The sequence below is a fragment of the Cupressus sempervirens genome, chromosome 1 (assembly GCF_028749045.1).
Source record: "Cupressus sempervirens isolate cs-2001-9-10 chromosome 1, ASM2874904v1, whole genome shotgun sequence".
Classification (NCBI taxonomy): Eukaryota; Viridiplantae; Streptophyta; class Pinopsida; order Cupressales; family Cupressaceae; genus Cupressus; species Cupressus sempervirens.
Window position 1 is genome coordinate 515,176,183 of NC_143118.1, and position 72,089 is coordinate 515,248,271.

A 72,089-nucleotide genomic window follows, 5' to 3' on the forward strand; every position below is an offset into this window, starting at 1 on the left:
AACATAGAAATCATAATGCTTCCCACTTGTATTTAGTCTTCAAACAATTAAGACATCTAGTTGGTCAACTCTGCGTGGTAAATATTGTGTAATTGTTTATATATCATGGGGGAAGCTTATTGTGTGGCCACTATAATTGTATTTCCCACAATGAGCATGGGTTAATTGAAATATGGGAGTAATATGAGCAATAAGCATCTCTTCTACTTGGGTGAGAACCCTCAATACAGTTGATTTCCTAGAGGGGTCCATGTTGTTGGCTTCTAAGAAGTGAGTATTCTGCTCTCAGAAAAACATCTCTTACAAGTTATAAATATATTCAATGTACATTCATTCATTCCAAGGTAGAATTCCTTACAAATAGTACAAGTACAGTGTGGGTCGTTTACTATTGACAATGAGGGATCTTCTCAACAAGATTTGGTGGTACATTTATAAAAGGTTGTGGAGTAGGTGCACTTGTATAACCTTGGGATGGTAGAGGAATGGCTAGTTTGGTGCTAGCTACAAATGTTGGTAGCATTGAATGCAATGAAATGCTCTAATTTCTTCTCTATGATGTGCATAATATAGGCGACTCATCTTGCATGATTGCATAGCAACATTGTTATTATGGATGGGTTGTCTATCTAGATTAGGAGCAACGTGAGCCATTTCCTGAATTGTACAATAAGAAGAGCAATGCATTTCTATTATCATTATACAACAAAAAAACAAGGAAGCATAAGAAAAAAAGCAATATTAAAAAAAAGATTATCCATCCTTCCATGCAAGTTGTACAAGTGGAGAAATCACATATGTTGAAGAGTTAGAGTAGTAGTTTGTTGGTTGTTTTTTACAAATGCAAAATCACCAAGAGTAAAGGGTTGGTTATTGTTTTGTAATGTATTTGGTATTACCAAATGTAAGATATATTAGACAATAGTAGCAGAGGTGAAAGCATAAATCAAACATAGAGCACATGTATAACAGAGCACACAAAATTATTGGAGAACAAATATATGTCATTAAAAAGCATAACAAAAATAGATATAATTGATTAATAATAACTTTATATTCAATTTACGAGAAGGGGAAAAGACAAGTTTTGAGGGAGTCTTGAAATCCTACTGATGAGTAGATAGTACGGGGATAGTAGTCAATACAAAAAAGAGAAGGTGGTAAAGATAGAGAATGGATATTAAGGAGCAATAGAATAAGTTGCAATTCATATACAATATACTTATAAGAAAGAGTTGTCTTTAAGTATGGATAGAACTCTTCAAAAACATAAGTTTTGTGCCTTCATGTGAGTTGCATTATCTATTCAATGGTAGCTAATACAGTGAAAATAATTTCATTGAAGTTTAAGGTGATCTCATTTAATAAATCCAACTTAGAAGCTTCTAGGATTGTTGATTTGAGACACAATTCTTCGTTATAAGTTTCCATTTTTCTTGTAACCATGAATAGCTGGAATTGGTTGTATTGAGCAACTCATAAAACAAACTCTACGTGGTCAAGTTCAATATAGTTGAATTATAGCATATAGAGCTCTTTTGCAGGCATACTGAGGAGTTTAGCTACAGTTTCATCAAAAGGAGTTGCCCATAATTCTCCAGTATGGTCTTTGATTTTTACTTGAATTATATATCTATAGTCACAATCTAAAAATGTGGTTAGTTCCACTTGTAGTCACTTCTTTGTTCAACCCTTCTCTTACACTGCTTTCCTACTATGACAAGGGGGCAAGTTGGATAACAAAATTTCTTCGTTATGAAAAAAACAAGGGTTGCTTTAACAATGCATTGAAGAGGTTTTATGGAATTTGGGCATTCCTCTTCAATCGTCGTAATAGTTTTTTGTGCTAAAATTAGAGGCGGATCTAGCAGGGTGGGTGTTGGTGCAAGACAGGTATGCCCATGTTGGGAAAACCAAAACTGTAGTTGGTTGGCTTCATCAATATCGAGGTTTGTAAGTAACTACAAAGTGACAAGTATGCTTATGACCCTACCATTAAATATTCTGCCACAGGACCATTTTTTACAATAAGCACAAATGACTTTTATAGATGTACATTTCTTGTAGTTGCACACCTTCTTTCATAGCTTCATGTCCCCATAAAGTTACATTAATGGCAAACATAGAAACATTAGTCATCTTGACACTCCTTCTAACAACCTCAGTTCCATCCTGCCTTTTTATTGTAGAGGCAAGATCCACACAAATGACGATTCCAATGAGATCAAGTGTAGAATTAATATTTGTATTCATAATCTCTAGAATGGGTGTAAAAGTGCATCGAAGTGTTGGAATTAAGAGGTCATCATCATATAGAGAAAGTGTTGAATCTTCCTTTAAAGTGATTTCAAAATCACTGTTTAACTTATTATAGAACTTGTTTGCAAATTTGAAGGTACCACCAAAAAATGTGTAGACACTCCCAACTTGGAATTTCTCAAAGTGAAGGTTTGCAACATCATTGAAGAAATTTATCTAGACTTCGGTCTTTTCAGTATCAATAATGTCAAAACTAAACATATGATCATTCCCATTGTTTGAGTTGAATTGGTATTTTTCCTTTTTCATAGTCACACAACATTTAATAATCCATATTGTTTGATATGGGTTCAGACTTCTAAATGGAGTGATTTTTAAAGTGTGAGAGTTTCTCTGTAGGGATGAATCAAGGCCAAACATTAATTTAGTAGGAGTCATATATGTTTATATGTCAATGTGTTCAACATTTTTTCCCATGCTCAATGGACTAACAAAATACTGGCTTATAGTTTTCTCTGGTTCTTTGAATAAGAAGCTAGGAATACCAAGATATCATGTTATGTACATAGAACCTCTAAGTTGGAGATTACTATCCACCTAAAAAGGTAGGTAAAATAATAATTTTAGTAAGATTACATAATTGCATGTAATAAAACAAGAAGGGTTTCAATAAATAGAATCGTAGTAGAAGTTGACTTACCTCAACTCACAAATGGTGGGAATGGAATAGTGGGTGACATGTATTATAGAACCCTTTTGGATCTTATCTGAAGTTATATGATCATTAAACTTCCTTGGCAAGGTTGCTTTTTGTAGGTGAAGGCCATCAGAGAGCTCTAACTTGTATCGATTTGTTGCTTGAGTTCCTTATCCATACAGTGCAATGCCAAAGACTTGGAGATGTGGTTGCATATGTAGGTTGTCATTATTGATAAGTTTGATTGCATCTTCAGTAAGAGATTGAGACATAACTTGAATTTCCTCTATAAACTAAGACAAGCTATTAGCATTATCTTGTTTAGAAATACAAACATAGTAGTCTAAAAAATGGTAAATTTAGAGGAGTATGTGTTTGTCAATGTCCTAATAGCCCATTTTATATAATTAGGGTTGGACCTAAGCAGTATATTATGGTGCCACTTTGCATAGGAACATAGTGGTCATAGTAGAACAAGAGTAGTTGTAGCTCACTTTGATATGGTTGAATGCATGTTTATGGTGAAGTGTAGGAGGGAAAGGAATCAGTAACTATAGTGGCCTGCCACTATATATGAATATAAGCCAAAGAAAATGGAAGGTAAGATCAATCTAACTTCATGCTAAAATGATGCATAGTTATAAATATTTCCTTATATTAAGCATGTTGTCATCTATGTTTTGAATGCAATGTCCAATAATATCCTTTCATATTTTCATATACACTATAAAGTCAAAGTAATATATGATCCATTCATGTTGTCTACTAAGCAAGAAACTATAATAATTTTAATTGTATTAAGAACATGTAGTTTGAAATCAAAACATGTACATGAGGAAAAAGAATAGAGGTAAGAAGGCATACCAAGAATATGCAATCCATAATTAATGTTTTGAACTACACGTTTTGTGATGGCAAGTGTGTTCCTGGACGAGGAGTAATGTTTGCCATAAATGGTTAGTGTGGCTGAAAAAGATATATTTGGTTTCAAAAATATGGTAGAAACCTTATTATTGATGTTAGCATGAAGAACTACCAAGGAATGCAATATTCTATTGTTTATTAAAGAGATAGTTTTAAATGTATCTATTAACATTAGTTTCAAACCAAAACATATACGCAAGGAAAATGTATAGAGATATGAGGGCATACAAAGAAACTACAAACTAAAATTACTTTGGTGAAGCACACATTTATCAATTAAAGTGTCAGAATAGATTCAAAAGAGTGCTCAAACTTGTAGTATAACATATTATGCGAACAACTTAAATGTCGAGCATAGGCTGAAATTGAATAGGATGGACACATTTGTTCCAAGTGTTAAGGAAGCATATGTAAGAATATGTGCATTGCATGCAAAAGATAAAATAATTGTTAGGACAACATTAGATTTTAAAAGTTAAGGTAAAAATTGATGCTTTTGAAAAAAAGGATAGCAATAAACATAAACATATAGGAAAAAGTGTGCAAAGATGCATAAAGATGTGCTATATATAATTTGGTATACAACATTGTGCTATGACAAAAAGCCATCGTAGTTAAATGTATGGGAGTTGTATTTTTGACATTATAGCTTACTTTATATAATTAAACAAATGTGGTGTCTCTTTGAGAAATCTCAAATATGCAAGGGTAAAGGGAGAAGAAAAGTGAATAAGTGTTGGAGATATATGTAAGGCACACTTGTATTCAAAATAGAGCCAAGTTTTTACAACTTAACTTCAATAAACATTTGATATAATAAAGGAGGAACATAAGGTCGATTCATTCATTACAGTAATAGGAAAAGTTTCAAAAACCCCTATTTTTTAAAGAGTTATATAAGAGGATCCACTGATAAAGACCAATAGAGGACAACACAAGTGAAGCATGTTCTATGGACAATTAAGATAGTCTTGAAATGTACAACGAATAATGGGTGCATTTCCTTGTTTGTAATACTAGTCAACATGAATGTCCCTTAGATAAGTGCAATTACTACAATAGTTGAGTTTTTGTGTATTGATTTCTTGCAAAACTTCCTTAGCTCTAATGATCTCAAAATCTTTAACATCGCATGTATGTATACTTGTCACTTTCATTTGTGCATATAGTTCAGTACAATTCAGAGAAGCACAATTTGCAAGATTTTGGATTTCAGTTTGAAGATGCCCATTCCAATTGATCAACACGTTAGACCCCGTAGATGGTTGTGGAGTATTGAACTCATATGTACTACTAAAGATGTGTATTACGTGGAAAAGTTGTGGGGAATTAGCCATGACCCTAAAAACCAAAACAAATGTTAAATCTAAAAAAGAGAACCAATAACAACATTCATAGTATTAAATGTTAGTTATTTTTATCCATAACTTATAACTAGTTGGATTTTTATATATTTTTGTGAAATATTAGTTTGAATGTATGAATGCATGCTATTTTGAAGGTCATATTTTATATTTAGAGTTATGAAAATAAGTTTAAAAAGATATATCATTACATAGTTCAAAATTAAATTTTTTACTAAAAGCAATCTTATATTATAAGGTGATGCAATAATAATAATAAATAAAACATGATACTCTAAAATAGATAAAAATAATAAAGAACAATAATGACATATTAAATCTTAAGTAAGTTTAATTTAATTTAATAACAATAAATAAAAATAGTAAACTAAAAATTAAATTACCTATAAAAATAATAAATTAAACTATACATAAAAATAAATTTAATTTTATTTTTTTTCACACTAAATAGAAACAATAAATAAAAAAATCAAACTTACCCATAAAAACATTAAATAATAAATCAAACTTACATATAAATTATTATAATTTTCCTTATATCTAAATTAAGTACCACACTTTAATAGACATGCAATTCAATTTAATATAAAAGCTTGAAATAGTAAACCATTAATTTTCACATATTTATTATTCAACTTTCATAATATAACACTTACTAAGTCCACCAAATTCAATTAACAAACAGAGATAATTTAAAGAAATAATTGACATTTTCATTTTCATGAATGACTAATATTCTAAATAAAATCCAAATTACAACATTCAAAACCTTATATCAATAAAATTAATTAGATAAACCCCAAATTTTTACTTATTGCATATATTTACACTAGATTAAATTATTATTATTTTAAATCAACTAAAATCTTATGAAATTAAATAAATAAATCTATTATATCACTTTTCTTCATAATCTATTTTTTTATATTAATTTTGTAAGATAAAGAAAAAAGAAGTGAGAATGTTAGGTAAGATAGGAATTTATTATGTAAAATCTTATCTATAAATTTCTAACCGTTTCTTAAAGAATAGCTAAATCACATCTCTTAATAAATCAAGAAATGTGAATTGGATTAAGTAACGTATAAAAGAAATAATCATTCAATGAAAAAAGTATTTACGCAGGATAAAACATTAAAGTTATATTTCCTGTAGGCTATACACGTCCCTAATGCATGGAAGAATAAGCATGGATGATAGGTGTCATATTTAAACAATCAACATATTTGAAAGTCAACCTCAATGTTCTTTATTACTCTTATTTGATCGGACCCAAAAAAAATAAAAATGAAATGAAGAACATATAAATGTTTAATAAAAATAATATGGAATAGGCACGAACTATATTTCTGCCCATGAGGTCAGCTGATTAAGTTCTATTTAAAACTATAAAAAACGGTGACCTATAATAATCTTCTATAATAATCTTCTAGTATGAAATGATGTGTCAAATATGTATGCAATAACAGAGATGAGAGGAATTGACAAAAATTAACAAATAAAAGTGCAGACTACAGAGCAACAAGAATGCCTTCACATTTCCAAATTAATGGCTGCCATACAACACCAAGAAAAAAACACAAATTTTTCCCTAGTTCATAGATGCTAATCATTGATGACTTGCTATTGGAAAACATAAAACTATTAAGCGACAATTTAGCAACAATCCATGTAAGCCTTTAAAGCTAAAAGAACCAATACAATATTCATTGGCGTAAAGAAATTATTTCCACGTTTTCATATACAGTTAGATTTCATGAAATCTTTCTATGAATCATCTTTTAAGATTTTAATGATATGATTTTGTTGAGATACATTTTTATGTTTATCCTTTTTTTTTGCTTTGAATTTAAAAAAAGTTATAGGCAGTGAAAACTCATGTGCAATGCTTTACCAAGAAACATACCACTAAGTCTCAGAGAACCCCAGATTATTCTTCAAGTAGCCCAAGTGAAAAATATGTTATTCAAAATTATTTGAGGATGGTGAAGCACATAATGTCTTACAGGTGTGTTGATAGCGTTGATGACCCATGTGTTGTGCAGTGTGGGAAAAAAACCTTCCAAAATTATGTATGTTGATCTACAGAGGCTTACCTTGACTACGTTCAAATTCAGAGTTATGTCTATAGGTCCCCGTTTGGTTGGGGAAGATGAATTTGTGGCATAACCAAGTTATCTTATAACCAAGTTTTCGCAAACCTAGTTTTGTGGTTTGGAGAGCCAATGGTTCGTTTGGTTGACACAGAAGATGAATATACCATGGACCCCACAATATTATTAAAAAAACTGTCATAAAATTCAAAACCTAGTTTTAATTTTGAATTCCACCTTTTTATTGGAAGAAATATCTTCCAATTTTTGACCAAAATTGGAAGATGAAATTGAAAACCAGGTTATAATTTTAACCAACCAAACGCCCATGTTTTTCTGCAAAACCTAGTTTTACCCCTAATAACCCAGTTTTGGCCCTCATCTTCTAGCAACCAAACGGGGTCTAGTGGAAGATTAGAGCAGGTAGAGAATTAGAGAGTAGAGGTAGAGAATTAGAGAGTATGGGCAGAGATTGCACAAAAGGGGCAATATGTGAAGGAATCAGGTGCTTCCATTGCTACATATCAATATTGAGTACAATTATCAAGAGGAAATGAGGCGCTTACCAGTCTATATATAAGTAGCACTGACTGCGCAAAACATTGCCTAAAGCTCGCCTACGGATTCCAACACCGACTCTGTTATGATGATAACATGGGTTGAATTTGATGGTCGTGTGACATCAGTTTTGTTGGGTATGTTAAACTAAAAAGAATTCAAGACTCAAAGGAACACATGAAGGATGAATCACATTGGCCAAACCCTCCAATATGTTGGTTTTCATTTTCATATAGTTTTGTATGGATGGAGGAAATGTTTCAATAAGTCATACATTATCTAGTGTGGGTCTGTCCATTACAACTAGCACTTGCACTCATTTGCACAAATATAGTTAAAGTTTTTTTTTGCTTATTTCAATTTTATAGAATCAAAGAAATCACTATTGCATGGTTTAGTTGTTTATGAAGAATTTTGTGCATATTGTAAAGTCATTTTTGAATTATAGAAGCAAGCTTCATGATATGACCAATCTATCATCTAGGATCAAATCAAAAGAATTTTTGGTAAATTCGTGATATCCCCTCATACAAAAATAAATAGCTAAAATATCCAATTTATCTCTTAATTATATTTTGTGGTCTTTGATATTCTTTTGGACACAGCTTCTTTATCTCAACAGATTATGCTCCTCATTCATTTCCTATAACAGAGATGAAGTATATGAAAGATGGCAAACAATGGGTTTCATGTTATTAGAAACAACATAATTTGAAGCTAGATATATTAGTTGAGCAAACAAACATTATACATAGTTGACATAGAATTTTTTTTTCACTATACGAAATGCTCCTAGTGAAAATGGGAAAAAACAACAAAAGAAAAAGAGGAAAATGTGAACCTAAAGCTGCAAGTGTCCACGATAAGTCTTGGTTACTTTTCATGTATATTGTTGAATTCTTTTAGGCCAACTTTTATGGTTATGTGTTATGATTTAGTGGTACTCGGTTACCTAATTTGATTGATGATATTTCATACTTTTATATATTTGATGAGCTACTTTATAGTCAGTTATTTAATGTGTTCACAGTTATTCTTTCGATGATGATGCTTTGTATGTTTCATATAGTAATTTCAGTTGTTTCATAATGACATTTAGATGGATGATTTATTTATGATTTTTATGATTGTTTACCCCATGCTTGCATGTGTATGGTGTACATGTATGTTTTACTTTATGTTTGACATTGTTGATGTGGTTGAGGGAGGGAGTCATAGTCACCTACTAGTCGGGATCTACACGATGTACCACTCTCTGTCATTGTCTGTTTACTTTAGATATATATGCATATGTACATGTTTGACTTTTATGCAAATTGCAGGTATTGAGCATTGACTTCCCTGAATTGCCAGGATGAGCGTGCCCTGTTGCAATATCTCCATGGTAAAGAGGGGAGATATGTCTCGAGTCCAAATACTAAACCTGAGCCAATTGTCCTAAAATATAGGACAAGTATCAAAGTTATTTATCTTTTCAAATTCGTTAAGTGATGTGAATTTGAGATTTTGACCTTTGAATTTGAATTCGTACTTTGTCTTTTAGACAAGTTTTCTTTTTTTCAATTTGTAGGTCTATTGTGATTTTCGGTTATAATTAAATCAAACAAAGATATATTAAATGAAAATTTCATAAAGAAAAAACAATTTTTAATTATATTTAATTAATTAAAAAATTAATTAAATAGAGGAAATAAATTTAAAGATTTAATTAAAAGACCAAATTTGGTGTAATTATATTTATTTAATTTAATAATAATTAATTTAGAAATTTTATTTTAATAATAAACTTTTAAATATTATTATTAGTTAAATTAATATATATTTTTTCTCGATATGTCTTATTATTTAATAAAAAGCAAAGTGAGAATAATTTAAATAAACTTTATTTTAATTAAAAGTTAAAATTAGGTACAAAGAATTAAATTAATTAAAAAAATAAAAGAAAGGCTTTTGCGTGTTCATAAAACTGAAACCCTAGGTTGAGAAATCCTTTAATAGTAGATTAGAGCTCATTTCTCCACAAACAAGTTTGGAGGAGCAATTTTCAGAAAGAGTTTTAGAAGACATGAATTTTTGCATTCTTCAAGCGTTTGTTAAGTTTTAGCATCATATCGAGATAAGAATTATGTAATGTTTATCACATTAATTCTTTCAATTTACGCCTGTCTTCTTTATGCCTGTTATATGGATCTTTGTTTATGGAAATCATATTTTAGATATAAATCCTTGTTCTAGAATGAATTGTTCTTCGTTATTGAATCATATGATAGAAACCAAAATTGAAACCCTTACCAAAAAACTAGAATATAAGGAAGAAATTCGTGGGTAGGGTTCTAAAAGACCAAGAATAGTTTATTGCTTTATAAAAATTCGATTGATTGAAATTAATTTCCTACTAGTTTTAAAGTGGATATAGTTTTTTTTAAAAAGACATAAAAAGAAAATGACCACAGTAATAAAATACAAGTTTGGTAATTTTTCTTTCTTTTTTTTATTGTGGGGTATGCATAATTATTTTACACAAAAAAATATAAAAAAATATAATTATATATTTTAAGGAGGCGAGGCCACTACCCCTCACCCCCCTTCCTTATTACCTTGCTGACAACCTTTGAGGGGCTGTGCATAGTAGGCTTGTTGCTACCGTAGTAGCAGGTATTGCTGATGCAATACCTTGTTGCTGTGACAAAAGGGTTGCCGCAATAGTGCCTTACCCAAGTGGGAAGACTTTTGCACAAGAGATAAAGGTAAGCCATTTTTTTATAATTATTATTTTTATTATATAATTGTTATTTATAAAATTATATATATATAATTTAAAACACAAGTTTCTTTAAAATTGCGAAAAATAGGGAATTATATTATGATCATCTAAATCTAGAAGAGACATATATCAGGAAGACTCTTACAAATTACACTTAAATTTGACATAAAATGATTTTTATGGAATTTATATCAAAACTTAAAATGGTCGATTATTTTCGTTTGTTTATATACCTGTTGAAGTATTGTGATTTTTATTGTGATGGGTTTGTGATAAACCTAGTCTGACTTGCTAGGCATGTTTACCAGAGGCTTAGGAAATGATTGACTTATGGTGTTGTCATGCAATGCTTTTTGGTCATGATCTTTTTTATTCTCAACCATTGTGATGCATTTACGTATTTTTGTAATGAGGGTTTTGATTAGTTATCTATTTGTGCTTTCTAGTTGCTTACATAGGACTAAGGTGAATATTGTGATTTTCTTGGTGTAACCTATGAGTTTTTGATCAATTATCTATTGGTGTTTTCTAGTTGCTTATATAGGACTAAGGTGAACATTGTGATTTTTATGAGATATATTTTTTATGAGCTTAGGGTAGGTTATCTATGTGTATGTTGGGAAGTGACTTGCAATGGAGGCCGGAGCCCTAAAGAGGTTGCCTAGGTAACCCATTGTAAGTTGTATTAATAAGTAATAACATTTCATTAAATGAGTTAAAATGAATTAACAATTTGAGTTAGTGTTTTACCTTGTCCATGCCTCGAGTGCTAGTACAAGCTAGGATGGGAGTAGAGCGGATGTTTGGTTGTGACCTTGCCTCGTTAGTATGCCTTGTCTATACAAAAGGATATTGATGCCACATAGAGTCACTAGAGGGCCGAAGTCTAGAGAGGCTGCTAAGGTAACCTTAGAGTTGACTCATGTGATGACACTTGCCCACATGCATATTAGGTTTCCTACTTGTCTTTGTTGCCTCTAGGATTAGATGTTACTTGTGTACTTGGTATCCTTTGCGATAGATTGACATCAGGATTCCTTGACCTAGATTCTTGTTACAACTTTTGAATTGTTATCTGTTTGAGACTTGAGATTATCTCCTCAACACAATGGGAGTGGGTCATTTAGGTTCCACAAGGTCGGGTGGTAGTGTTTCTTATACCATTGAGATTTCGACGATTGGATGCTGATGCTGGATATTCTTGTGTAGTTGTTCCATTTTTATAATCATGTGATTATGTTCCATAGTCATGCTCTAATTTATCATACTTTGATTTTTTGGGATCCTATGAGATGTTGTATTTTATCTTGATGTATATTCTTTTAGCATTTTATACCTTGTGACTTGTATAGAGGATGATTATGCATTTTGGTTATGTCATGTGGTATCTTATGTACTTGTATATTATTTCATTTGATTTCATACTTATGGTTATCCTATGATGTGGGCTTTGTTATGTATCAGATTTAACCTTAATAAAACTTATGTATGTGATTCAACATCATGGAACCCTTAAGAGATGTATTGTTAATGTATTGCTTATGTATGTATATGAGTTATTTCTTTTGTTGTGTTATCTCTTGTTGTTTTATTTTATTTTTAAAAATGTTTAGCAAACTTAGTGACATAATAGGTTAATTTCTTTTGGGTTCCTTGGCGGGGCATTATAGATTGTGGATACTAGAAATATGAAACAAATGGTTCACTATTTAACAACTAATATGCATCCCACACACGTTATTGTGAGTGTAAACCCGTCAAATCACATATTACTTACAATTCAGATCAGATATGTGTGTTACATTAGATCAAATATGCTTGTCATATAAGATATGGCTTTCATTAGACTCGTGAAAATGAATGCTTGTAGCTCTGCTTGGTTGAAGTAACACTTGAGTATAGTATCAACTTTGAAGTCATTAATATTGATCAAACTATGAACTCTCCTTTTACATTGCCACACTGGTAGACTTCAAAATTGGTAAAGCAAAATCTTCTAGGAGATCCAAGTTAAGGTTTAACATTAATGATGATAGATTGAGGTAAAACAAAAGCTTATTGAAATCATTCAACTTGCATCCAAGAATATAATAGAATTAAAGACCCTTGGAATTGAATGCCATAACATTAATGACGATAGATTGAGCTCAACCAAAATCTTCTTGAAACTAGCAACTTCATAGAAAAAGCTTATTGGCTAAATATTCGTCCTAGAAGTTTTTAAATTTTTTTAATGAATGCAATAGATTTTATGCCGAAAGTGTGACTTTCTATGATTACTTTCATTTGTAGCTACAAGAGCCCTTTTGGATAGCGAATTTGAGTGGGAACTGGAATTGAGAATCCTCAAAAATTTCTAATCCACTTAGGTTTGCAAAATAGGAATTGGAATTCGGAGAAATGTGGATTCGGTATCCCCATTTGACCCCCAAAACAAGAATTCTGTCTCCCCTCAAAATACTTGTTATTTGGAATTCCGTTTTAATTCCCATTTTAAATTCCATTTTTTGAAAATGAGGATTTCAACTAAAGTGAAATTTAATTAGATTTGACATTCAGATGCCCATTTGGGAGCACCTAGTTTTGCACATATTTTTGATATTTAATTGAGTTGTAACTGAGAGAGTGAGGCGTTTCAAGAAATGATACCCTTTGCATCTACTTCGAACACCCTTTGAACATCATTTTGTAAAAATTAGCAGGTGCCACTTAAAGAAATTAGAAAGATTATTGCAAAAATTTGTACAAATGCAATTTTTTTAAATTGGGAGAAAAATTTCGGCTATTGTTGCACCTGCTCATTTGTTTGGATTAAATAAAATATCGCACATATCTAATTTATTTCATCTTTCTTTTAAATTTTATTGAATTTCTATTTTGCAATGAACATCAACATTTTCGACATGTGTAGAGTTGGAAGCATCATGAACATGACCTTGAACAAATTGGAGGTATGAACCTTCTTTCTCACTATAACTTTTATATTCATATTTTGAATCAAACAAACTTGGAATAACAAATTTCAAATATCAAATAGTTTTGGGTTTGAACCAAACAGTTTTTGAGTTTGAACCAAACAGTCACTAATAAATTCTAGAAACTGTAATATAGATTTTAAATTGCAGAATCCCAAATTAAGAATTTTAGATTCTCCTAAACTATATTCCAGCAACCAAACCAAGAATTGCTATCTTCTGTACAACAAAGAAGAGTGGAAATTTTGGAAAATGCAACATCGGGAAACAAAGAAGGCGCACCAAAAGTTATTTGTGGCGGGAAAAGGCTGTTATTGTCTGAATTGGGATTTCAGCTGACGTTTCGTTGGAGATAACTATAGAATTCAGCAACTGCAGTGGAGATTAAATGTTGAATGCTGATTTTGGGGACACAAGTTAATAGAAAGAGATGGACTTCGGTAATTGTGATGTTGATCAATGGAGAAAAGCGCTGTCCGATTATGCCCTTCACATAGACAGTAAGCTTGAAGAATTGGATAAGCACTATACGCAGACTCTTCCTCTTATATTACAAGCTCGAAACCCTACTTCCTACATTACCAAAGAAGAGCTCAAAAGGATCATGGAATGGAAACTAAGTAGAGGCAAATGGAGGTAAGTTTTGTGTATGAAGATAAGCTTTTGTTGTTGAGTGTAGCGTGCTGAATTAAGATGGGAATGCAGGCCGAGGCTTTTGAACTTCGTTTCTGCAGCGGATGAGGAGGAAGTGAAAAAAACATCAGAAAAGGCATTCGCAGCGCTTCCTGATTTGAAAGAGGCAGTGACTGCGCTTTGTGTTGTCAAAGGAGTGGGCCCCGCCACTGCTTCTGCTGTTCTTGCTGCATATGCGCCCCAAATTGCGCCCTTCATGTCCGACGAGGTGAGCTTCCTATTTGCAATGCATCCTGTTTTCTTTCAAAAGGGCTGTCCCATTCTTTTTTGAAACATTTCAAACATTTTTGTAAAACTTGCTGAAAATTAGTAGAAATCACGAGTACGGGGCAGCTGAAATCGCGGGCTGGAACTGGTGGTGAGTACGCCGGAGTGCTGGGCTAGTCTGTGCTGAAAACATTTTCAATCCCGATTTTAGCCTTTTTGCTAGTTTCAAACCTATGATATAAAGCGCTAAATACCGAACAATATGCAGACTGTTTACTTTTGAGCATTTTCTTAGGTTTTCTTATTCTTCATTGTTTCTTTTGGTATACACAGGCCATGGTGGCAGTTCACGGGAGTTCAAATGATTATTCGTTAAAACGATATCTTGCGTTTGCAGAAAAGCTTCAAAACAAAGCCAAGGTTTGTTGTTTCTTTTCTGAAGCCTTTCTTCTTACACAGCTAAACATTTTGTTCAATTTGTCAATCCTTTTGTAATTTCGAATCGAACGTGATTTTGAATAAAAAATGATATTCCCACATTAATGTGTACCGCAACGCATCATAAAATCACATATCACAGAAGTATGAAACATGATAAACACTACAAACATCAACCTGAATAGCTTATTTTGTATGAGGTGAGAAGATGCCGTTTTTATATCAATAAAGCAAAGTATGAACGAGACTTTGATCACTCCCGGCAAAGTTAATGACACAACTATGGTAGCTGGTTTGATTCTTATTTAAATGTGTTTCCTGCTATATTTGAATGTTCTTACAAGGTTAGATTTTCAAACCAAATGATTCTATGAACTCAATGGTTTGCTGAATCCATTTAAAGGGATGATATTTCTTTATTTTCATGATTATTTGTAGCGACTATGCTCAAAATATAAATTTGAGATTGATGTGGAGGATCAATGCCAAGATTCTTTAAATCAAATTTATGAATCTGCTAATTATCTTTAGAATTAACCTGAGCAGGGGACTGTCTATAAGCACTAAAAGAATTCAAATCTCCTAAAAGATTATGTCAACGAAGGAGAATTATGGCAATATTAGAATACAGCTTTTGGTGCAGATTATCATAAACACAAATAACAAGCCCAAAGAACTTGAGGGACAGAGCAAAGACCAACAATTACCTCTTGACAAAGTGATCCTTGATGAATTTGAAGGCCTATCCATTTGGCTCATTGACCAGAATGGCCGTTAATTGCTAACTTTCATGCATAATGTCACCTACATACGAGAATATGGATCCCATCATTTCAATACTGCTGAAAAATGAGACATGCATATAGCAAAAAATTGGGAGATAGACATTTATTGAGACTCTTCTGAGTCTCAGCCAAGGGAACTGGCCATGTCCAGGAATTAAATCTGAGGAGTGTCCAGAAAAGATAACGTATTCCATTTCAAATGCAGCAACTGGGGAGTTATATGACATTGTTCGAAAGCTTGTGGGTAAGTCCACCATGGAGGGCAAGTCAATATTTAACTATCCATAATTTGCAAAATTATAATCTGTGTATTATTCTATTACTTTTTCCTAGCTGCCAGAACATGTGCACCAGGCGTTAAAACTTAAAATGTTTTTAAGCTCCTCAACCAAGAGTGAAGAATGGTCCGCAATTAGGACAATGCTGTTGAGAAGTGCAAAATATTTTTTTATCAGCTTGCTAGGATCTTAAGCTGTCATCCAATGTCTTAAAAAGTTTGGAGTATGTTATCACTCTTGTTTTCTTGAGTGATGTATATTGTTTACAAAGCTCTACTTTCCCTGTAGAGGATTCCCATGTTTTGGGAGATGCCCAAAGATTCAATGGCTTTGCTATCCTAGCTCTTTCCTTCCTCACTGTTGTCAACCTGGACATAGTGTCTATTCTCATCTACCAGTTTATTAATGAACTCATTCGTAGGTGATTTCAAAGATTTATTCTGTTAATGATGATATAGTTTTCTGCTTGTTTATTTCTGCTATCTAATACTTCAGGTTGAAGATAACCAATGCCATGTTCAGAGGAATGAATTTTACTTTTGTGGGTCACTTCCTATGGTTTTTGACCTTATTCTGTTGTTTATGAAGGGGAGCGATCATTTTCCAAATGCTGATGACAGCTTTAATTTCTCATTTTGATTTTACAAGTGTGGATTGAATTTTCCAAATGTTGACGACATCCTTAATTCCTCATTTTGATTTTACAAGCGAGGATGGAAGTTTTGAATATCTTCCATGGCCTTTGATTTCCTGCCAAAGTGGAGAATTAATCAACTGGATAATCTGTGTATTCCGTTGGGCATATTGCTGATCTCTTTGTAAGTTTGTAATATTGATATGCCAAAGCCACTGTGAAGGGAGTTTGGCAAACATTTACAAGATTGAGGAAGCAACAGAAAAGGGTTTCCTGGTTGTTTTAGATAATGTGAATCAGAAAGCCCCCATTATTAGTTAATAGGTACCACACAATTAAACTCAACATTCAAATTCTAATTAATAATAGAGAGGTCTGACATAAATTCCAATAGAGGTGGTGTTATGACCAGCCTGAAACTGAAGATCCATATAACAAGAATGCAATCTCCGTGGAAGAATAGAGAATTTATGTGCAATGATGTCTCATGAATGTCTGTGCAAGCACATGGGTGAATGCAGCCCCTGCCATCATGTCAGACCAACATTTGTATGTTACAAAACCCTCAGGTTGTATTTTGCCTATAGCTTGGCCTTATGCTGCTTGTTATTGGCTGTCTCTAGACAAAAAGCATCTTGGTCATAATCTGGCAGACTCTTGTCCCTTAAACATAATTATTATCAATCTTCTGATTTGCACTGCCCTACTAGAAAGAGAAAAGAACCTTCTTATGGTACCATGTTTGATGCAAACCACTATAATAGAAACAAAAGATGCATCAAATATTGGAAGTTTAGATGCTGTCTACTCTTATGCCAAAGTTGAACAAGAGAATCTTCTAAGTGCAGCTGCTTTGAGAAACCTGAAAATCCATTCATGATGGCAATGTTAAGAATGCTGGACGTAGTTGGCTACTTTACTATTTACTGCCCTTGTAATCTGTTTTCCAATTGGCTATTTCAACTTGGAATTGTAAATGAGGTTGCAAAGGATGCAAATGGAATGATCCATTAGAAGGGTAAGTTTCCACTGTCATTGATAGTTGAACAAAGCTTTTGGAAAGATCTTAGAAATGATTTTTGGTTGATATTAAGATTTATCATATGTGATCCATCATCATGATATTGAAGTGAATCAGATTGCAGATTTAGAAGCATCTTACATATATTATTCCAATGAACACACTGGCTGCATTGTGGACACCCACCTCAGGATCAGAGTCAAAACTAATAAAATCAACTACCAAAAGTCTACTCATAAATAATAGCCTTTGGAGATTAGCTTCTTAATAACACACTAGATGCATAGGGGAGACTCACTGATAGGATATCACTAATTAATAAAATCAATTACCACAAGGCAAAGTTACATGGATACGAATACGGATGTGGTATCGGGAAGAAATACGTCAATTTTTCAAGACCTCAGATATGGATACGGTTGGATAAGATATTAATAAAATTAAAAAAACACATACATATATTTAACACAGTTTTCTAAATTATTAGAGAAGATTTTCATTACTTCAAAAGCAATATAGATACATATATGCTATACAATTTTTTATAAGTTAATTTAACACTTTACAATATGAAAAAATAGTAGAGTTGCATTGAAAGATAACCCAAAAAAATGGGTTGCTGAAATAGAAAATCATTCTATTTGTCTTTCTCATTTGCTGTGGATTTTGTTTATAACAATTTTTTGAAAAAAAATGCATTGCTGAAGGTTTTTTAAATTAATTTTGGAAATAATTATGTTAAATCTTTAAAAAATCAAATCACATAGCACCTGGCAAGGTTGGAAAATCAAGTTATTTTGGGCACACATGGGTGCAATATTCAACGTGTTTCCAGACACTATGGGATACATTTCGAAATTGGATACGTAGATACGCGTGCCCAAGGAGGAATAGAGGAGTTTCTGGCAACTTTGTCAAAAGGCTATCCATTAAAAAAAGCTATCATAGATTGGCTGTCTAACAAATAGCTCTAAAAAATATATAATCACTGCATTGGCTCTTAGCATCTGGTTGGTTACCCCATACCTATTTTTAATTTTCCTTTTCTTTTCCTTGAGTGTTTTCATTGGTACAAAATGTTAGTGCTGTGATACTATTCGTAGAGCCAAATAGAAAAATCCATATAAGAAAGCCCATGAGCTTTACGTTTCTGGAACTTTCAAAATTTTCTCTGTCTCATGTACTCATTATAACTGCAAGAGTTCTGTTATTATGGTTATTTTGATTGCAGTTACTTCTTGAGGGTCCAGACTCCAAAATTCTCTTTTAGCTTTGTAGTTATACATATGATTCTTTTTGATAAATATCAGAGCCTATAATTTATACCGTGTTTGATAATTATTTAATATTAGTGACCAAAGTTGCTCTGTTTATTGAATTCTATTCTTTCAAAAATTGTATGCTGCTTAATAATAATCACCAAGTTTGTCCAATAAGTTCGTCTGTTGGTATCCCAGGCAGAATAATGTTTTCTGCACCCTAATGACTTCTTGACTTCCTTAGAAACAATAAATCTTTTATGCTTTCAACAGTCCATTTTGTTTTCATTGCACTGTTGCTGAGTAAAAGATAAGAATACTCTCTATTTCCTTGCTTGGAAGAAATCTTATTTGTTGAAGGATCAACAAGGTATACTGTATAAGAGCTAGTAATTCAATAAATAGAATCCTAGGAGCTAAATTATTGTGGAAATCATTTAGGAGAGAAGAGCCTTGGTGTTAGATGTATTTAGATTCATTGTAACGCCCTGCCAAGGGATCCAAAATAATTAACCTAAAGTTTTACTAAGTTTGCCAAACAATTTTTTTTTTTTTTAACATGAAAAATAACGCATTCACATCTAACACATAGTAGCGGAAGCAATAACATACATACAACTAAAAGGATATATAAGTATACATAACAGGTTACATTCTTTAAGGATCCCAAGATGTTGTGTCACATTTAAATTTAATTAATACTAAGTCTAACAACTACCACATCCACATGAAAAAATAATTAGAAAGTCCAATGTCCATAATATACATTTGTTCCGAATGTCTCTTGGCAATTAAATTTGGAATGCTCAATCATCCACTTTACATGTCACAGGGTATGAAAGGTTTAAAAGAATATACATATGTGAAAATAAAGGTACATCATCCTCATCAAATCCATGATACAAGTGCAATATAGTAAATGAAACCAATGACATACATGATACATCCATCCATCAATAAAGATATAACAACCATCGTAAAAGATAACCATCCATCATAAAACATAACTAATTAAGTTCGCGGTTCCTCCCAACCGTCAATAGCATCATTAGACCATCGTGAGCCCTAGCCATCTCTCTGCGCATAACATCCCAAGCCACCGAAGAGATCATCGGTACTATAGTAATAGGGACACCACTCCTAAAACATGCTACATCATATGTATAAAGAAATCTAACATGCTACAACATACGCATAAAAAAATCTAACATGCAAGAATAAAGGATAAGATGATCCTACAAAATAGATAACATCATCTATCATATGCTAATCATCAATATAAAGAAACATACTAGTAAATAACATCCATCATAAGATCCAAGAACCGAATGAAGATAAATACCAACAAATAATGCTCTAATCACGGTGTCTATAGACGGATCTCAAATGGTAAGAGTAAAGAAACACTAGCACCCGACCGCGTGGGACCTAAATGGCCCACTCCCACTGTGCTGAGGAGATAGTCTCAAGTCTCAAACAAGATATCAAATCACATAACACAAGATAACAAATCACATAACACAAGTACTCTCTAAGTCCACGAATCCTAGAAGTATACTAACTCAAAGGTTTTAATAAGAATGACATCTAATCCTAGAGGCACAACAATGACATGTAGGAAACCTACTATGGAAGCGGCAAAGTGTCATCGCATGAATCATGCTAGAGTTACTCTGGTGGTCTCTCAATAGACTCCGACCCTCTAGTGATCCCTATGCGGCCACTAGTATCCTCTTGTACTGACGAGGCATACTACGGAATGCAAGGTCGCAACCAAGCATTCTCTCTACTCCCATCCTAGTTTGTACTAACACTCGAGGCATGGGCGAGAACATACAATTATTTTATTAGTTTCATTTTAATCCCCATTTAGTGTAAATGTTTTCACTTATTAAATAACTTACAATGAGTTACCCTAGCAGCCACTTAGGGCCCCGACCCCCATTGTAAGCCACTTCCCGACACTACAAGTAGATAACCTACCCTAGGCTCATGAAATCACAAATCACAAAATCACCTCAGCCCTATACAAGAGACTGGAAAGCATCATAAAGATAATCAAAATAATCACATTAGTTCTCCACAAGCAACTGAAAAGCATCCAATGATAATCATAATATCCATCGGTTTTCAATGAGCAACCATAAGGTATCTCAAAGTAATACTGATCAAAGACTCCAAAATGGTCAAGTCAAACATGTCACAACATGACATCATCAAGATCAAAACAAACACTTCAGTTCCATCAAGGCGACTGAAAAGTAATCCAAGTATAACTAATCGATGGCTCAAAGATGGTTAAGTCAAGTCTCTCATATACATACACCTCAGTTTCACACAAGAAGACTAGAAAGCAATAACAATCAGTAAATACAAACATCTCATAGAGTATACCATCACATTACCATGGTTGGGTTTTAAAAAGATCGAGATCAACATCAGCATGACATTGCAAACACATAACTCCCGAGCCTCTGGTAACAACCTAAGACTAGTCAAAGCTAGGACAAACCCCAAAACCCCAAAACACAAATAGCATAGAGAAACATGATTCAAACACATGTTTCAGTTTGCTTTTGCAATCACATAGTTGAGATAAATATGAGGTTTCAGTTTTCGTTTCAAGTATATTTCAAGTGTATAAGATTCTTCGTTTAATTTTCAAGTCAACCCATTTATCTTTTCGAATAAAACAATTTTCTAAAATAGTCAAAAGATAATTATTTACTTATTTAAATCATTAAACTAATTCCCATTGACTTTTAGATAAAATCATCCACATAATTCAAAACATTACTTATCAACTTTCAAATAATTAGTTTACAATTTCCTTAAAACACTTCAAGGACAATAATCTTCATTGATTTTAAGTAAAATCAATCTCATTAATAATTCAATTATTTAATTCCACTAAACACTTATTAATATCTTTTTTTAAAAAATTTGCTCTCATTTAAAAATCCATTTACTTAAATTGACTAGTAATTAATTACACTTCTTCTACTATTAACTAATCTTAATTAAATTTAATTTAATTAGAATAGTTAATAAATCATATAAAACTAATGCATTATAATAAGATTCTATTTTAATTCGAACCCAAACTCGAATCAATTTCCAAATCTTGATTCTACTAAGGGAAGATTGCAATAATATTTTAATTCCCATAATTGGATGAAACAATATGCATGCCCGAATTCCAAATTACAAAATTGAAGATTCATTTATAAAGAATTATTCAGACACACATAACAGACACGAAGAAGACAGGAAAAGAAAGAGCGTAATAAAATATGTGAAATAATCATGAGTGCCTACCTGGACATTGATGCTAATTCCCTACGTTTCAAAAAATTGTAGAGAAGCTCCTCCTCTTAGAACCTTCTCCTTTCCAAAAATTCTTTCCTTCTCCAACATTCACAATTCCTCCAAGAACCGAACCCCCCCCAAGTGACTAGGAGTGCTTGTAGAAGCATATGAGGATGTCCATACACACTAGGAGGGCCTGTATATAAAGGCTTCTAAGATGCATCTAGAATGTGTCTAGAAAGAACTAGGAAATAAGCATGACAACTAAGCACATATCTTCCATGATAAGACAATAAACACGATGAGGTGTCTAGAATGTTGTAGACACCATGTGCTCAAATAATATGCTAACTCTTAAGTGTAGACAACACGTGCATAATTAGAGTGCAAACTCCTGTGTTGTCAACATGACAACTCACAAGAGTTCGCATACTCTTATGTGAATAAATATTAAAATAATACACATTAATTTATTTAATATTCACTTGGCTCTTTTTAAATTAATTTATTAATTTTAAATCTCATGCACTCATTTTATTAAATCCACTTGTTTTATTTTAATATATTTTAATCACATGCATGCATCATGCGATTTAGAATCTTTTAATATTTTTAATATCTTTTCCACTTTTAAATTTATTTTCGAAACTTAATTGATAAAATATTTATTAACTTAAATAATAATATTATTTAACATTTATTTAAAAATGAACTCTAAATATATTATTATTAAATTAAATAAATATTATCATGCATCAAATTTAAACTTATAACTTTAATCTTCAAATTTAATTCTTTTTTATTTAATTAATTTCTCAATTAATTAAATAAAATTAAATATTAAAATATCATAATAATTTTTCATTAAATTAAATCTTTTAATTAGACCTAATTAATAGAAAATACACCAAAGACTCACAAAGTAAAATACGAAAACCCATTTTAGCAAAACACATACAAAATCAAACCAAGGGTTAATATCACGAATTATGTCATCCAACGCATTTAGAGGGTACTCAACTTAGATACTTGTTTTAATTTTCAATTAGGACAAATGGCTTAAAGGGTTGGGATTTGGACTTGAGAATTTATCTCCCCTCTCTTACCATTGAGATAATGCGATAGGGTACGCTCATTCTGGCAATTCAGGGAAGTCGATACCCGGTTCTTGCAACCTGCATAAAATTCACGCATGTACAAGCACAATATATACTAAGCTAAACAGACAATGGCAGAAAGTGGTGCATCATGTAGATCTCGACTAGCAGGTGACTACGACTCCCTTCCTTAACCACATTAAAAACACCATACAGAAAGAAAACAAACATGCACACCATACACATGCAAGTATGGGGTAAGTATCCATAAGAAAACACATATGATAATAAATCATCTAACTAATCATCATCAATAACTGCAAACACTGTAATAATCATCATACATACATGAACTATAAAGTACCAAGTAATCTCATCATATAATAAATTGAATTTGAAACAATATCTGATAATTTTCAAAATAATGTCACTAATAATCATCAACATAAAACTGTCCCAAAAGAGTTCGACAATGATAGAAAAATGTAATGTAGGGGTAGGCACTACATTCATGGCCTATTTCAAGGGTTCCATACGTAGGATATTCTTCTCTTTGCTTATCTGTTCAGAAATTTATCAAATCTGCAGGTCCCATTCCTAAGCTTAGATGGTAGGTCAGATTGGGGAACCTATGCACTTTGACAAGGTGTATTGCCTGAAAATTTGCCTTTGAATCTCCAAAATAAGTTATGAGAACAAGCAGCAGATGCAATACAACATTTTGGGACACATGGTTCTTAACTTTTTACGCTTTGTTCCGAGGTCAAAGATATTTTTGACTATAAATTTGGAAGTTTTGATATTCTTTCTTGTTGAAAGTAATGTTGCATTTGGTCTTTCCCAAGTTTTATCAAAAAATTAATTGGTGAGTGGCATGTCAAAATAAAAGTGACCCCTTGAGGGTTGATGCTATTCCCTTAATTATTGAGGATTGTAGCTGTGATAAAGATCTTTATCTCTGATTTTATGAAATAGAAATGTGACCGTTATAACCTTTATGGTCATCTTTGGCTGAAGAAGCCATTTGTGATAATATTATATAAAAAGACATGTCATGCATCATGCAAAGAGGCATGTGTATGGAAATATGAAGAGTGTTTATTTGGAAAATGAAGAGACCTTCTGCTGTGTAAGGAAGTGTCTCGCTGTTCTTTATATATATCGCATCAAGTGAAAAACAGTGTACTGGAACATTTCTATTATTAATAAAAGTGATATTTTTTGTGGTGTGGTTGGGTTTTTCCCTTCAAGTGGAAGGGTTTTTCCAAGATAGTTTCTTGTGTCGTTTGAGTATTGTTTATTCTCTTTATTATTTGCTGTTTATCCAAATATTTTCTTATTTGGTTGATATGAATTACCATTGTGTATTTATTCATATTTGTGTGTTGAGATTAAATATAAGTATTCTATGACTATTTCTTCAAATATTTTTTTTGTTGTTATATCACTGAGAATAGTTTATGTTTTTAGCTTTGATTCCTATGATTTTATTGCCAGTTTTTCTTGGATAGGACACATCAAGAACGAGAGATTATATGCAAAAGTTATGAACATACATAGGAACAATTGCTTACAATCAGAAGACTGAATTGATGATTTAGGAAATTCAAAAAATGTATACTCAGCTTCAAAGGGAGGTTATGTGACAAAGGGAGATGTCTAAGCCTTTGCAAGCAAATGTGGGAATAAAACAATTAGAATCAGCTATGTTATTATGGTGATCAAAGTTGTTTCTATTGAGGAGGAGTCTTTGTTGAGAGAAAATCTTAGTCACTCTCATGCATGTTGATAATGCATTCTTCTTTGGGAGAAGTTTGAGGTGAAAGCCCTCGTTCCACCCTTTGCGAGTAGTAGGTATGGTGGACCACCCTTTGCGAGTAGGCATGTTAGAAATGCATTCTTTTCTGGGAGAAGTCTGATGTGAAAGCCCTTGTTCCATCTTCTGTGAGTAGGTACGATGGACCACCCTCTGCAAGTAGGCATGGTGAAAATCTATTCTTTTCTGGGAGAAGTCTGTGAGTAGTAGGTATGGTGGACCACCCTTTGAGAGTAAGTATGGTGGAAATGCATTCTTCTCTGGGAGAAGTCTAAGGTGAAAACCCTTATTCTACCCTTTGTGAGTAGGTATGGTGGACCACCCTCCGCAAGTAGGCATGGTGGAAATGCATTCTTCTCTGAGAGAAGCCTCAAGTGAAAGCCCTTGTTCCACCCTTTGCGAGTAGGTATGGTGGACCACCCTCAGCGAGTAGGCATGGTGGAAGTCATGTGTGTGATTCCATGACTTTAATCTTATGTGCTTATGAAGTAACTATGGTAAATTATGTTATGCTGAGATAACATTTATCATTGACATCATTGGTTGTAGCTATGTGTGACTGATGCACTAGAGATCTCTCTCTTGCTAAGAGGGAGTGTTGAAGATTGTAGCTGCGATAGAAATCTTTATCTCTGATTTTATGAAATAGAAATAAGACTATTACAATCGTTATGGTCATCTTCAGCCGAAGAAGTCATTTGTGATAATATTATATAAAGAAACATGTATCATGGGTCATATGAAGATGTATGCGTATGGAAATATGAAGAGTATTTATTTGGAAAATCAAGAGACTTTCAGTTGTGAAATGAAGAGTCTCTCTATTCTTTATACATATCACATCAAGCAAAAATCATTGTACTGAAACATTTTTATTATCAATAAAAGTGATATTTTTTGTGGTGTGGCTGGGGTTTTCCCTTCAAGTGGAAGGGTTTTCCCAGGATAATTTCTTCTATCTTTTGAGCATTGTTTATTCTCTTTCTTATTTTCTGTTTATCCAAATATTTTTTGGGAAAAACATTAACATTAATCACATGGAATTTGTGGAAAGAAATAGCATAGTATTACAAGAAAAAGCTCCCCTTTTTGCTGAGATCTGTCTAAACAATTGAAACAGACATCTCAGAAGTTCCCAATGGTTGACTGATTTTCAGATTTTTGGTAGTGTATCAAATGGTCTTAATTGGACCTTCACACGATAGTAGGTTCTATGTGGACAGGTCTAAGAAACCTAAGACCTTTTCATCAACTCCTCTCTAAGATGTCTTAAAATTTTGATTGTTCTGCAGAAGACAATGCAGTTGTGCTAGAGGCCACTAGCCATTTAGAGACACCAATTGTTGGCTGTTTAGAGCAATTGTTAGCGTATTAAATGGCCTTCTGTGGGACTTGAGCGGATTGTGGCTTCTGTCTGGATAGGTCTAATAAATCCAAGACCTTTTGACCTTCTCTTCTTCAAGCTGTCTTTAAGCTAAATTGTGATTGTTTCAGCAAAATACAGTCCAGGTCCCTGTAGTGGTCATGGATTGTTTAGAAGTGGATAGAGATATCAATAATCTAGATGAGTCAGTTGCTATACTAAAGTGTTTTCAGATTATATGTTGTAATTGATTGTATATCATAGATAATGACAAAGGCAATGAAAATGGGATAAGGCGGAGGTTAGGAGTGTTGTATCCATACAATTTTTTTTGTATCGTGTCAAACTACACTGAAATCCTTTTCTTCTGTCAAAACACAGGTCATGTTTCAAGCTTGATTATGGTCATCTGTATTGTTTCATTATTTTTCAATTTGTATATTTGTAGCATTACCAGATAGAGCTTTTAAATACACCTGTTATGGCAAAAAACAGAGGTCAATTGGTGAAGAAGTTATCGAAAAATTGCAGAATTTTTAAAAGTGGCAGAGGATATGGTATAGTAGATTGGTGAGCACTGGATTTGGGGTCAGTGAAAACTAAGTATGCCATAATGTTCCAGAGCATGCTCCCCTGAACATTGAAATATGTTTCTCAACTTAGATGTACATTGTAACATACACTCAGGCAGACACTTTTGAATATGCATATGGACACTTTCAATCACAAAGTTGCAATACTGTGCTCAAATGTACTCCAAACAAGGAAGCATAGTTTGAAGTAGAAGTTGGCATGAGTACAAGCTCTGTATGCCTTCACACAGTAGGGATATATATTTTATACTGTAAAAACCTGCAAGAGCGTACTATGGCACTTGGAACATAAAGACACAGACAAAGTCTGTTTTGAAATAAATTTAAAAGATTGCAACAGCTATGTGGTAGAGTGTGCTGTCCAAAGGAAGGACAAATTGTGATTTTTTGAAAATCTGTATGAAAGGTAAATGGCATGCACCAGTTATAAGGAAAGCAAGATTTTTGTCATAAAAAACATACAACCACACACTGAATTGTTGGCAAGAGAAATTAATAAACTAATAATTTTAAAGTTATCCACATAAATTAAATATTAAAAGGATGACCTTATTTCATTGAATTTAGTTAAATGTGACTTCAATAAAATTAGTATTATTAAAAGTCTTTAAATTAATAAAGTGACATTATTATAATCAATAATGTCTACTTTAATGATGCAGGAGCATCTTAAATAAAAGGGAGACATGTTGAATGTTAAAAAAAAAAAAAAAAAAAATTGCGGAGGAGAGAGAAAGTGATGAAAATAGGAAGAAAAATAATTAAAAATGGAAAACAAAAAAAAAAGGAAATAGTGATTTTTATTTTCGAGGTGCATAGGTGGCATAACAGAAAAAAATAAAATAAATAAATGGTTGTCATTCCATTTATCGAGGTGTGTGGGTAGAATTCTAGAAAGTTATGAATATTGTAGAAAGTTGTGGATATTGTAGAAGGTTATGGAAGTTGTAGAAGGTTGTGGTTATTGTGTAGGTGGAATTCTAGAAGGTTGTGGATAAGTCATGCATTGGGTGGTAAGTGCCTATTTAAGCAAGGGATATGAGAATTTCTAATCAAGTTTGAGAAGTAGAAGCTAGAAGGCGTGAAGACTTCAAGGTGTGAAAACTCTAAAGGTGTAGCTCTTTAAGTAGAAGTTATTGGTGAAGCTCTTGGTGTGAAGACTTTTATTTAGGATTTCTCTTATGTTGAAGAAGTCATATCATCTTGTGGGTGTTGTAAGGATTTTTCAAGTATAATAAAATTTTTTGTGAAGCATTTTTTTTTTCTTGGTCTCTATATTGTTGCATTCTTGGTTGTGAGTTGTTAGAGTGGTGTGGCCTTCTATCATTTAAATTATAAATTAAGTTACATTTTGGAGATTGTTATTTTTATTTTAAGTTTTTTATTTGTGAGCTTGAAGCTTTGCTTGAAAGTCTAGTAAACCCCTAGAACGGAAACCCTAGATGGTTTGGTGATTTGGACGAGAACTCAAATCAGCGCCCTTGGTGGATTTACTTCACAGGTGCATTACATTGTTCAGTTTTGTGAACAGCTATCACTCTACAAACGATCATATCTCATAGGGCCTTTGATAATATTGGAGTGGAATCATGTGGGTATGTTGCTTGTAAGTTTTATTCATGTTCCAGCATTGTAACAACAATATATTTGATGTAACAACCATGCATGTTTAATGTCAGAATCATTTTCAATATATTTGTCTTTGAAATCTCTTATTAGTTATTTCCTTGCAAATCTATATTGTTTCCTTTGCATGTTTAGCTTGCATATTTGCAGGATATTTTGCAATAAAATGAAGCAAAACATGTCAAGAATCAAAAATCCAAATCAGATTTGAGACAATATCCTAGTTTGGGATGTTTCAGAAATATCCATCCAAATATAAGAGCAAAATAGACCAATGCTAGACAAGTTCCAACTTTTCCCGATTCACATATAGATTGCTATTCCATGATGAAATGGAGTACATTACCAAGAATTCTGAGATATGGTGCCCCTTGTTCTGCTAACCATGATTTTGCGCGGGACTTTGAAATGAATTGCTCAATATGACACTGGGATGAAAGGAGAGTTTGAATTTAATCTGGTGTTATGTGCACACCTGAAGCTTTAATGTAACAGATCTGGGAATTTAAGATCACTGCCTCCTCTCTAGGCAAGCACCTGAAACTCTGATTACTTATTAGCAGTAATGACACTTTCCACTCCCGATGTCTTCATGGACTCTTCATGGCAACTGTTGTGACTCCTGGAGAGGTAGCAGTAAACTCTCACTGGAGTTTATCAACAGTGTGAGTCTGGACAAGTTCTGGATGAATGTGATACTTTACGAACTATAGTCTCAGGACCACTATACAATATGGACTCATTACAAATCCTTCAACTAAAGACTTAATAATCTCTCCAGTAGATACACGACTGCCATTCCCTTTCTTGGACAGTACGTGCTTTACTCTCTTTCCTTCACAGACAGCAAAGCTTGTATTATTCTTGGAAGGCTTGTTTTAATACTTCTGCGCTTGTACTGAATACTCCCGTATCTACTGCGCACCAAAGAATCTCACTAATAAAGTTCAAATATATTACAACCTTTGTAATTGGATTGGCTTCTTCCACAAGGAGCAGGGGAATAGGCAAATAGCTCTGCCACTACAATATTTGTCTTCGTTTTGGTCCGAAGAACTGCACTACATAGTTCAAACTTTAATATACAGCATGAGTCCACTGTTTCCAGTTGCGTTTATGTGTTTGGGTTATCTGGGTTTTTCATATGATGGATAACCAACTGATTTTAGTATGGTGATTTTGTCATCTCTGAATACTGGTTCGGGCAATTATACTGATTGTATTGCAAACATACAACTGTTTACATAAACAAATACCTCAGTTTATATTTGAATTCCAATTACAAATCTCTCCCAATTATTTGACCCATTTTTCCGTAAATCTGCCAATTTAGAGGCTCAGATCTGCATTAAGACTTAGCATTAAGCAAGCTGCAAATGAATTATCAGGATTCTTTCAGCATTTGAATATAATAATATTAATTTGCAACCACAAGCAATGAGAGATACTTCATTGCAAGTGTAATTCACTACCAATATTTTCTTCAGATTCTTATTTCAATCTCAATATAGAACAGTTTTGAATATAATGATCATTGCAAATTTTTCTTCAATTTAAGACTTCACAATTTGGGAAACCACTAGCAGACTAGGGAGGATCTCGCATCTCCGAAACTAGAGCGAAGAGGACTGACAAGCAATGAGATCGATGATCAGTGATGATTACAAATGCTCCCAGGAGGCCAAATAAATATTAGGTTCAAACCTCCACGAACAAGCAAGTTGTCCCCAATACAAATTCAAATGAGTAGCTAAAAAAATGGAGTTACACATAGGTCCTTGCCAAGTAGAAGCATATAGGACCACGCCAGAATATAAAGTAATTCTCTTAAAATAAAGGGTCATGACAGTTCTCAGAACTTCTTATCCTTAGAGATTATTCAATGGCAAATTAAGAGGATTTTGAGGGTATATTGCTTATCTTTGGGTCTGATTTCTGCTGGCCGTACTATTGAAGGAGGGAAGTACTTGTTGGAGGAAGAGGGTGCTAGGGTTTAGAGCTGGTTTGATAACTTCTTGGATAGTCTTTGGAGTGTTCTTAGTTATATGTATTCACTACACAGCTGTAGTAGGATTTCTCAAAGATTGGTGTCCATTTCTACAGTGTCTGTTTGCATATTTTATTATTTTGTGAACAAGTCAGGCCATTTCATTGCTGCATTTTTTGGGTATGGGAAATACATATGTAATGATATTTTATGAACTGGGTTATTCTTTGGAGAAATATTGTATATTCAGATCAGAAATAAAATCTATAGGTTTCAGCTTTATATTTCTAAGTATTGTTGATTTTCTGAGTTGTTAATTTGCTACAGTTTACTTTATTATATGCACTTTATTTGTCAATCCAAAACTATTGCAAAATACTTCTCAAACAAAAACAACCAAGACAAGCAGAGTAGAATATTAATATAATTTTAGACCAATATAATTATAGTGTGCATGAGAGCTGCTAGATTAACTATGTCCAATGTAGAAGGATAGCAAAGGAGGAAATGCATTCCTTAAGTACCTTACCAATGTGTGCGAATAGTAGCTAATGCACTCCAGATTCCTGTGTCTCTAGGTCGAGTTTACAATGAGGTGGATTCAGTTGTCTAAAGTAGGCAAGATGGTGTGCTTGGTGAGCAAATCAAAATAGATTGAAAATCCTGCTCATGTCCTCATAATATCTTTTCACTCTAGTCTTGTATTCTTGTGATGCTGATACACAAACATAATGTTGCTGATCAAGTTGGTCAATACCTTTCAGTCTTCTCCACTCCGGGGGGAAGCTTTTTTGGTTAAATCTTGGTTCTCCGGATATAGCAAGTTATACAATAATTCCTTATTATATTTTTTAACATTCCTTCTCACCCCATTGAAAAAGAGGTGACTGGAAAACTGGTGTGGAAGGAGGATGATTTTGTGAGATTGTTGTCTGTCCTTGGCTTGATGTTTCAAATGAGAGAGGGGAGGCAAAAAGAAAGGCTGATGATGAGAAAATCATGTTGAGAGGAGAGTTTACCTTTTTCTTCATTTGCTGCTGATAGTAGTCTGCCACCTTTATGTGCCTTCCTTTTATTTTTCTTGTGGAATATGATTGATGTGGAGTGAGTAAAGTTATGAACTTAGTTACTGTGTTTTTATGTCCAAAGAAAGTATAGAGAAAGGCAATATAAAATTATTTGTTTTCCTGTTACGGAAAATAAAAGAGGGGTGATATTGCATCAGGAAGTAGCTGTTTTAGATAACTCCAAATGTTGACTGCGAGTGGAAGAGAGAAAATGGCTGTACTTGTTTCCTTTTCTTCCCTTGGATCTCAAAATGGATCTTCTGGAATAGTACCTTTCCTATACCAGCTATTTTTTCTGTAAGATAGGGGTGGTTATATAAAAAGCATATGCTAAGACAAAATAAGTGATCTGTGGAAAGGACAGGCGCCCTGTTAGTTTTTCTATTTAATTTGGTGAGGTATGAGGCATATTTCATCAAGTGTATTTACTTGCCAATTTTTTCCATTTTGATTCTAAATGCTTGAGAATAGATTTGAAAATTGTTTTGAGAAGAGAATGGCTATTTTTATGCCATCTGAGAAGGGGATGAGCATGCTAATTGTCTATTTCTGAGTCATGCTGGAGGGATCATATGCTTGTAGAGTTTATTATATTTTTATGCATATTGGTGGTGGTTGTAGCAGATTCGACTTGTCAGAAGTCTCGACAGAATGGCTGTCAGCCTGGATAAAATGGAGCATGTATGACGTACTGTTCATGTTCACTTATCTTTTTATCCCCTACCTGACATCATTATATAGGTATCTCATGGAATTTTGCTCCTTGCCAATCCTTTTCTGTGTTTAGTGTCCATAACCCTAAGGTATCATTAGCAAAAATAAGACAAGCCTAATAACCATATATCTGATAATGCATATTACATATTAGTCAACATGCTTATTTATCGCCTTTCTGCCACTACTTTTATGCTACCTGACATTGTTGATACTAAATCTATGGTTTGTTTCGGAAACAGTCTTAATCAATGGAAGTTTCTGTTGCAGACAGTTTTCTTCCAGTGCCTTTTTGGCAGAGATGATCACTCTGGTTGCTTGCTTATCTGCCAAGAAGAATTGATTTTCTGATTTGAATTATTGATGAGTTTTGTATAGGACTTAAATTCTTTGATTTGTTATGTTTATCCTATGGTTTGGCCTTAACTTACAGGGACCTATTTGCATTCAATGCAGGAATTAAACAATAAAGCAGGTTTTGTTGTCAAAGGTGATGATGGATTTTTTACACCTTCAGATATTGAGAGGGCCCTCTGGAGTGCAGCCATGGGTGCCAAAAAAAGGGTAGATGCATCGGATAGCAACAAAAGAAAAAGTACAAAAGAAAGTGATGGGAAAACTAAAAGAAAAAAAATCCAAAGATAGTATCTTTGATTTCCTTGAGTACAATTAAGATCATCGACTTCCTCAGGTACAAACAAGTAAAGGAATGTTGATGTTCCTATGCCAGATTTTTTGATGAATTGAATTGTGGAAAGTTGGACTCTTTTTTTCACATTTTCTGTATTTCTGGCAATCTTGCAACAATTTCCAAAATGATATTTATGTAAAAACACAGAAAAATATGTGGAAGTACCAGTGCAAGGGCTATATAGCCTATGAGACCACCTATGCGTGGACAAGGAAGATTGCTGTCACATATTATGTAAGTTTGTTTTTGGGTATAACTATATTCAGGCAAATCAAAAGATGTTCTCACAAGTTTCAAGTTCATTACATATATGATATTGATATTAATGAGATTCATTTGTTCTATACTATTCTAATTCAAGTTGTTCCCGGATGATAATCTTCTGATGTTGCAGCATTGGATGTCAGCTGAATGTATTTGATAACACGTTACACAACCCATGTGGATGTTGTTTATGTGCTTATATACTGTCTTTACATAGCCCGAACATATCTTCTTTTATTCACACCATTCAACGCTGATTATGTATAATATCCTTGACACCGATATTACTTCAAGACTTACTGGTAATAATAAATCCACTCCCCTTCATGCTAACATGTATTACCAAATTAAACCTTGACCTTAATATTACTGTTTATTAATCTCCTATCTTGTAATTTGACTGCCAAAAATTAATTCATAACAAATATTGCATTACAACAACTGCAACTATACAAAAAAGCAAAAATAAATATGCAGCATAATGAACATGATAATTTTGGACAAATTGTCTGTGGTAAAACACCTAAGGGAAGACCAGTACTGCAGATGAGGAATTTTATTAACTTAAACAAATTTAGAGATACATAGTCTGCTCGCCTCTCACTGCCAGAGCATTAGCAAAATCCCCCTTCAAAAATTCATCTCCCAATTTCTCTTGCTGAAACTCTACAACTATTACTGTCTCCAACACTATCACCACGCCATTGCTATCAATACTATGGTTATTTGCTAAGACTGCAAATGCTTCTCAAACGTTTGCTATGTAGATGTCCAATGACCCTCTTCTATAGCACCCTTAATGGAAAACCAATGATCAAATCTTGATTTCAATGAACAGTTGAGATAAATAACACCTTAACAAACCCTAACCAAATTGGTTACCAGGTGTCTCTAAGGAAACCAATTAATTAAATAATGTCCTATTCCACAATTTGGCAAGAAAAACAATTATTGACTAAGTTGTAGCAAATGGACAAACAAAAATTGAGCTACTAAAACTAACCCTCCATCTTAGCAAGGAAGTTGTTTTGCATGATACCCAACTTATCTTTGAAGAATATGAATTTTCCCTTCCCCAATGCCTTAGGCAAAATGTTTACTACCTATTGTTTTGTAGGTATACAATATAGTTGAACAATCCCCTATTGGACACAATCCTTGATGAAGTGATCCATGATGTCTATCTATCATGAAACATAGGGTTTTTAGATAATTTAACTCAACTCTAACTGTACCAATTTATTATAGTAGTCTAAACTCTAACCAAACAAGGCTACTGACAACTTCCGAAGATATATCTCTTTATATGTTGCCATGCTGGCTATATGTATTTTGATTATGCTAAACTCAAAGCCACAAACTTTTGTTTTCTACTAAACCAACAATTGGCAACCCTTGATCCCAAATTGAAGCAACAACTTGAAGTGCTTATGGGTGGTTCCAAGAAGTTGAGTCCCACTTTGGGCAAATAGTTGAGGTGTTTTCCCTATTTTTGAAAATTTATGTCAATTTATGTCAAAATGTGAGGCACTTACAGATTGAATCTGAGAAAACTTCAAAACCAAAAATTGTAGTGATGGGAGTCTACTTTGTAAATATGTAATTAATTTCAATACTCACATGGTACAAATTAATTTTTGGTATGCATTTTTTTAAACTGCTTTTTCAAAATGCATGTTTTAGGACCAAATCACACTCGTGTATGAACACCATATTTTGACTCAAATAAATGAATTTTTGTGAATACTTAGGTAAGATACCTAAAACACCAAATATTGATGAGATTATTTTTTTCTTATTTTTATTAAATATTTATTTTAATTATTTTTTTATTAACTATGAAGTTCACTTTTTAAACCTTTGGTGTACAATCACTATGATTTGATGGAAATTTCATATTTCTATTTTTTTTCTAAATCTTTAAAAAAAGTGTAAGTGGATTGGTGACATATACCTTATTTTCTAAAAAATTTGAAAAATTAAAAATGTAATGCCCCTTTTTTAGCATTCATAGCATGATGTTGTCGTTAGCCTATTTCCCCACGGTCCCGTAGGCTAAACAAGACATTAAAGGGACTTAGAGGCCATTTGGCCTAGATAGTTTCAGTTGCAGGTCTTCCTGAGGGGTTTTGAGACAACTTTGGGCATACTTACTATTTATAGTAAGTCATCTTGGACATGGTTGGACATCCAGGGGCAACGGTATGTCGATGGTAATTGTTTAAAATCGACAAGAAGACTTGTTTATCACTGATAAGATTTGTTATGCATTGATAAAGCTATTTTATAAAGTTAAATTTAAATATTTAACTTTATTAATGCATAGACTATAGTTTGTGGGAAATATTTAAATTAAAGAGTCCCCTTTATTTTATAACACATTGGAGACATAAGTTACATAAAGGGAGTTATGTTTTATCCCACATTGAGAAAACGAAGGATGGAGCTCTTGTGAGAACACTATAAAAGAAATAGAAGAGCTTCTTTTAAACATGTTTGGAAATATCAAAGAAATTGGGAAATTTTCTGGAGGTTATGTCTCAATAGTTTGAAGGACGAAATCTCTTCAAGCTGGAAATCTTGACGTCATTGAAAGATATGGTTTTGAGATTTAACATAGTAGCAATCTGGAAAAACAAATACGAAAAAGCAAGCTGAAAAAGCGGAACCGAAAAAGCAGGCTGAAAAAACGGGTACGAAAAAGCAGAACCGAAAAAGCAGGCCGAAAAAGCAGTTCAAAAAAAGCAAAGCAGAAGGGGCAACATTGAAGGAAATTATTACAGCCATCTACAACCAGGTTCTTTTGTTAGTATTGCTTTTTAGGGTGTTATAAGTTTTGAGGTGTAAGTGTGCATTATACCAGCATTATCATTTTGTAATCCATGCAAATGCCAAAGTCTTGGCCATATTTCATGAGCATTGTATTTTTTCATTGCAATTAAGAAGCTAATAGTTTCTGGTGTCATTTATGCAATTTAATATCATTATTTATCAGCTAATTAGTTTGCATACCAATTGTTTGTAAAAATGTCAGATGGCTGTAGGTGTTCATTTCTCATGCTTAGATCATATATATGCACTGAATATTGTCAAAATTAGTAGCACACTCATGTTAGGTCATTGTGTAGTCCATTATAGTCTTCTAGCACAAGATTCTCATTGATGCAAATTGAAGAAAAAGTCATTTGAAGCTAGCTGAAATATTATATAAGTCATACGTCCCTTGCATGTGAATTGTTTGATGAAATTCCTTGAGCTTTCATCAGCATTTTTTGAGGGTAGATTTGAGGAGGGTTATTACAGTGGTATCAGAGCTTGCTTGCAAAGTGTTTGACAAAATGTCAAACAACTGAAGTATAAATATTTTTGGTGTTTGAAGAAGTTGTTTATCGTACTGGTAAAGAAATCAACGCATACAGACCATAGAATAGAATAGCAAAATTATATTCGCAATAGTAGATGAATGATGATTTACAATGATCCCAGACGGGATATAAATACTATCGCCAAACCTTCCCGAAGGAGTCCGTCGGCCACAAATATTCTATCCGTTACAAACTATTCACCGACGACGTCGGCTACAGAATACAGAAACACCGCCGGACCGTCAGCTACAGAATACAGAAACATCGCTGGACCGTCAGCTACAGAATACAGAAACACCGCCGAACCGTCGGCTACAGAATAAAAAATACCGCCAGACCGTTGGCTACAGAATACAAAATACCGTTGGAACCATCCAATCGGCTAACACCATCCTCCCCAAAAAGAAAAGTCGTCTCCGGACGACAATTACAAAATATCTGAGACAAATTAACAAACAAAATATATCATCAGAGTGACTATAACAAGAAAAATCTGCTTCTGTCACATCGCTTCACTTCATCCCGTGCCTATAGCCTCTGCTAACACAATACTGTCTCCTGAAGCTGACCTTGATAGCCACCTGTGTTGCTTTCTCTGCTTCCAACATTGGGTCCACTAAGCTAAGTGTCGCTGTACTGCCTCCAACTGGATGATTAGCTCCTCCCGAGCTCTCTACGCATCCACCAAGACAGTCTCCCGGCCAACACCTACTCTCAGTGCCTCGGTACACAAACGGTCCATGCCTGCAGCAACTTCAACTCTTCTCAACTGGTCAGACTCCCACGACTGATATCTGCAACGACTGGGGGTCTAGGGGGGAACGCCCCCGGCGGGGTCGAGGGGCAGCGCCCCGAGTGCGCTCCCTGTCGTAGTACAGGGTGGGGTCAAGGGGCAGCGCCCCTCGCCGCCAAGACCAAATTAGCACTTTGCAACCCACACAGAAATACATGAAACACACCATTTTTGTCATTATCTGCCGATTCTGCACTCTTTCTGGCAATCACAGATGCGTCCCCTTCCCTTTGGCATCATCTGTCACTCATTCTGAACAACTTGATTCTGTCGTCGTTTTTTTTTTTTTTTTTTTTTTTTTTTTACTGCTTCTTTTAGAATCCACCACAAATCCCTCTGCACACAGAAATTCTTCTCCTTCTGGCAGAACAAGCACTCTTTTTTATGTCTCTGTTTTCCCGCGAAAGTCTGGCTGGAGGAGGGAATGGAGTCTGGCGGGAATGTTTTTTTACCCACGGCTTTGTTTTTGGCGGAGGAGAAACTCTGACTGGCGGAGTTGAATCTTTTAATTTAACCCGCGTCCTTTCCGTGACCTTACTTTTCTTACCCGCGGCCTATCTTTCCTTACTCGCGACCTTTCTTCTCCTACCCGCGGCCTGGTGGAGGAACAATTATTTTATACCCGCGGACAGGTTGTTGCCCGCGGGGCTTATCGTGCAGGAAAGTTCTCGCTGTCATTGAATCCTCCCTCGTCGTCAGTACAACACTCTCTGGCGGTGACGTCTTCCAAAGGTACCCCAGGTACCCCTGTTAGCCGACTGGATGGTTTCGACAGTATTTTGTATTCTGTAGTCGACGGTCTGGCAGTGTTTTTGTATTCTGTAGCTGATGGTCCGGCGGTATTTGTATTCTGTAGCCGACGGTCTGGCGGTGTTTTTGTATTCTGTATCCAACGGTCCGACAGTGTTTCTGTATTCTGTAGCCGACGATCCGGCGGTGTTTCTGTATTCTGTAGCCGACAGTCCGGTGGTGTTTTTGTATTCTGTAGCCGACGGTTCGACGATATTTTGTATTCTGTAGCCGACGGTCCGACGGTGTTTCTGTATTCTGTAGCCGACGGTCCGGCGGTGTTTTTGTATTCTGTAGCTGATGTCGTCGGTGAATAGTTTGTAGCAGATAGAATATTTGTGACCGACGGACTCCTTCGGGAAGGTTCGGCGGTAGTATTTATATCCTGTCTGGGATCATTGTAAATCATCATTCATCTACTATACGAATATAATTCTGCTGTTTGTGTTCATTGTCTGTATGCGTTCATTTTCTTTACCTGTACGGTAAACATTTGGCGCCGTTGCCTTATGAATCCGGAAGGTGGGAGGAATGAAGATTAATACCAAATCAGCTTAACAAGGATCGAAATAAGGCCAAGGGAAAATATGGAATCCGTACTGCGCAAGAGAATTTAATTTTGACACAGCAAGCCGAACACCAACGAAGATTTCAGAAGATTGCCGACGGAAATTGAAGCGTAGAGGAATTGTTGGAGAAGACTCGACAGCGGGTGGAATTGGTGGAAGAAGCACAGGAGGAGTTCTTGAATTTGTGTTCGTCGAGGGGTTAAAATTCAGACGGAAGAGCATCAACTCACACGGCTCGCAGTGCCGAGGGAGCACGAGCGTGGAGTGACCTCTTCGTCCGAGATAGACTTCCGCGGGAAACAACTTCAGAAGATCCTTCTTCTTCACTAAGGTTCGCAGCTGTCGAGACCTCTGGTGTGGGAGAGCAGTCCATCGGTGTGGAAGTGCAGACCGCCGATGTGGAAGTGCAAACCTCCGGTGTGGGAGACCAGTCCGCCGGTGTGGGAGTACGGACCGTCGGTGTGGGAGTGCAGACCGCCGGTGTGGGAGTGCAGACCATCGGTGTGGGAGTGAAGAGCGCCAGTGTTGCAGGACTGAGCAACACCTATTTACAGAAACCAATTGTGATGGCGAGACCAAAAGAGAAACTGTCGAAGTTCAATGGCGATGGTACGACCGATCCCATTCGACATTGCAAAACATGTGAAACGATCTGGAGGGCAAATGACATAATTGATGAAGACGACTGGATGAGACAATTTTCGGCAACCCTACGGGGTGTGGCGATTGATTGGTTTTCAGATACGGATCCACAGAAGCTAAATAGCTGGGATAACATTAAAAAGGAGTTCTTGGCGGAATTTAAACTCTTGCGGGATGATAATGAAATCGTAGCAGAGATTTTCAATACGAAACAGGAGAAGCACGAAACTGTTCGCGTCTACGCCAGGAGATTAAAAGACTTAATAAACAAAATGGAAAGCAAGCCGGTGGACGGATTGCAGAAAAGATGGTTCGTGGACGGCCTATGATCGAAATTGCGGAGGAAAATGAAAATTGTCCCACCGTCATCATATGTGGATGCGTATAACAGAGCACTGGACCTTGAAAGTGAACAAAAGACAAAGAAGAAGAAAAATAGCTCCTCTGATTCTGATGACGACGAGTCTGTTGGAGATGATAGCAGCGACGACGAAGGTAGTAGCAAAAAGGTTCGTGCCTTACAGAAGGATATGGTTCAAATGATGAAGGAGTTTAAAAATATGCAAAAAGAGCCAAAAGGTAGTGAACTGTGGTGCACGGAATGTAAGACCGACGGTCATACTAAGGGATCGTGTCCGAAGAACCAATTCTGTGACATCTGTCAGATCATGGGCCATTCAACAAAGGACTGTCCCTTTAACATGAAGACAAGAGGATCTCCGTAGGTGCTTCTTACGTAGCAGGCTTCCTCGTCGGGCAGTAACGGAAATGCAAACATTGATGGTGCCACATCCGGAGGGTATAGGAATAATAGCAGAGGGCAAAATAACAACAATGTAAACAATAACAATAATAATGGAAGCCGAAGTCGAACCCAATATGATGCAAACAGACGACCGATCGTTCAATGCCAAACATGTAATTTGTGGGGTCATTGTGCGTGGGATTGTACAGCGGCAAACACACCGAAATTATTATGCAGATGGTGCGGACCCGACGATCATGAAGATTCCAAGTGTCCAAAGGCTGGAGTAAACTTGATCACTGTTGGCTCGAATGTAGAGGAAGTTTTGGCAATTACACGGAGGCAAGCAGAGGAAAAGAGAAAAGTGGGGGAAGCGCAGGCAGACATTGCAAAGGCATCGTCGGCGGGGACATCTCAGTTGAAGGATATCACCGACACCTTGGCAAGGAACTTCGCAGAACAAAACATTGTACGACAGATCTTACAAACACAGATACCGGTCAAGATAAGTGACCTCCTCACAATGCCCTAGTTACGGATGACCATTCTGAATCATACACTGTTTTCGAAAGCACCAGAGGACACAGGAAGGGATAGTAGGGAAGTGATGACAACAGACCCAATGCTGCTGGCACTCACATTCGGGCGGCATTCGGCGGTCGTCGAAATGGGGATTTTGGAAAATGTTTTGACAGACACAATTGTTGACGGAGGGTCCGGCGTGAATGTGTTGCTGGAGGATATTTGGAAGAAGTTGGGAAAGCCGACATTGTGGCCACCTGCATTTCAGTTGTTCACGACAGATCAACATGGAATCAAACTGTTGGGAATTCTGAAAGCGCAATCGGTAACAATTGGTACGCAACCATTTTTATTGGATTTTGTGGTCATTCCATTAAAAAGAAAAGGCTGTGATGCTATTCTGGGACGGGATTGGTTGGTGCAAGCAAAAGTAAAACATGATTGGAAACGCAATACCCTATCAATGGAGCACAGAGGCAAAAGATTTATAATTGATCTGCACATGCAAATGGTTGGCGAGGAGGCAGCATTGTTAGATTCTGACAGTGAAGGCGATAGTGATGATGAAGGAAATAGGAGAATGGAACCGGATGAAGGAGTATTGAGACTTGACGGAGGATCGAATGACGACGACCTGGACTCGGTGAATGGCCTTTACCACTGGCAGATAGAAGACTACAAACTCTTTTCGAGTTGCAATATGCTAAGGGTCGACGAAGATGAGAAAAAGGAAGAAAACGAATGTTCGGAGGAATGTAGGGAAGTGGAAGAAGGAAAAGCTGCCATGGCTGAAGCTGAGGGGAAGAATATACAGTCTGAACACAGAAAAACAAAAGATCCCACTGTTCGGTATATGGCGAACGGACCGCGCGGAAAGAAAAGGTTACACCGCAGTACAAAATTGGTGGAAGGGTGCCGACAGCAAGGAAATAAGCTAGATGCGCGACGACTGCAGGCACAGTGGGCGACAGATGAAACACAGAACAGATATAAGGCGCGGCATGACAAACTCAGTAGGTTTTAGCTGGGGTAGTTGGTACTCAAGTATGATGGCCGTAATAAAATCAAGTCAGGCAAATTCAAAGTGCGATGGGTTGGACCATTGGATGGACAGGAGATAGCTCAGTCAGTTAACGGATCCAAGTTGAAACCATATCGTGCAAAAAAGTTCTCGCCATCATTGAATCCTCCCTCGTCGTCAGTACAACACTCTCTGGCGGCGACGTTGTCCAAAGGTACCCCAGGTACCCCTGTTATTTGATGTATTCAAATTTTATTTAATAAAAAAAAATAAAAATAAATAAAAATAAATAAATAAAAAAAATTGAGGACCCCGTGGACAGAAAGGCCCCGCGGGCAACAGTCTGTCTGCGGGTGTTACAAACAAAGCCCCGCGGGCAACTGACGGCTCGCGGGTGAAGAAGACAAGGCCCGCGGACTACAGCCTGTCCGCGGGCGACTAAGGAAAGACCCGCGGACAACCTGCCCGCAGGTTAATATAAGCCCCACGGGCGACAACCTGTCCGCGGGTATAAAACAATTGTTCCTCCACCAGGCCGCGGGTAGGAGAAGAAAGGCCGTGAGTAGGAGAAGAAAGGCCGTGGGTAAGGAAAGATAGGCCGTGGGTAAGAAAAGTAAGGCCGCAGAAAGGACGCGGGTTAAATTAAAAGATTCAGCTTCGCCAGTTAGAGTTTCTCCTCCACTAAAAACAAGGCCGTGGGTAAAAAACATTCCCGCCAGACTCCATTCCCTCCTCCAGCCAGACTTCCGCGGAGAAACAGAGACATAAAGAAGAGTGCTTGTTCTGCTAGAAGGAGAAGAATTTCTGTGTGCAGAGGGATTTGTGGTGGATTGTAGAGGAAGCAGTATTTAATAAAAAAATATTAAAAAAAAAAAAAAAAAAACAATAGAATCAAGTTGTTCAGAATGAGTGACAGATGATGCCAAAGGGAAGGGGACGCATCCGTGGTTGCCAGAAAGAGTGCAGAATTGGCAGATAATGACAGAAATGGTGTGTTCAGTGCATTTTTGTGTGGGTTGCGAAGTGTTAATTTGGTCTTGGCGGCGAGGGGCGCTGCCCCCTGGACCCCCAGTTGTTGCGAATATCAGTCGTGGGAGTTTGACCAGTTGAGAAGAGTTGAAGTTGCTGCAGGCATGGACCGTTTGTGTACCGAGGCATTGGGAATAGGTGTTAGCTGGGAGACTGTCTTGGTGGATGCGTAGAGAGCTCGGGAGGAGCTGATCATCCAGTTGGAGGCAGTGCAGCAACACTTGGCTCAGGGTACCAAGGAATTGAAAACATAGAAAGTAGCACAGGTGGCTATCAGGGTCAGCTTCAAGAGACAGTATTGTGTTAGCAGAGGCTATAGGCACGGGACGAAGTGAAGCGATGTGACAGAAGCAGATTTTTCTTGTAGTCACTTTGATGATATATTTTGTTTGTTAATTTGTCTCAGATATTTTGTAATTGTCATCCAGAGACGACTTTTCTTTTTGGGGGGGATGGTGTTAGCCGATTGGATGGTTCCGGCGGTATTTTGTATTCTGTAGTCGACGGTCCGGCGGTGTTTTTGTATTCTGTAGCCGATGGTCTGGCAGTATTTTGTATTCTGTAGCCGACGGTTCGGCGGTGTTTTTATATTCTGTAGTTGACGGTCTGGCGGTATTTTTGTATTCTGTAGCCGATGGTCCGGCGGTGTTTCTGTATTTTGTAGTCGACGGTTCGGCAGTGTTTCTGTATTTTGTAGCCGACGGTCTGGCGGTATTTTGTATTCTGTAGCTGACGGTCCGACGATGTTTCTGTATTTTGTAGCCGACGGTCCGGCGGTGTTTTTGTATTCTGTAGCCGACGGTCCAGCGATGTTTCTGTATTCTGTAGCCGACGATCCGACAGTGTTTCTGTATTCTGTAGCCGACGTCGTCGGTGAATAGTTTGTAGCGGATAGAATATTTGTGATTGACGGACTCCTTCGGGAACGTTCGGCGATAGTATTTATATCCTGTCTGGGATCATTGTAAATCATCATTCATCTACTATGCGAATATAATTCTGCTGTTCGTGTTCATTGTCTGTATGCGTTCATTTTTTTTACCTGTACGGTAAACAGAAGTTATAACCTATTGGGGTTATTACAGTGGTATCAAAGCTTGCTTGCAAAGTGTTTGACAAAATGTCAAACAATTGAAGTATAAAGATTTTTGGTGTTTGAAGAAGTTATAACCTATTGGGGTTATTACAGTGGTATCAGAGCGGTTTCCTACCATCCTGTGGAGGTCTTATTGGGAATTTGGATTAGCCAGATAGAGAGAAAAATGTTTGACAAAATGAATGCGAGTCCAGATCAGGGAAAGGAAAGATTCTTATAGTTATTAGACACTTTAGCACAGGGACAACGATCAACAGAGCAGAGAGCACAGGAACAGAGTCAGAGATTGGAGCTTATGATGCAGATGATGGCTCGTCAAATGGGGTTGAATGCTAACGTAGGTGGAGGAAATAATCAGAATGGTAATAATCAGAATGGTAACAATCAGAATGGGAATAATCAGAATGAGACACATAATGGAGGTGAACAAGTTGGGAACAATTTTGGTCATGCACCCCAGCAATCTAGGACAGTGAGTTCGAGGCCCATTATTCCCACATTTCCTCTTAGAGCTCTAGAGCAGGCTGTACCAGAGCCCCAAATCACTGATATACAAGACCAGCTGAGGAGAGATTGGGAAGCTGGAGGTCCAGATTTTACTGCTGCAATTACCTTTAGGGAGTATATAGATGTGCAGATGAAGCATATGCCACGTGGACATGACATGAACCAAAGCTATGAGCTACGGAAGAAAGTAGGGAAACTTCAGTTACCATATTATGACGGCTCGGGGAAGTCTACAGCAAGAGCTTGGGTTCAAAGGTTTGACACATACTTTCAAATGAACCCTATGCTTGAGGAAGAAGCTATTAAGTATGCAACAATTCACCTGGATGGGTTAGCACACGAGTGGTGACATCATGGTATGGTCACTATGGGTCATGCACACATTACCTCATATGTGGAGTTTAAGGATAGACTGATTGAACGTTTTGATAGGCCTAAGGATCATACCTTCCCTATGACAGGCATAAACTTGTATGAGGAGTTTAATAGACATGCTGATTCGATACAGGGAGACATTAACACATCTTCAGGTAATGGTTTATCTGCATCATCTTCACAAGTAGAAGGGGTTACAGACGTTGTGCAGGATGAGCCAGAAGGTGATATCACAGGCACATCAGATTGTGCGATTGACACAGATAGTGATTCCAGTACAGTTGGGCTGGATGAAGTTACAACAGTTGAGGATACTGTCATGTTTGAGGATAGTACAGTTGATCCGAAAGTGAGCATTCGGGACTTTGCAGAAAGTGAGTATCAGGCACAGTTGGATGCTTCTTCACATGAGATAGAGGCTAGTGGCTCTTTACTTGGTTTGGTACGCCAGCTGAAGACAAGGGACAAGAATATTGTCACCGCTTTATCTCATCATGACAGGATACATGGATTGATTGAGAATCACATTTGGATGATTCAACTGGAGGAGAGACAAAAAGGAGTCACAACAGGTTCTTCTTGTGACGACTTACAACAGATCAAGGAAGGCATGGAGGCAATGAAGTTAAGTTACATACACCTACTTTCAGATCGCAATCATATCCTTAATCTTGCAAGGATCTATTTAGATGCAGTGAAGAAAGAGGAGAAGGAGGTTGACCGGTTTTTTCATGAGCTGGAGGATACTTAGAATTCCTTGGTGTGTACTCAGTTGGCTCTCCAAGATTCTGAGAGACATGTGGATGAGTGTTGTCTTGAGGTGAGTTTAGTTTGGGAGTTAGCGCATATAGCAGGGACTCAGTTTCCTTTTACAGTCGGGTCACATATTGATGATGATATGAGTACGTCTAGCATTCACACTCCGAATTCAAAGACTATAGACAGGTGCATGAAGTCAGTTGGTATTGTTCACATTACTCAGGTGAGAAGTTTACTTGAATTGCCAGTTGGTTTTTGTTCATGGATTAGATGTTGGGATCCTTATCTTAGTACTTGGGATCATTTTGACCGGAGATATTTATCATTCTTTGGTAGTAGTATCTATTGCACCATCATGGACTTGATTAGTAGCTTGCCAGGTGTAGTTCTCATCCATGCCAGCAACTTGTTTGATGCTGGATTTAGTTTTTACACACCTGTGTTGGGAATTGTTCATATATCCAGTCGACCATTCTTGGTGGAATGGGTTAATGATCTCTCAGATATGACAGAGTTTACAGAAGAGTCCCAGGATTTGAGTATTACAGATGATAGCTATTCTAAGGTTACTCCTTTGGACAGTGTACCAGGGATAGAGTATAGGAGTGCGACCAGTCGACACAATCATGTGTCTAGTTAGCTGAGAGTTTGCGAGCGAGACATTTCTATCGCTTGCGGGCATTTCGATGCTTCTCGTCAATTGTTAGCAGTTTATGGATGGGGTTCTCCTGCTAGTGATGAGCAGGGAGGCAATTATCTTTCCTTGACAGAGATCCACTCTTTATGGGAGGCTATCCGGATTCTGAGACAAAATTATATGCAGTTGGTAGCCGATAGAGATTATCTTATGGAGTGGGGCAGTACAACATATGACGCATTATTGGTCAAGGAAGATGAGGTGAGTAAGCTTACTCAACAGCTTGAGGTGACTTCTGAGTTTCTTGAGAGTACACAGTTGGCTTTCGAGGAGTCACAGTTTCATTTAGCTAAGCTGACTGTGGAGTTGGAACGACTTCAGTCTTTACCAGATTCTGTACAGTCACTGACCGTGGTGTCTGGTGATCCGAGGATGTCCATGGTCGAGGTTGATAGAGGCAGTGGAGATGAGGATATATCTATCCATGACACTAGTATTGGCATATTTGGTCAGTTTCCACTAGAGGCAGTTTCAGTTGAGTTGGGCGCTGCAGCTGAGCATTGTGGTATGTTTGACTTGGAGGGCACAAAGACTAGTGATGTTGTTGTTGATTCTGCACTCTTGGCTATATCATCCTCTGACTTAGCTAATGATCAATCACAGTTGGTTGTATCATGTCTGCAGGATGAGTCTTTGACTGGGATTGGTTCTTTTTACCGGCATTATACTGTAGGATATGTTCATCGATTTGCTTTTGATCCATGTGTTGAGGAGTTGATGGCAGACAGGTTTGGTCTGGGCTCTCATTTTTGCTATCTACCGTGTAATGACTATTCACCATCAGCAGTGCATGGGTGTTATGGTTATGAGACAGTGATCGATGATCTGTAGAGTTGTGATAATTGCAGTAGGTATGCAGTGTGTGGATTCTCTGTATTTGGTGCAGTTTCATGCGGGAGTATTCATCGTTGTTGCAAAATTGTATTGTACATTCCACATAGGCTAGTGGGATGTGTTGATGGTATTTACTATGTTGGCAGTTTGGGTTATCTACTCTACTTGGGTTCTGATATTTCGAGAGCTTGTTTCTCATGGGTTCCTGACTTTGGAGTTTGGGCGAGTTGTATTCGCCAATTTGATTATGGATTCCTCTTGGTTAATTTTCAGAGGTTGTTGCAGGAGCCTATGTTGATTGACAGCAGTATAGTTCATGCCTACATTTGGGATCCAACTGGATTGATTGGGTTGTTGTTCGACCATTGCTTGGGGACAAGCAATTTTGGGAAGGGCGGACTGTAATGTCCCCTTTTTAGCATTCATAGCATGATGTTGTCGTTAGCCTATTTCCCCACGGTCTCGTAGGCTAAATAGGACATTAAAGGGACTTAGAGGCCATTTGGCCTAGATAGTTTCAGTTGCAGGTCTTCCTGAGGGGTTTTGAGGCAACTTTGGGCATACTTACTATTTATAGTAAGTCATCTTGGACATGGTCAAACATCCAGGGGCAGCGGTATGTCGATGGTAATTGTTTAAAATCGACAAGAAGACTTGTTTATCACTGATAAGATTTGTTATGCATTGATAAAGCTATTTTATAAAGTTAAATTTAAATATTTAACTTTATTAATGCATAGACTATAGTTTGTGGAAAATATTTAAATTAAAAAGAGTCCCCTTTATTTTATAACACATTGGAGACATAAGTTACATAAAGGGAGTTATGTTTTATCCCACATTGAGAAAACGAAGGATGGAGCTCTTGTGAGAACACTATAAAAGAAATAGAAGAGCTTCTTTTAAGCATGATTGGAAATATCAAAGAAATTGGAGAATTTTCTGGAGGTTATGTCTCAATAGTTTGAAGGATGAAATCCCTTCAAGCTGGAAATCTTGACGCCATTGAAAGATATGGTCTTGAGATTTAACATAGTAGCAATCCGAAAAAACAGATACGAAAAAGCAGTCCGAAAAAGCGGAACCGAAAAAGCAGGCTGAAAAAATGGGTACGAAAAAGCAGTCCGAAAAAGCAGAACCGAAAAAGCAGGCCGAAAAAGCAGATTGAAAAAGCGGTTCGAAAAAAGCAAAGCAGAAGGGGCAGCATTGAAGGAAATTATTATAGCCATCTACAACCAAGTTCTTTTGTTAGTATTGCTTTTTAGGGTGTTATAAGCTTTCAGCTGTAAGTGTGCATTATACCAGCATTATCATTTTGTAATCCATGCAAATGCCAAAGTTTTGGCCATATTTCATGAGCATTGTATTTTTTCATTGCAATTAAGAAGATAATAGTTGCTGGTGTCATTTATGCAATTTAATATCATTATTTATCAACTAGTTAGTTTGCATACCAATTGTTTGTAAAAATGCCAGTTGGCTGTAGGTGTTCATTTCTCATGCTTAGATCATATATATGCACTGAATATTGTCAAAATTAGTAGCACACTCATGTTAGGTCACTGTAGTCCATTATAGTCTTCTAGCACAAGATTCTCATTGATGCAAATTGAAGAAAAAGTCATTTGAAGCTAGCTGAAATGCTATATAAGTCATACGTCCCTTGCATGTGAATTGTTTGATGAAATTCCTTGAGCTTTCATTAGCATTTTTTGAGGGTAGATTTGAGGAGGGTTATTACAGTGGTATCAGAGCTTGCTTGCAAAGTGTTTGACGAAATGTCAAACAACTGAAGTATAAAGATTTTTGGTGTTTGAAAAAGTTATAACCTATTGGGGTTATTACAAAAAAGTTATTAAAGTTTTAGTGAACCTTACTATTTAATGTTTAGGTACCACTCTTGATTAATAAATAGTGCAAAAATAGTAGAACTAATCCTATCATTATGAAATCTATGATTACAAAATAAGGACAATGAGAACTCTATTGGGTTTTTACTTTGTCAAAAAACATTCGATCAAGGAGGCCCTTAAAAGATTATTATTACAAAGTTGAAATTTGACGTTTTAGTGCCTTGGCAGAAGTTTTGGAGGCCAAGATATAGAATTTTTGTCCCACAAAGCCTATCTCGAACCATAAATTAAGGTGGAGGAAAAAATCTTGCTCCATGTTTTAAGAAAAGAGTGCCTATTATTTAAAATTCAAAAAATGGGTGCTCGTTTGTTAAATACAAAATTCGGTGTTTAAAACTGCATTTAAAGTAAAGATTAATTTAATTTTTTTTGAAAACAAGCACCCATTTTAAAAAAAATGGGTGCTTATTTTTTGAAGGATTGGGTGTTCAAGCCTAAAACAGGAGCCTATTTCTAGCAACATATTCCAATTCCATAAGACTTCTGTGAAATTGAAATCTAACTTCTTGCACTTACCCTTCTCTTGTATGTTGCATTGCCTGTGCAATTTGCATACTATCAACTTGATTCCTTGACCTTGACCTTATCTAATCTCACACTCAATTGTACCATGTAAATATTGCAACACATGTTTTGTCGCTATCCAATGTACTCTCTTTAGCTCAACCATAAAACACCTAAGAGTTTACTAGTAAAATTTATTTCTGACCTAGTAAGGTGGGATCTATATCGTTCTCCCCAGATGTGTCTACCGTCTTCCAATTTGTGATCATGGGAGTAGACATGGGCTTGCAATCCTCCATCATAAACCCATTCAAGATATCAATGCAATATTTCCCTTATCCAAGAAAAATCTCCTCATCTGTTTGCCATACCTCCATGCCTAGAAAGAAGTTCACGAGTCCCAAATCCTTCATCTTGAACTCTACAACAAGGTCCATCTTCTCTCCTCTACGAGCTCCAATGAAATTGTTAGAAACACATTATCCACATATAGAACAAGAATGAAAATTTTAGCCCCAACCACCAAGTAGTAGAGTTTAGCATTTGCCTTACTCTTCACAAAGCCCATTCCCTCCAAGTATGTATAAATGCGCTCATGCTCTAGGATCTTGCTTGAGCCTGTACAAATCTCTCTTCAATCTACAAACATGGGTCTCATTGTTATGTACTACAAAGCCTTCTATTTATTTTGTGTATACCTCCTCTTTCAACTCGCCATTAAGGAATGCTATCTTGACATCCATTTGATGGATTTTCCATCTCATTTGTGTTGCAAATGAGATCATAACTTGTATAAAAGACTATCTAACCATTGGAGCAAATGTCTCCTCATAATCTATTCTCTCCTGTTGAGATAGTTCCTTTGCCACAAATCTTGCCTTGTATTTCTCAATGCTACCATCTACACCATCCAACTTGATCTCATATACCCATCTTGATCTTATAGGTCATTGGAGCAAATGTCTCCTCATAATCTATTCTCTCCTGTTGAGATAGCTCCTTTGCCACAAATCTTGCCTTGTATTTCTCAATGCTACCATCTACACCATCCAACTTGATCTCATATACCCATCTTGATCTTATAGGTCCTCTGTGATCCAACCATACTCTTACCTATTGGTCTAGGTACAACCTCATACACACCATTCTTGACAATTGAGTAATATTCCTCAACCATCACATCTCATAGCACCTGATGTTGTGCAACCTCATGATAGCTGGAAGGCTCACTATCTACCAACTGACTGATTAATGCCACATAGTCATTAAACTTGGTTGGTTGTCTTCGTTGTCTAGTACTCTTCATAGGAGCTCCCAAAAACTCTTGAGTATCCCTATGTGTCTCTTGAACCTCATGATTTCTACTATTGATTGTAGAGGATGAAACACCAACCTCCATGTCTTCCGGATGCATCTTTTGCTACACCCATTGTTCCATATTATGTGAATTCTCACCACCTAAGCTTGTACTTGTGCTAGTAATTGTACTAGTACTTTGTTGCCTCTAATTCAGTTGAACATTTCTTGGAACTTCTATTGGATACTCACTTTGACCATCTATTGTAAAATTTGTGGTCTCCTTAAATGCCTTGTCTTTCATAAATTTAACATTATGTCGAAGACATGGAGGTTGGTGTTTCAATTTGATACCCCTTTGCGATCTAAAGATCCTAATTTGAAAAATAATAATCCAAGACTGACCATAAGATGGAATACTCCTCCTAACAGTTGGATTAAAGGGAACTTTGATGGAGCTGCGAAGGGCAATCCAGGAAGAGCCGGATGTGGAGGAGTTTTGAGAGATCATGTGGGAAATGTTATTGATGCGATCGCAGTTCCTATAGGTCACTCTAACAATCATATTGCTGAAGCTACTACTGCCCTATACACTATAAAGATTGCAGTTGATCTAGGATACCCTAACCTATGGTTGGCAGGTGACTCTTTGAATATTGTTAACATTTTGAATAACAAAAATTCAATTTCATGGACGATAGAAGCAACGGTCATGGAGATCAAATCCCTAATACATAAATTTGAAAAAGTTGTCATTTCCCATACTTATCAAGAGGCCAATGGGGTTGCTGACTACATAGCCAATCATGCGGTACAGTTAGGATATAAGGTAAGGTGGCTTGATGAGTTAAATAAGCACGTTGATTTAAAAGCCATCATTAATTATGATGCCATTCATTCCAAAGTGGGAAAGATTTGCCCGGATTAGACATTTAATGATTTTATGGAGTGACCTTACGGCTGTCAGATCACCTTCCCCGAGCAAGTACACTCATATGAATGTAATGTGGCCTTTGCACGTATCATTGAAAAGGCGACCTCATTTTCAAGCGACGAAAATTTGGTTTTATTTTAACTTGGCTCTCTGTGTTTGTTTGTTTCTGGTTCTTGGCTCTATCTATTTTCTGAATATGGGGGGTGAACCACGGAAGCAAGAACCTAATGTGATGAATGGAAGGCTCGAAAGGAAATTTGGAACATCTTACAAAAAGGGAAGGTGACCAGTTACCGGGAGAGACTGCATGGTTTTAAACCCCATATCACGACTGCCTTTTTTAATAACTGGTCCGCTGACAGGGTCCTCCTTCATGGAGTCATTGTGAATTTAACGGAGGACTTTATTGCTGAGATTACAGGGCTCCCCACGACTGGTATTAAGTTCACCAAAAAGACTAGTATCTCCAATGCTGCCTACAAAATTTTTTCGAAGTCGGATGCTGAGGAGAAACAACTGGAAAAGAATGGAGATTTCTTTGATGTGGAGCAAATAAAAGAAATTTGGCGGGATGTGCTATGCTGTATTCGTGAGTATTTCATCCTTGACGGTAGAAATAAAAGGGTTCATAAATTTCAATTTTTTTTTTCTCAATCATTTTAGGCATAAGGATAGACTTTCTTTCCCTTTCTATTTGCAGTTTTCTTTGCTTCAAAGTTTGCATGCTCATAGGAAGGAGTCTCATCCTATTTTGCATGAAGGTCTGATTCTTCTCATCGAGGGTTATTGTAAAAATAAATCTATATCCTCTACCCCATCTGAAAAACATAAGGGTTCTCACTCAAAAAACATTAAGAAAGAGAGCAGTGTAAAAGGAAAAGAAAAGGACCCCAAACATAAACCCTCTAATACTCAAAAACATGGTGTGGAAGAGGTTTTTGAGTCTGAGAATACTGTTAGCTCAGAGAATGATATCTATGAGGAAGAGGATGGTACTAATGTTGGGGATTTTAGCTCAAATTTGGAAGGATATCCAGAGACCAAAGGAAAATTTGAGAAAGGGAATGAGAAAGACATAAGTGAGGGAAATTCAAAATAGAGCAACCCTGAGAAGGAGGACATTCAGACTATTTCTGGTGGAGGGGTTAAAGACACATATATTCTTATTATGAATCCTATTGAGGTGAGAGAGGAGGATCAAATGGTTAATCCTACCCTACCTGCTACAGAGACTGGAGGTCATGACAAGGAGGACCTTGTTCAGAATGAGAATCCTGTTGAGACTAGGGAGGAGGAACAGAGGGATTGGGAGGAACATGTAGATATGGTTGGCTTCCCTCCTCATCAGTTTACAGATGGTACTATTGATTCTACGCAGAGGGAAACCAAGTTCTCCTTCCTGCATTCTGCCAAGCACAAAGCTGACTCCATTCTCCATGTGGATTCTTGGATTTATAATGAATTGATGGGGCTGAAGAAGAAAGTGGAAACTCTACAACACATCCAAGACATCGACCATGCCAAAATCAGCCATTTGGAAGAGCAAATGGGAGATATTCCTAATAAACTCAAAAACTATGAGCAAAATCTCAGAATGCTTATAAAGGAAAGTGGAACAAGGATGGAACATGTCACTTCTAGTATCTGTGCTGCTGCTGCGAGCCTCGACAAAAGAGTCAATGAAGAAATTATATCTCTGGAGGGTCCAAGCAAAAGAACAAGGCAGAGTTCGAGGAAGAAAGCCCTGAAAAATGCTGCTGCTTCGGCTGCTAATTCCATCCAAGATACCACTGTGATTGGTAAAGAGGCTGTCAAGATGATTACAGAGCTGCAATAGTTGCCTGGGGTTTTTGTTCTCTGGTTTTGTCTTGTTCTGGTCTTATTTTCTGGATGTGGTACTTGGTACTGGTTTTTGGTCTTGTTTACTGGTTTTTAGTCTAAACTTTTTTAGTGGTTCCAGGTCCCTGTAAAACCTGGGTTCTCTTTTTTTGGACTATGTTTGTGGTTTCAGGTCCCTATAAAACTTGATTTTGTTGTTGGTTTCAGGACTTCTTTCCTGGTGGTTTTATTGCTTTATCTTTTCTCTAGTTGTTAAAGGGTTTCGTGGGCCCTTCAAAACCTACTTTTACCTTAATCTAAAACATTATGTCAAACTATGATCTTCCTAGTCCCAAGAATAAATATTCGATATGCCTCGTATATTTCACTATACCCCACAAAGTACCCTCTCTCTGTAGTTTGATCTAACTTGATATGTGTATCCCTTGGAATTTGACAATATGCAAAACTTCCAAATGTCTTGAAGTGCTCAACATTTGGCCTTTTCCCTATTAAAGCCTCCTTTGGTGTCATCTTGCCCAATACCTTATGTAGAACCTGTTAGCGAACAATTTTCCCCCTTTGTTAGATAGTATCTTTAATAACAAGGAAAACAAATTCACCACAAATGAGTCTATCAATCCTTTTTTATTAAAGACTCTCTATGTTCAATTATGATGTTGAGTTGGCTATTCAAATCTTTGACTTGCTTTAAGGTAAGCCTCAACCGCCATCTTCTCCTAACCTCGTAGTCATCTTGACAATCTGCCCAATAATCTTCTATCTTCGGAATGTGGGAGAAAGACCAACACATCTCAAAATATTTAAAGGCAAAGTCTTAGCTATCAAAATTGAGGCATGGGGAATAGAAAGAGAGGTTCATAGTCTTAATCTCAACCTTTAGACCTAGGGCATTCTGAAGAGACTTGCACTTGTACTGTTTAACCTCCACTGGAAAGGTATAGTCAGAGCCTTTCTGGGCTTTACAATTCTTCTCTACTTCAGCCAACTATCTGCATACTTCAATTAATACATAGTAGTCTAAATAATGTCGGAGCAACCTTAAAGGTTTTCCTTCATAACCCCCTATCCTCAAATATGTGATTTTTGGAAACTGGGTGAAGAAACTACCAAAGATGTTGACTAGCTGAGCTTCTATTATCTTCCACAAGCCATAATATAAAACAGATACGATGACATATAGAAGACAGAGGTAGTGGACACTTGGGAAAGCTCTTCCTGTAATCCCATCGCTATAATATCAACCCAATCAATAAATTTATCTTTCCCCAAAATAGTTTGGATGAAAAAGTACTTCCAATTCTTCTAATGAAAAGCATGTGGGTTTCCTTTAACTATGTTCGACAGGGTTATGATATCCTTAATCTCCAAAATCATGTGTTCTCTAGTCAAAGGACATAGGAGACGAGAACCACCTCTTTCTGGTTTGAGCAACCAACCCTTAGCAATTGCAATATTGTACTCATTAGTATTGGTGGTGAATTGGGCATAAGACAAATTTATAGTCTAATCCTCATAAACTTCACATGGAGGGACTCTCAATGCACCCATTGCAACAACTCTATTCACATATACTAGGACTTCGACACCGTAGGTGCGGATGCACTTTTCAGTAGCATCATACCTATCTTGGTAGGCTACAAGAAGTTTTGGAAAAGGAATGACACTCAGAAAACTAGCAGCTTGCAACAAACCACTCTTAGAGACCTTTTCAGATATTGACCCATGTTTTGAATTGGAGAATCTGGCTACTAACTTATTGATGTCCTCATTGGAGAGAAATGTATCCTCGATCTCAGAGAGAAAACTAGTTAAGGCTGAGTGTTCCTCCTTTTCGAGAAACTTGGGGCAAAATGCAACCATGGACAATATGGATGACTAGCCACAAGTAAAGAAAAGACAAAAAGAAAATACACAGACAAGAATTTAATCTACAGGAAAAGAAACAACAACCAATAGAAAAGAAATGGAGGACTCACCGTGTTGGCTGCACAAAAACTTTGTGGTTAGTAAGGCTTGACACTATCTTCTTGTATCTCCAGACAAAATAGAAATCTTACCTTAAACAGTAAAGGAAAAAGGAATGAAAAGAAAGAAACCATTTCAATACATGCGACTTGGAGAAAGATACGCGCAAATGGATGTGAGTATAATTGAAAAGACATGGTACTTTACATCATTAAACGTTCCCTTCAATTTTGCACATACCGAAGCATGTCTTGCCATCAATACCATTAACCTCCAATTAATATGCGTCTTTTCCATGGGTCTCAGGAAGGAAAAATCATCATCTTTTTTTTTGTACTACCATTTACTTAGACACGTGTCTCCTGAGGCAAATTTTTAGGCCTACAAACCATGAACTTTTGAACTACTAAAAATAGTTCAATGTTCAAGTTTGTTGGTCGTAATATATTTTGGAACTGATGCTCATAGGATGACAAGACTTGAAATCTACCAATTGAACTGATGAACTTGAACATAAAGTGTTCAACATTCAACTTCAATAATGAGAAGCAAGGTCCGATAGGTTGATAAGCATTCTAAGCTTAGACCAACTTGATGCTATGAACTCATGAACTTATGAACCTTGAATGCTTATGTTCAAAGTTCAAGTTCAACCTCAAGCTCAAGACAAAAGGTAATGCTTAAAAATAATGGTCTTGGATGCTTTGAACTAGTGAACTTCTAAACTTTTTGGTTCATGCTCAAGACTTATTCATAGAATGGAGGTTTCACTTCTGAACTTGATATGTGTATCCCTTGGAATGTGACAATATGAAAAACTTTTAAATGTCTTGAAGTGCTCAACATTTGACTTTTTTCCTATTAAAGCCTCCTTTGGTGTCATCTTGCCCAATACCTTATGTAGAACCTGCTAGCGAACAATTTTCCTCCCTTGTTAGTTAGTATCTTTAATAAGAAGAAAAACTAATTCACCACAAATGAGTCTTTCAATTTTTTAAAAATACTCTCTATGTTCAAAGGAACAATTCCCTTATAAAAAGGATAATCGTTTTTATCCTTATTTCAAAAGAATAGAATTACCTACTCTTTTAACCTTAAAGAACGTAAAGGCAATTAAAATATTCTCCCATAAACATAAAAGAATGTTGTAGATCTTATAGATAATAGTTTCACAATGTATGCCACATGACATACATAGATGAGATTTTCAAATTTCTGATCAAACTTACTGAACAATCTAAATAATTGTACACATTATTTTAGTAAATCAATGGAAAGATACATCATCATAGTGAGATTGAATTCTATATGAAAAATAAGTCAAACGGATAACCATATAATTATATGAGAGATGATGTTAGAATAACCATATGATTAGTCACCATTCTCCATTAATTCACTCCATAAATCTTCAAAAAGATGCTTATTAACTATATCAAATAACTATATTTTGTTCTATGTTTAGAGAGTCGACCCCTCAAATATCTAACGAAACAAAATAAGTAGCCACACAGGGTTTCCAAATCAGTTTTGCAAACTAACTCCATGAGGAGTTACCAACTGTCAAATAAACTAAGTTTTCTGCGATAAAATATTGGCCAAGGAAAATTAAAAAACTATGGCTTATAGCCCCTAGTGATTAACTAATTGCCAGCTATGTTGTCGACATCAACATTTAGCTCTTGGGTCATAGAGAAACCATCACTAACTTCTTTCCAAGCTTTGTGAACTGCTAGAAAGTTTATTAGTTCATTTTGTCAAGGGACCAATTTTTTCACAGTTTGACTTCCACATCATCATTATCCAATTGACATGCTCCAATTTTTTCAGTGTGACTTCCACATCATCTTGTTCTTCCAGATGGTCAGTGCAGATGATCATCATCAAATCAGCTCTAGCAATTATGGTTAGGTCTTTAATAGAGACTTCCTTTGCCTAATTCAATGCATCTTCAAAAAGAAGGCTACTTCCTCTTCTTTGGAGGTTTTCCCTTCTTGGTCTGCTTCTCCATAATTTTGACATCAGTGCACATGATGTCACCAGTTAGATTTATTTCAAATAATTCATCTCCTTTTACAATTCGGTACACTTGTTGAGGCATTATTCAATTACGATGTTTCTCCATTCCAAGTTGGCTCGAGCTATGATTAGGAAATCTGTATTAACATTTTCTTCCGTTATTTTTGCTAAGAGCTTATCCACCCCATATTCTTGGACTTTAGAAATATCGATGATATATTCATCCCATTTTATCTTCTTAGACTCCTAGGCATTCATCTCTAATTTGAGAGAAATCATCAATTTTTCTTCCCTTGGATTGGTGTTGGTGAAGTGAGAGAAATAGCTAACTGCTTGAGCATCCACTACATTCAACAACTCATCATAAGCATGGGAAATTGACTTGTCCCTTTTGACCTGTTCCATGAAACTTTTGTTCATAGGGGAAGTAACATCAATGTCAGATATTGCATTTGGAAAGACCTCCATATTAGGATTTTGAAGTTCATGTATGTATTCTGCCATCCTACATAGGGACTGTTTCAACTTCTATTTATCTCTTTGATCTTTCCAAATACACTGAGAAATCTTGGTATTACTAGCAGTAGATATCTTCACGTCTGTGGCTGTAGATGTGGGGCCAAGAACAATTTTCTCCACCATGTAATCTTGTGGCAACACATCATCTAAGCTTTTGTTAGTTGCTAGTTTTGAAACATCAACTACCTAGTCCCCTATTTTCTCATCAATATCTAACACAATTTCAATTTTCGGCTTCTTGTCTTTAGGACTTTTCCCAAGGCACTTACTCACCACATCTTCAACTGGGAGGGTTGCAAGAACTAGGCTTCTCTTCTTACTGACAAGTTGAACCAATTAGGGACAAAAGAACTATCCTTGGGAGGAGTTTGAAAAGTAGTGGATGCACTAAGCTTCATTGAACTTAAGGTATTTTCTCCTTCTACAACCTACTTATTTCCCTGATCCATTTTACCGCTCAAGCCCTCAGTCATAGATCCTTCCCCTAGGTCTATCTCAATTGGCTTCGTGCGAGTTTCTTTAGCAGAGCTCTATTGACTTGGCTTCTTCCTACTTCACGAGCGAGTCCACTTGAATGAGGAAGAGAATTGAACCAAAATTTGAATAGTAAGTTCAAGTTCAATTCTTTGCATTGAAAAACTTGTAGCGAGAGAGGGGACAATTTCATTAGTATCACAAATAAGATGGGGCGAATTGGGACTATAAGAGGCTTCCTGAATACTAGAGACACTTGGAGTTGGCCCTCCTTTTCTTGTGAGCCATTGTTCAATTCTGGTTATAACAGACAAGGTCCTGGCTTGTAAATCATCTTCTTCTGGCGTCAACCAATCAAAAATAGGTAGGGGATAGGCTTCAATGTGCTTAACATACACCAAATCAACCACCTCTTCATTCATCTCTTCGACAACTTCTGAGATGTTGAGTTGGCGATTAAAATCTTTGACTTGCTTTAAGGTAAGCCTTGACCACCATCTTCTCCTAACCTTGTAGTCATCTTGGCAATTTTCCCAATAATCTTCTATCTAAGGAATGTGGGAGAAAAACCAACGCATCTCAAAATATTTCAAGGCAAAGTCTTGGCTATCAAAATTGGGGCATGGGGAATAGAAAGAGAGGTTCATAATCTTAATCTCAACCTTTAGACCTAGGGCATTCTGAAGAGACTTTCACTTGTACTATCTGATCTCCACTAGAAAGGTATAGTCAGAGCCTTTTTGGGCTTTACAGTTCTTCTCTACTTCAACCAATTGTCTGCATACTTCAATTAATACATAACAATTTAGACAATGTCGGGGCAACCTTAAAGGTTTTCCTTCATAACCCCCTATCCTCAAATATGTGATTTTTGGAAACTAGGTGAAGAAACTACCAAAGATATTGATTAGTTGAGCTTATTCCTCGGATAGCCTTCTATTCTCCTTCCCCTGAAGCTCGAACACTAGTTTGGCAAGAACAATATCTTGAACTCTCTTGAAACCCTCTAGGTTTTTATCCTTCTGCATTAGGGGGTAATACTCATAAATGGGTATGTTCCGATTCTAGACCTGATGAGGAAAGCCCTTATATTATCTTCCACGAGCCAAAATATAAAATAGATACGATGACATATAGAAGACAGGGGTCATGGACACTTGGGAAATCTCTTCCTATAATCTCATCGCTATAATATCAACCCAATCAATAAATTCATCTTTCTCCAAAATAGTTTGTATGAAAAAGTACTTCCAATTCTCCTAATAAAAAGCATGTGGGCTTCCTTTAACTCTGTTCAATAGGGTTATGATATCCTTAATCTCTAGAATCATGTGTTCTCTAGTCAAAGGACATAGGAGATGAGAACCACCTCTTTCTGGTTTGAGCAACCAACCCTTAGCAATTGCATTATTGTACTCATTAGTATTGGTGGTAAATTGGGCATAGGACAAATTGATAGTCTAATCCTCATAAACTTTCACATGGAGGAACTCTCAATGAACCCATTACAACAATTCTATTCACATATACCAGGACTTCTGCATCGTAGGTGCGGATGCACTTTTCAATAGCATCATACCTATCTTGGCGAGCTAGAACAAGTTTTGGGAAAGGAATGACATTCAGAAAACTAGCAGCTTGCAACAAACCACTCTCAAAGACCTTTTCAAATATTCACCCATGTTTTGAATTGGAGAATTTGGCTACTAACTCATTGATGTCCTCATTGGAGAGAAATGTATCCTCAATCTTAGATAGGAAACTAGTTAAGACTGAGTGTTTCTCCTTTTCGATGAACTTGGGGTGGAATGCAACCATGAACAATTGGGATGACTAGCCACAAGTAGAGAAAAGATGAAAAGAAAATACACACATAAGAACTTAATGTGCAGGAAAAGAAACAACAACCAATAGAAAAGAAATGGAGGACTCACCCTGTTGGCTGCACAAAAAGTTTGTGGGTAGTAAGGCCTGGTGCTATCTTCTTGTATCTCTAGACAAAATAGAAATCTTACCTTAAACAATAAAGGCAAAAGGAATGAAAAGAAAACAACCTTTTCAATACATGTGACTTGGAGAAAGATACGTGTAGATGGATGAGAGTATAATTGAAAAGACATGGTACTTTACATCATTAAATGTTCCCTTCAATTTCACACATACTGAAGCATGTCTTGCCATCATTACCATTAACCTCCAATTAATATGCGTCTTTTCCATGGGTCTCGGGAAGGAAAAATCATTATCTTTTTTTTGTACTACCATTTACTTAGATATGTGTCTCTGCTGAGGCAAAGTTTTAGGCCTACGAACCATGAACTTTTGAACAACTAAAAAAAGTTCAATGTTCAAGTTCGTCGGTCATAATATATTTTGGAACTGATGCTCATAGGATGTCAAGACTTGAAATCTACCAATTGAATTGATGAACTTGAACATAAAGTGTTCAACATTCAACTTCAATAATGAGAAGCAAGGTCTAATAGGTCGATAAACATTCTAAGCTTAGACCAACCTGACGCTATGAACCCGTGAACTTATGAACCTTGAACATTGGACGCTTATGTTCAAAGTTCAAGTTCAAACTTAAGTTCATGACGAAAGGTAATGCTTATAAATAATGGTCTTAGATGCTTTGAATTAGTGAACTTCTAAACTTTTTAGTTCATGCTCAAGACTTATTCATAGAATGGAGGTTTTGCTTCGACATCTGATGACTATATATGACATGGACCATGCATGGGTAACAAAGCCCTAATATGTATGTATACTAATGTACTACATACCTCTTCCCATAAGTAGTTTGGCATGTCCTAGTTATGTCATAGCCCTTGTTGCTTATGATATAGAATGAATATTCTTTTTAGCATGCCTATTCTTTTGCACATTGTAAGGAACAATCCACTCTCTCTTGATTCCTTCCATGATATTGAACTCTAGGAACTCTTTCCCTTTTCCATGCCTCCATTGTTTGAGCAAAGAACCTTTATCTACCTGACTGTCGAATTCTCCATAAGAGTTTTGAACTCTTGAAGCAATTGAGAACCTCATCCTTGGTATTCAAGATGTATACCCATGTCTTCTTGGAGAAATCATCAATAAAAATAACAAAGTACTCATATCCTCTAAGAAACTTAGTCAACATTGGTCCACATATATTTGAATGTACTAGATCAAGAACACCTTCAAGTCTGGTGTCGCTCCTTGGAAAAGTTTCTTTTGCAAAATTCCCCAACACACATCTCTTTCTTACATCATCATGTTCTATGCTTACCTCTCAAACACCTGTAAGTGTCTCACAAAAAATTTAAGTGCTCCATGATGTATATGATCCATCCTCCTATGCCATAGCCGTCCTCCATCTCTAGGATTGTTGCTACTCATGAGTTCCTTAGGAGTATGAAATTGTAGCATATAAATCCGACCACTCCTAACTCCAATAGACATGGGTGATTTCCCATCCTTATGCTTGATCAACACACGTGTCTCTCCATCTAAAGAGTACATTATACCCTTTATCTTGAAGGACAAATATGGAAATCAAATTCATACCTAAGCCTACCACATGTAATGCATCATGGAGGAGAATCAACTTTCCATTCTCACTCTAAAACTGAATAACCCCTTTCCCAATTGGGTTTTTAGGCAAGCTCCCCATATAAATTTGGATTATAGTGTCTTGCTTATAACTAAGAAGTACTCTCTAACTCCTATCACATGAAATGATGCCCCACTATCTATGTACCAAACATTTTGTGAGATTGAGATAATCATACAAGCTATGAGTGCAAAATCATCATCTATTTTACTAGAGAGTTATTTGCACTTGTTGAAGTTTCTATATGCTTCTTGCCATTATTTTCATTCTTCCTCCTTTGCAAGATATCTCTGACATACGGATCAAACTCATGACATTCATAGAGCTTGTTACTGGATAAGTGCTTCTTCTTCTCACTCTGTGGATTGGATCATTTGCTAGACCCCTTCTCCTCTTTCCCTTTTCCGACTAGGGTAACACTATCTTATTCAACCTCACTTTTCTGACTCTTATTTTTGGCTCCATTGAAAAGATCTAGTTTATGCTCCTCTTGACTGAAATCACTCTATAGTTGATCTCAACTCGGTAAGGTGTCTCATTCATTTATAAATTGAACAAAGACATACCATTGCTTAGTAAACCCATCTAGGGATATTTTACTTGCTCGCCATAATTTGACTTATCTCCAACAACTACTAACTCATCCTTGACAATTCTAAGCCTAGTGAGGTAACTTGTATTGTCTTATCCATTGTTCATTCATGTAATCCTCAACTTTTCCTTGAAAACTGTCTTCCAATTAGTAGTCGAATTTTGATATAGGCTTGGAATGACATCCCACATCTTCTTTGATGTATCTAACTCAATGATATACAAAATAATATGGTCCTTAAAATTTTCAAAGGTTATCCTCCTCACCTTGGAATCATCCTTCTTGTATGCTAAGCACTATGTTGGATTTGTAGGTATGGCTACAACACTTGTCACACATTCCTTGATATCATTTTCTTCCAACAATAAAGAAATTATGGCTTTCCATACACAACAATTTGAGGCTCAACCCAATATGTCCCTATCTCTTAAACTAGCCAATGCCATCTCAAAGGATAACATAAATAATAATTATGAAGAGGTTAAACTAGGTTTTGTAAACCTTCAATTTTCTTTCCTTAGCCTATGCTAAACCTTTCTTACCCTTAGATCAAATTTAATACCATGCAAAATTCTAATGTAGTCACTAATTATTAATTTGCTATCTTATATAGATTGTTTGACTGCCAAAAATTAGTTTGCAACAAATATTGAATAACAACAGAACAACTACTTAACAAATAAAAAATGTAGAAAGAACTATGCAACACAATGAAAATGATACTTTTGGACTAACTGTCCTTGCAAAAACCACCTAGTGAAAACTAGTGCTACAAGTGGGAGATTATACCAACTTCAAAAAATTAGGAGATACATAGAGTTATTGCCTCTTACTGGCAAAGCTTTGATAATCCTCCCCTAAAAATTCTTCTCCTAATTTCTCAAGGGTGAAATTCCACAACTATTACTATCTCCAATATTATCACTATGTCCTTTGTATCACTGCAACACTTATTTTCTAACACTCCCAATGATTCAATTGTGTGTTCTCCAAATGCCCAGTGACCCTCTTTTATACGACTCTTGTTTGAAAACCAATGACTGTGATTTGGTTTGAATCAATGGTTAAGATAAATAGGCCTTGACCAAATTGGTCACTGGGTGTCTCTAAGGAAGTCAATTAATTAAATATATAACTATCCCATCCTCAAAAAATTGGTTAGAAAAACAATTATGTACTAAATCCCAGCAAATGAACAAACGCCTTATGAACTATCAAAACTAATGTTGATGAGGTAGCTTGTAAAAATAATTGAAAAAAGAGAGATTTGACGATAAATTTCAAGTTATTGTCATACTTGTTGGAGGGAGATATTAGTACTTTGTTCTTATAGGCATAACCTTATTATATTTATTTCATTTCTTTGAATCCTAGGTTTTGTAAAGATAGAGAAAAAATGGTATAAAATAGTAGAGAGAGATACAAGTGTTTGAGTATTTTTTTCCAGTAAGATTGATATTTAAATTGTAAGAATAGGGCCAAAACCCAAAGTAATCAGTCCTAATATTATAGGCGTAAGATAGATTTGAGACTAAGGAGTTGTGTTTTCAGTCAATTAATAGGAGAGGCCTGGATATCGCCACAATTCTTAATCTATTACCACAATAAATTGAAGCTCTCAAAGCCTATCAAGATTAACTTGCATATATGTTATCCTCTTCAACCACATCTAGAACTTAAAAAAAATGATGAAATTACTAAGTAGAATTTTGTAATTAGCAAGTAGCTTGATTATCACTGATCTTATGTCTAGGCTATTTGATTGTAGTTTAACTTCATTGATTCTTTCGACCAAATAAATGTGTTAGATTTTTGTTTACAAATTCCCCCTCTCTACTGAAATATATGCGGACTCCCTTTGTTAGGATTAAGTGGCGAAGGCTGATATACACCAGAGGCCATAGAATTATGATTTATGTGAAGTATGAAGTAGACTAATTGTAGCATACAAGTCATTTTAGAAAAACATGGGCCCAAAAAGGCAACTTAATAGGGTTCAAATAAACAACTTTTGTGAAATAGTTTTATCCTCAAGTGAGATATTATAGGAGTGATTAAATAAGAAAGCGTATGTATTGTTGTTAAACAAGTGGATTGTAATTTATAATTTAGTTATATTGATTTGTAAAGATAAGAGTAATATAGTGGGTTTTAATCATATTACAGATTAGGTGAGGCTAAGGGAGAGAATATTCTCACCAACTACATTATTAGTTTCTACCAAAGGAAAGATACTATTGTAATCATTCAATCTAATTAAGTTGATAGGCTTATATGTGGGAGATTTGCTCCTACATTTTACAATTTTTTTGCAAGAAAATTGTGAGCCCCAATAGTAAAAAATTATTTCCAACTATTTTGACCTCTTTCTAGTTATTTTAATTTATCTAATTTAATTTTATTTCTTTAAAAAATCTTTCTATCATTATTTATTACCATTCATTAAATTAACAAAAATCAATTCTGAATTAGTAAGTTACTACTTTTTAATATTTTTTCTTTGAAAATTTATAAATTTCAATTAGAAAACTTACATTTGATTTCAAGTAGGCTTGCGAGCATTTCTACATCTATGTAGGTAGATTAAATAAATGGAAAAAAATCTACAACTTTTAGTTGAACATGTCAAAGCTTTGTATTTGTCGCTTTACAGTTTTATTAGCACTTCTTATTGTTCTCTTTAGCAAGAGCTTGCATACATGGAAGCCAAAGATCAAATTAATAAAAGAGATAATTTCTTGCAGATCACTTTTGAAGTGGATAAAAGTGTAATAGTATTTCTTAGAAATATATGGAGACTGTGAAACCATTGATGATCGATGACCAAATTGCATTTTAAGATTCCATGCCGCCATTCTTAATATTGTGAAGGTATAACAATAATTTTGTATTAGCGGTTTTAACGTAAATTGTGTAGATTTATAAATTTCAATTTAGTTGCTTAATTATTTTTCTTTTTCTTTCTTGTCTTCACTATTTTGATTTTTTCCTATTATAAACCTATTGTGATCTATGTTTCTTTTTGTTTTACCATTAATGTGTTCACAATATTTTCTTACAATATATTGTATAGCTATATAGATTTAAATGCTAATCAATGTTGACTTTATTTTTCACTTTTTATTGGATTCTGGTAATTTAAACTTCTTCTCCATTTGTGACAGTGAAATGTTTTAAAATTCAATGAAAATTACCAAAAGAAATGTATGTTCTCAAATTTCAGTAGTTTAGTTCACATAGTGTTTGAAGTCTTCATATTTCAAATTTAGACATAATGGTTATTTTTTGAGATTTAGAATTTAAATTACAAGAATTCAAAACGTGGATGTTGTGTAATTAACTGATCAAAATTATCACTTTAAAATAACAAGTCTATTTTGAGTTTAGGAGAATTTTATATTGTTATTCATAGAAATACTTATCATATCTATTTCTTTTAGATTTTCAGTAGTAGTGATTGTTATAGTTATCCCCACCCGTGCCAACTATATCCATAATCTATATCCATTCAAAATGGAGAGGGTATCCAGTTAGGTGAATTTTTAATAAGGCTGCTCCTTTATGTAGATGATCTCATTTTGGTTGCGAAATCTACTCGTGGTTTGCAAGAACATCTACTTTCGCTTGAGCACTTTTGCAAAATGGTTAGGATGCATGTCAATATCATTAAGACTAAAATCAAGATTTTTTCAAAAAACAGAAAGCAACATCAACATAAGTTCTATTTTGAAGGCAAAATATTTGAGGAAGTTGTAGAGTAAATACCTTGGGATGGACTTCATAAAAAATCTAAGTTGGGAACGTTGTAGAAAGAAAAGATTATGGGGTGGGTGGAAGGCATTTTATGTGCTTCAATATAGATGTCGGGAGGAAAAGGTTTGGGACTGGAAAAATAGTCAAACTTTGTTTGGTCTTCTTATGCTACTGGTTGTTCTTTATGGATGTGAAATATGGGTCAACAATACTTCAACCTTACAGTGGAAACAAATTGAGAGGATTTAGAAGTGTTGGATCACAAACAAGTATAAAATCAAGGATACCATCTCATATGATATTATGTTAAGTGAAGTGGGGGCTACACCTATTGAGGCAATTTCTATGGTTTGCCTCATTAGCTACCTAAAACAAACTAAAAAAATGTGGGAAGATAGATGACCTAAAATGGTCTTTAATGATACATTGTGCAAACGTAAAAAGACATGGATGCAACAAAACATCAAGTGGATGTGCAAATGGAATATCCATTTTAATATGTGTCCCACTAATAATAAAGAAATAAAGCTCTTTGTTATGGAGAAATTCTATAAGAAGATTTGGGGTAATGGACTTGGAAGGAAAAAAGCTTATTATATCAGCGAGTTCAACCCCACATGTGATCAACTCCAAAAGGCATACATAGGGGCCAACATTTCTTGGAGAGCTAAAAGCCTCATTACACAGCTCATAATCAACTCTCATCAACTCCGATGTGAGAACAATCAATGGAAGAGGCCAAAAGAGTCTTGGGAAGAGAGAATTTGCACATTTTGCAACGTTGGGAAGGTGGAAACATAACAACACTTTATGTTAGAATGTGATGCATATAAAGACATCAGGTTCAAACTTGTAGATATTATACTTGGAAGCTCTTGGCACAATTTATTCAACGAGGAGTACATTGATATTATGTTAAGTGAAGTGGGGGCGATACCTATTGAGGCAATTTCTATGGTTCGCCTCATTAGCTACCTAGAACAAACTGAAAAAATGTGTGAAGATAGATGACCTAAAATGGTCATTAATGATACATTGTGCAAACGTAAAAAGACATGGATGCAACAAAACATCAAGTGGATGTGCAAATGGAATATCCATTTTAATATGTGTCCCGTTAATAATAAAGAAATAAAGCTCTTTGTTATGGAGAAATTCTATAAGAAGATTTGGGGTAATGGACTTGGAAGGAAAAAAGCTTATTATATTAGCGAGTTCAACCCCACATGTGATCAACTCCAAAAGGCATACATAGGAGCCAACATTTCTTGGAGAGCTAAAAGCCTCATTACACAGCTCATAATCAACTCTCATCAACTCTGATGTGAGAACAATCAATGGAAGAGGCCAAAAGAGTCTTGGGAAGAGAGAATTTGCACATTTTGCAACGTTGGGAAGGTGGAAAGATAACAACACTTTATGTTAGAATGTGATGCATATAAAGACATCAGGTTCAAACTTATAGATATTATACTTGGAAGCTCTTGGCACAATTTATTCAATGAGGAGTACATTGAGAAGTTAGGGGGGCTCATCATTAGCTTGCACAAAAAAAGATTTGAATTACTAAAGCTGGTTTAGTCGAAAGGCTATCCCATAGGCTATTCTTAGTCTTGTGGATGTTAAAAATCTATCTTATCTTATCTTATATTCTTCAATATTTTCTACATTATTGTTGAATCAAAATATTTTATAGGTTTTCATCTCTAAATTGAATCTCCTATTTAAGTTGTGCAAAAATTAATTCTGAAGTTTTTTCTCCAAATATTAATATAAGATAAACTTCACTAATATAGCATATACTTCATTCTATCAAGTAAGTTTATTGATCTAAAATATATAATGTGTGCATCAGTAAATTCTCAACATATATATTAATATTCTATATTTATATATTGACTCTGGTTTAACAAACCTTTATTAAGAATTTAGTCAGTATCATAAATTAAATGTTAAATCTTTTATCATCTTTACTTTTTAGAAAGTAGTTATTAGTATAGGTATCTTAAATAAATCTATCTAAAGAAATGCTAATAGATATCCATTATAAAAATAATTGAAATTTATTTACTAAATCTAAAAATATTTTAATTTCTATTCTTTTTTGCACTTTCTTAAGTTTTTTTTTTAAATTCTTTTTTGCACTGAAGTTTTTAATTTTTTTAAAAAAATATTATTTATATATCTTAAGTTTATAATTTTAACAAATAGTTTATGTAATATTTATTAAATTATTTTTATAGAAAATACTGTATTTATAATAAATATTAAGATTTTGACATGTAGATGGTTGTCAAATTTAACATGGGAATTAAATGTTAACATTACACACTCACACCTTCCCACTCCATCCATTTTGCCATTGTAGAATGCGTATCGACATTAATAAGATTTTGACATGTAGATGCTTGTCATATTTAAAGTAGAAAATAAATACACCTTCCCATTCCATCCATTCTGTCACTCTAGAATGCCTATCGACATTAATTATAATGAAGAGTTTGTTAAATCTTATTTCACTATTTTACTATTTTAATTTTAGTTACATTTTTATATTGTTTTTATTAATGATATTAAAATTTTAATAAAATCAATGGACTTTGTGTGACAGTAAAACATTACATTTTTCTTATTTCCTTTTTTTTGGTGATTTTTCATTGTTATGTTTCTAACCCTCACACCTATTGTTTTTGTTTCTAATTCTACTGCAATTTCTATTTTCTGACTTTTTTTTTGAGAATTATTTATAAAAATAAATTATCTCATTCAAAGTGAAATAGAATGTTTGTCCTTGTTTCTATACAAGAACATAAAATGTTAAAAATAAGTTCAAGCTTTAATTTAAAATAAGTTAATATTCTCTCCAATATACACTTTGGACATAATAAGTGCAAAATCAACAAAATGGTAAACCAACATTTTAAAAATCTAATGCTTGGCAAGAAGATTCTTTTCCTCAAAATTGTGGTTTTTTTTATAAAAATAGAATTTTGACTTTAAGAAAAGAAAAAAAAGAAATTGCAAAAGTATAAAAATAATTAGTGGTTTTCAAAGATCTTAAAATTATAAAACAAGTATAATTTAATTTAATTTTAGAATTTATAATGATTTTGAATAAAAATATTACATCATACTAGAAAGATTTATATGTAAATATTAGAAAGATTGCTCTATACATTTTAATTAGATAAATTATACTAAGACTTATATTATACATAATATATGTTTAAAGTTTTTCAAAGTCTACCAATAATTTTCATTATATATAAAAAATAATTAAAAAATAGAAACACCAAGTTTAATATAGAAAGTGATTTTGTAATGTAATTTTTAGTTTTTTTTTAATAAAATTAAATCTTTAATGAAAATAATATATTTTTTCTTATATTGTGATTTATTTGAAAAAAACAAATAAATAAAAAAATAGAAACATTGAGTTTAATAGAGAAAGTGATTTTGTAATTTAAATTTTATTTATTTATTTATAATTAATTTTATAAACTTAAATCTAAGATAAAAATTATATATTTTTCTTATATGATGATTTATTTGAACAAATAAATAAATCAAAATTTTGAACTTCATTTTTAATAAATAATAATAGAAATATAATCTTCCTATAAAATAAAATTAGATGACATCTTCAAAATAATTTATAATATCAACTTTAAATTTTAAATTATTTATAATTAAAATTAAATTAATCAATATTTTAAATTTTAAAGAAAGTATAATAAAATTAAAATAAATTAATAAATCATATTGATTTTTGACTTAGGTTTTTTAATGAATTCTATTCTCTTTACAATTGATTGAAAGTATAGATTTAAAAATTTATATTATCATTTTTAAATTTGTTTTCTAATTTCAAATTATTTTTTCAAATGTTTCTTTTGATTGTTGTAATGATAGATTAAGTATTTTTGTGATTGCAATTATTTTATATGATATCTTAATTTTTTTTTTTTTATAAACTCTAACCACTATACTTGCATTTAAATTGAGGTATATCATATAGCTTTAAAATTTTAAGCCTCACTCCATTCATTATACTCATAGTTTGTAAAACTAAAATTTAGTGTCATTTATTATCTTAAGAGGAATTGTCTTGTGGAAGTTAAATACATGTTGTAATCATGTACGTTGAAACTAAACATAAAATGAAATGAGCACATACATTATAAAGTCTTTCACCAATCAAAATACATGTTATTTTTTAGAGTGAAAATGAAATCTAGTAGTGGCTCATTGTTGCATGCACAAAAATATGCAACTGCTAGTTATATAATTAAATCAACCAATTAGTTATATTGATTTGTAAAGATAACAATGATGTAGTTGGTTTTAATCTTATTAGAGATTAGGTAAAGCTAAGTGAAGGAATATTCTCACTAGCTATATTATTAGTTCCTATCAAAGGCAAGATACCATTATATTGTAATCATTCAAACCAAATTTATAATTAAATCAACCTATCACATCATAGAATTAATGTAACTATTATAGTTTATATTTATTTTTTATTTTATAAAATTATATAAATCTTATTTTTCCTTAATTTGATTGGTCAATCCCAATTTTGGTAAGCATAAAAATCAGTTTTCTCCCACAAAAAAAATAGATTTTTTATATGTAATAAAAATGTTGTTTTAGACATAAAAAGTTATAAATTTATTGTACATTAGTTACAATGTTCTTGTCCTTAGCTTGTTATGTTTTAATACAAAAGCCTTTTCTACTGTCGGCTACTTGTAACATGTCCAAATAGAAGTACATAATAGTACTATTTTAAGTTTTATTATATAAAATTTATTAATTGATAATTAAATTATATTTTATATTATTATCAAAATTAATATTATAAATTTGATGGATATAAAAATTTAGTTTTTAAATTACAATTGTAAAAACAAATATCACTTATCTCTGTATTTCTTTTAACCTTTGTTAAATTTATTTCAATTTTTTTTTACTTTTACTTTAAACAAAACTTAACTTTTAATATTTGTATATTTATTTATAGCATACACCAAATAAGCATTGTAACAATTATTTATTTATTCATGTAATACAATAGAAATTGAAAGATTGAAAAATATAAAAATATCATTAAACTTAATAGTATAATAACTTTTTAAAATAGAAATAATAAATCTTTGTTCATTTATATCAATTTAAATAATAAAAAAACTACAAAATATTTTTCATATATTTTATTCTATATTTAACTTTTTCATATATTTTATTCTATTTTTAACTTTTGAAATTTGATTTTATTGATAACTTTTTTATATTAACATTTTTAATATTGCTTAATATTATTTTTAGTTGTTATTTCAACTTATTTATTATCTTAGTTTAAAGTGAAAATCTATAAATTAATAATATGACATAGAATTAGTGTTTTTTTTTTATTACGGTAAAAATAGGTTTTGAGGGGACCCAAAATTTCATACAAAAA

At 34.8% G+C, this 72,089-nt stretch overlaps 1 protein-coding gene across 4 annotated transcripts; it reads left to right on the plus strand.

Moving 5' to 3' along the window:
* The first annotated feature begins 13,849 nt into the window (after nucleotides 1–13,849).
* Nucleotides 13,850–33,807, plus strand: LOC149578496 (DNA binding protein). 4 transcript variants are annotated; one of them, XR_016364490.1, is made up of 6 exons: nucleotides 13,850–14,270; nucleotides 14,340–14,535; nucleotides 14,868–14,954; nucleotides 32,978–33,212; nucleotides 33,360–33,446; nucleotides 33,607–33,807. XR_016364490.1 is itself a non-coding variant. In XM_089829475.1 (5 exons), exons 1-4 carry the CDS (start codon nucleotides 14,065–14,067, stop codon nucleotides 33,164–33,166), a joined length of 678 nt encoding a protein of 225 aa, XP_089685601.1. In that variant the 5' UTR covers nucleotides 13,850–14,064; the 3' UTR covers nucleotides 33,167–33,212; nucleotides 33,360–33,567. The 4 variants fall into 4 exon arrangements, 2 of the variants coding, with proteins under 2 accessions (XP_089685601.1, XP_089685596.1); XR_016364488.1 differs by having other exon boundaries at nucleotides 32,978–33,446; XM_089829475.1 differs by lacking the exon at nucleotides 33,607–33,807 and having other exon boundaries at nucleotides 33,360–33,567.
* The last annotated feature ends 38,282 nt before the right edge of the window (nucleotides 33,808–72,089 follow it).

Bases quoted from the DNA above. Each gene is read 5' to 3' on its own strand.
- LOC149578496 (XM_089829470.1), top strand. From the start codon at position 14,065: ATGGACTTCGGTAATTGTGATGTTGATCAATGGAGAAAAGCGCTGTCC. The intron at 14,271-14,339 runs GTAAGTTTTGTG...ATGGGAATGCAG, and splicing joins CTAAGTAGAGGCAAATGGAG to GCCGAGGCTTTTGAACTTCG. The intron at 14,536-14,867 runs GTGAGCTTCCTA...TGGTATACACAG, and splicing joins CGCCCTTCATGTCCGACGAG to GCCATGGTGGCAGTTCACGG.